Genomic DNA, 71,589 nt, shown 5'->3' on the forward strand with positions numbered 1-71,589 from the left:
GAAAAAAAATGTTTAATTACATAAACTATAAGACAATGAAGAGAGTTTACTTCGCTTTTGTTCTTTTGACTTATGCGTTCAGGATCTGAACCCATCTGCGGACGGTTGTGTTTCTTGAATCTCTTGTAATCATCAAAAGTCGTTGTTTTGTGCTTCAGTTTTTTCTCGAGTTGTACCATGGATATTTTATATGATCAATACTTTACATGCTCTTTTGCATTTTTCTTCACATACAGAAAAAGTTCAAGTTGTTCATATCACTGTGCTGCACATTTACGCTGGACCACCTGTAACAGTAGAGGACACACAGTGAGGAATTCGTGCAGCTTTCAGCTCAGTACGGAGTCCAGAGGGAGGGCTCGCTCGCTGAATGATCTCTCAGGAAATCCCGGGTGAGATTCAAAAGGTAAACCTGGCTCTCTATGAACACGAGCAAAGAGTTCTCACTCAACAGAAGATTGCGATGTGAGTACAGTAATATAAAACACCTGAAGATGCCAGGGATTGAACCCCGGACCTGTGGAGCAGTAAGTGACTTGTAACGCTGACATAAGAAATACTTACATAAAGTGCTTTTACTGACCATATTACAAATCACAGGAAGTAAGGTCTTAAAACATTGGGCAGTAGTGGGATTTAAACCCACGCCCCTGAGAGAGTGGAGCCTAAAATCCAGCATATTAGACAATTCAGCCACACTACCTCTGGCCCCTTCTCCTTTCCTCTCGTTGCTGAGTATAGGTGCCTTCATGCAATTGAGCCAGGTTTGAATCCCAGCCAATACATCTCCAAATCTTTTCAAATGAATCTGTGATCTTGTAGCACATCCTCTGAAACAAGCAATCGAAATTGGAAACGTCTTCTTCAACACTGAAAAGCTCAATTAGGACGAAGCAGTTGTACACAGGACAGCAGTACCGTATATGTTCTTGATTGATTCAGACTCGTTCTCAGTGGTTCTTGCTCACCAAATAACTTAAAAGCTGAGGAAGAACGCTACAAAAAATACTAATCAAAATACAAAATAATAATCATTATTAACCAGAAACAGCAGAAAAACTGGTCACATTTGTGATTATGTCGCTTTTCTGCTTCAGCAAGGTCAATAAAGGACTCTCTGAAAGTAGTAAAACACTAAAGAACTGCAAAACTGAATTCAAAATCATATTAGGAATTCTGAGTGATGCCTGCTGACATGCAATCCAATACGGATGTTGTCTTTAAATAAGAATTCTCGATGTTTCCCTGCCTTTTCCCTGGAGTGAAACTATTGTATTGAAGGAATTCTTATCACAGGTTTACAAGGTGCCGTTGATATTTGGATAAATCTATGAACTCGTGATTTTTATATACTTTAAATATCAGCCATATGCACAGAATAAAATGACAGTACTAATGATTTTTCCTGAGACGAAGCACAGCTTATCTTTCCAAGACAGCTGATAAAGGCAAGCCAGTGGATACTCCAGCAGAACATGGAAAAACGTTCAGCTTTGTAACCAACAAATTCCCCATTTAGATCTGACATGTGAGGTATGATTTGTGAGTGCTTGAAGTGAAACCCACAATCTCTTTGGAACGTAGACAAGCTATTTCTGATGGAGCGCTATGCAGAAAGACTTAATCAGCTCTACCCCTGAGGATGACTCGACTTGAAAATGCAGAACATTAACGTTTCACAGATAAAAGGAGCACAACCGACATTAAAATTGAGGGCGCACTGTGATTTGCACTGACTCAGAAGTGATCTTGGTACACAAACTTCCCTGCTGAAGGTGGAAACAAGAATTTGTGTTGAGAAGAAGAAACACTTTTTTCTCCCTGCTTTGATGTTAAGCTGATAAAGTAGCTTTTAACACATTGCTCCACTTGGTTATTGTAACACAAAAACTTCTAGCAGCAGTGGGATTCAAACCCACACCTCCAAGGAGACTGGAGCCTTAATCCAGCACCTTAGACCACTCAGCCACACAACCCGCTATGCCCTGTCTCTTTGTCTCATTACTTTCCCGGAGGAAGCCGGGTGGCTTTTGCTCTTGTCCGACATTGGCGCTATGACTATGGAACCGACTGCACCTGCTTTTCCTGAGATGCTTCCCCTCTCATGGTGAGATCTCGACTTCTTTAACACCTCTGGATACAGTTCTTCTGTGGATCGGTTATGTGGGAGACGGCACTTCGATACTATGATCGAAAGTGATCTGAAACTACCCAGCTTTCAATCTCTGAGGTAGTTGTCACTAAACTCGGACGTGATGTGCCGTGTGCCATTACTTTTGTTGCGTTCAAGAGTATTCGTTGCGTGAGCTCCTCACTGCATGTCCTGTAGTGTACTGTGATTTCATTTAGAGTACAGCGACTAGAATGCCTTGAATGTCTTTGTAACGAACAGTTCTTTCCGGACCCTATGCGGACGACAGTCCGACGGAGTGGGGAGACACTAGGGAAACGTCATGCATGAAAACGGGGCTGAAGACAAGGGGGCGTGTCCAAGGTGCGCTGGTGCACGGGGGAGGTGTGGCCGAGGCGAACAATCCGAGAGTAGTCCTTAGGGAAAATCCAAAACGCAAGGGTAAGTCCAAAACCAGGAGATCCATCAGAAGAAGGATTAAAAACCACGAAGGCCGGGTCGGAACCGGCGGACGGGGAACAGGAACGGGAACGGGAACAGAGGTTAAAACCTTAACAGGACCAGGCGCTTCCTGCTCCCGGACTCGCACGATATGGAAATCAGAGCAGAGCCCGGATGAGCGTCAGCGCCTGGCTTTTAAGGTGGGCTGGGGATAGGGAGCAGGTGCACAGAATAAAGACAAGTGAAAGGGCTGGAGCACCCTTAAGGAGGGGGGACTATAATCGTGACAGTCTATCAGTATGTATATATATATAAACGCTAAAGAACATGTAAAGTGATTAACATTTCCTTGATATAGATTTTCTGATTATGTCTTGGCTTCATTTAATGAATTTCCTTAGTGACAGATCATTTCTTTCCGGTATTTTTTTCTAGTGCTGTTATTGATCGCATACAAAACATTATTCTCATAAAGAACATGTCACCTACAAAGTCACTATGAAACTGGTATCAGAAAAAGTTTCTTAATATTTCTTTTGATTAGGATGCAAGTGAATTTGATCATTAACTATGGAACTTCCCACAGTTGAGAAGTGTCCAAGTGGGTGTCAAAGGACAGCACTTTGCTGGCACTGTGAATAGTTGGCTAAAGTGCCTATCTAGTAAACAAGAGATCCTGGGTCCGATTCCCAGCAGTGCCTTTCTTCCTGTCTTATTGTACAGAATTTATCCTTACGGGCAAATCCCATGCCTTTTAATTCAGGTGAATGCAAGTGTTCGTTTCCTTTCTGGAACAACTTGTTTTGAAAGAAATCTATACAGCTTGCGAAAGATGAAACACAAATCGTGCTTATCAGTGAAGAAGAGGTACTCCCAGCAGGCCAGCTAATACCAGCAAAGTTTTTTTTTCACCCTTACCCAGAGAATGGAGAAAAGCGAGGCGCCTGTGGCTCTGCAGTGTAATCAGTTCGCGAGTTCGGTGTAAGCTGAAAGATTGGTAAATGGAGCTCGCCCCAGCCCGTCCTTATTCTTTTAAAGAGGATAAAAAATTAACTTCACCGCCATTACTACCAGCTTTAAAAGACTGGCATGGGCACGGAAAAAAACACACTACAGATGACTTTTCTGGAACCGAAGCAGAGATTCCTTTACGAACCAACTGATAAAGCTCAGCCAGTGAATACTGTTAACAGAATGTGAAAGCACGATCAACTTTGTAACTGCAACCCCAGGAAAAACAGCAAGAAGCAGGCTCCATTCCCCATTTAAATCTGTCGTGCGAGGCATGCTTTTTGCACGCATGAAGTAAATCCCACGATCGCTTTTGACCTTGGACAAAGTACTTCCAAAAGAGAGCTATGCACAAAGATTTAACAAGCTCAACCCCCGCCGACGATTCGGTGTGAAGAAGCAGAACATTCAGGTTTCACAGACAGAAGCAGCACGCCAGCACAGCCAACATTAAAACGGAGGGCACACTACGATTTGCATTGACACAAAAGTGATCTGGGCAGACGTCGTTCCCTCCATAACGCAAAAAGTGGCAAAGCGCTTTTGGGTTGAGAGGACGCAAGAAGGTTTTTGTTTTGTGCCTTGATGTCAAGCTGAGAAAGTATCTTTAAACACTTTGCTTAGTTTCTCGAGAGACTGCCAAAAAGTAGTTCCCTCCCTTTCATCTGAAGCCAGCTGAAAGGAGGTCTCAACAGAAGCACCTGGCAGCGGTAGGATTCGAACCCACGCCCCCAAAGAGACTGGAGCCTTAATCCAGCACCTTAGACCACTCGGCCACGCTACCCGCTGTGTGCTGTCTCTTTGTCTCATTACTTGCCCGAAGGAAGCCGGGTGGGTTTTGCGCGTCGCCCGACTTAGTGGCGTTATGACCGTGGAACCGACTGCACCTGCATTTTCTGAGATGCTTCCGCTCTCATGGCGAGATCTCGACTTCTTTAACACCTCTGGATAAAGGTCTTCTGTGGAGCAGGTTTCAGACCTCTGCGTAAAGCAGCCTTGATGTCATTTTATTTTTACAGCAGCCGCATCCGGAAAGTTGTGTCTTTTACGTTTTATTTGAACAACAAAACTATATACAATACAAACAAGAGCACATATAACATATCAAGAAAATCGTCAGGGGCACATGCTATAATACAATTACACTTTATGAAAAACGATTACACAAGGTAAATAAAGATAAGGTCCGCACAGCTTGTTCTTACATTTCGAAAGAGTCCGTAAATACCCCTTTACGTCTATTTTGAACTGTTCAAACGTAGGACTCTTCCCAGACCATTTCACTTTATACCACATTCCTAAACGATGATGCTTCTCCTGTTTTAGAACTATTTTGGGCGGTATGGCTTATACAGCACACCCACAGTATTCTAATGGTGGACTGCAGATCTGTGCTATAGTTCAGTTGAATTCAAAGGATCCAGCAATCGTACTGGATTTGACTGGGATTCTGAAATGTCTCTTGCAAAAGTATTCGGGTTTGCTTGAACCTTTGATAAAAAGGTTCAAGCAACCCAGCTGACAATCTCTGAGGTAGTTGTCACTAAACTCGGACGTGATGTGGCACACATGTGCCGTGTGCCTTTACTTTTGTAAAAAACTGGTATCGGGAAAAGTTTCTTAATATTTCTTTTGATTAGCATGCAAGAAAATGTGATCATTACCTATGGAATTTCCCGCCAGCGTGGAGCTTGAATTCACAATCTTGAGATTCAGTGTTCAAGAGTCACAGAAGAGGTCGGCCTGGTCTTCAATTTGCCAACGATAAGCTCCTCTGTAAAGCAGATTGTTCGGATCGGATATTTGGGACAGCATTCCGATTCTAAGATTATTTGCAGCACACGCATGGTTTCCCCCCTTCACGCAAAAAACATAGATGAAGGAAGCTCTCCTGTCTTCTGGGTTCAAACCACTACAGTGCTTTTCTTCCTTTCTTGCCATGCAGAGTTGGTCGTTGTGGACAGCAACAGGTGTCTGCCTTAACTTTAATGGAAGTGTTCATTTCTGGAACAACTTTTTTAAAAACAAATTCCACACATATTGCGATAGATAAAATACTAATCTTCCCTGTCAGTGCAGAATAATTAGTGCCAGCTGGCATGAAAACGACAACAATTTTTTTTGTCTTTAGCATAAAACTTGTGAATACAGAAGAAAAGATGACGAGTGTCAATTTTTATGGCACCGTGAGCTTGTCCTTCAGTCAAACACGTAGGTAATTCAAACACACCCAGATATGCACTTCGAATTAGCTTTGACCTAAATACTATCTACTCCAGATGTGATTGGGCCTCTTTCCACATCCTGATATATGCAGAGAACACAAGCTTTTGGCACGAGTGAATATAAATGTAAACATAAATACTATTCAATATATCGGAATTTTGTTGTATTTAAAAAATATTTTAGCTGGGGATCCTCAAATCAGGAGTGTAGAAAAGAGCACCGTTAAACACCATCGGGAGTGCAGAACGTGATAAAAGTGTTCTTTAAACAAAAAGTGAAAATAGTGAATATGTCTTTCAGTTAGATGTTCATTGAAAGCTCAGTAAACGATAAAGCAGAGGCTCGTTTTGTGAATTCTCCTCGCATCAGATTGTCTTGCTTCGACCTTTAAATTGTACACTGTGTAGACCCTTCACTCTCCCTAACTCAATTAAAGAGCCGCAGGTAAAAGTGCCTGTCAGTTTAGTTCAGTGGTAGAGCACTTGCATCTCGTGTATAAGGCCTTGTTTTCTACTGCCACTCTGGATTTCTTTTTAAACGCAACATCTTATCTGTGATTGTCTTTCATGTGACATCCCCCGTGTGTGAATTTCAGCATGACACATCAAATCGTTTGAGATGCTATTTTTAAAACAGACCAAATGAAAGACCTAGTAGCTAAATACAAGTAGAAAACACGTGAATCTAATTGAGAAAATTTGGACCGGAGCGATGTATAGTATTGTAATGGTTGGGGGTTCAGGCGGGCACCCTTGCCATTGCCACTTAAGTCAGCCCCCCACCATCGGGGACTCAAACCTGCGACCGCCACCATAGCTCAACAGGGACCCAGCCGCTGGAGCTTAAGGACTGTCTCCCTTTAGTTCAACAGGCTGGGTCCCTGTTGAGTGATGCCAGAGGCCTGGGTTTGAGTCCCCGACGGTGGGGGACTGACCTGATGTGGCAGTGGCGAGGATGCCCATGTGAACCCTGGAGCGTTACATTGGTGTCAGCAGTGGGATGGGATAGCCCTTTGCTGAGGTTGGTGAGTGAAGCGGGGGAGAGTGTAACGCATACGGCCACCATTGAGTGTGTAAGAGCCGGCTTACCAGAGCGGTGATGTCACTGCCCTTCCCTGTAATAGCAGGGCCACAGCCGCAGGACTGAAGGGAGATTGCTCTTTAGCTCAACAGGCTAGGTCCCTGTTGAGTGATGCAGGAGGCCTGGGTTTGAGTTGAAGAAAGATGTGAAGACGGGGGTTTGAATTTAATCCTTTCTGTAGGGGGTTTAGACTTCTAATTCACAAGCTGGGGTTTATTGCAGGAAAGGGGGTTAACTGATAAGGATTGCAGATGCAAGCTAGGAACCCCCCTGGGTGTAATCTTAAACTGACCATTTGTCCAGAACATCGTAAACTGGCCAAATACCATGAACCCCCCTCTTTACCATCAGACCAAGTGACGTAAGAAACGGAGGAGAAAACACCATATAACCCAAAAGTTTGTACCAGTACGTTGAACAATACTTCGGTTTTGTTGTTTCTTGCGGGAAACAAGACTTCAGCTTTATTGTTCCTTGCATGCAATAAACTCATATGTTTTACTTCATCTCGGGATCAAGAACCTTATTTCTTCTGTTACAACAGAGTCTCTGGTGGTGGGGGGCTGTTGTGAACACTGGAGTGCTACAGTATTACCAATACCAGCGCGAAGCTCACAGTGGTGGCTTTAAGGTATCAATGCCAATGGATAATGCGTTTGACTTCGGATCAGAAGATTGTAGGTTTGACTCCTCCCTGGCTCCTTAAGTTTTTAAACTACACTTCTCAGCGTACACAACCCTTCTATTGACTGGATGAGTCTCCCGTTCTCTCCAATTCTTTCCGCACATTCTGCTTGTTTCACCACCGTTACTGTTGGACCACAGCCACAGAATCGAGGAGAGATACGGTTCCAATAAACTGTCTTAAATAATCATGTTGAAAAAGGTGACAAAGTTTTTTTTTCTTTAACATAACCTTACATTTGCCTGTTCAGTTCAAGTTATTTACTGTACCTGCAAATTCCCCAATTTTTCTGCTGTCTCCTGAGAAAGACATGTGTCAAATCACAATAAGTAATACAATCTATTCAGTTAACACCCACATGTAACAGAACACATTTAAGAATTACACCCCCTTTAAATATGTATTTCCTTCATTTCAGTTTTCTTACCTCCCCAGGATACCTGAAAGTTCACTATCCCATATTAAGGACTGTACATGCATTACCGGTAATACAGCTACTAATAAAGATATACATTAATCTTAATTATTAATAAATTACACTTTTATTAATAAAGACATGTATTCATCAAATTCATTGTGAATAGTTGTGGTGTCTAGAAAACAATTTTAGCTACAGTAAATATTTCAAGCGAGTGGTGCATATGTTCATTACTTTGTGACTATATTATTTCCACTACATTCAGAACAGTTCAAATGCGATAGACTGTTCCTCTTCTGAGCTACATAAACCCTGTGAAGAGGTGGTTTAAGTTAGTCTCCTACATCGGTAACATCTAATGGGCAGCATATGTTATTTTAGGTGGGTAGCTGCGTCAGCATGCGTAGGCTGCAAAGGAACAAGTAATAGGTTTATTCCATGCTGAAAAAAAGAAGAAAGAGAACACAACGTTTCGGCCATGGAGCCTTCTTCAGGTGTGAGAGAGACAGGGCAGTAGGCAAAGGTAAAGTAGCGGGAGAACAAAGGTTGGGAGGGAGGTGGAGTGAGAGGCGGGAGCAGGGGACAGAAAGAGAGGCCAATCATATGTTATTTTAGGTTTGTTGCAATTGAGAACAGGTTTAGTATGGAGCTGCTGACAAATTTCAGCAGCCACATTCGTTGCAATGGCCCGTTGTAGGGTCATTGCCAATCAGCTGCAAGAAAAAAAAACATCATTTGTGCCTTTCTTAAAAAAAAGAAAAACAGAGTAGTAGTTTATGTGGTAATTTCAGGTACAATGTAAGAACTTAAGTTAACTAGTCCCACAGTAATGCGTGGGGTCCTATCAGTAGAAAAAAAAATACTTGTAACCCGAAAACACTACAACCACAATGCGAGAAGCCTTCTGGGAACCTAGGTAAATCATTGTAGTAGTCTAACTACTACAGAAAATAAAATTTTAAAAAAATAATTAAAGGAACAACTTCAAAACAAAAAGAACATTAAAAACAAATCTGGGAAACAACATAAACACAGAATCTAATGCGAGAGCTTTTTCAAATCTTGGGTACCCCATCGTGTTCCCTTAGTCCCAGCAGACCTCTCGTCTAAGAAGATATCTCTCATCTATCAATGTACATATCAGCAGGGGGCCCACAGCTAATGGGAAATTAAGTAGTGACCTGTGTCAGCATGTGTGGGCTGCAAAGGAAAAAGTATAGGTTTATTCCATGCTGAAAGGAGAAGGAAACACAACGTGGAACCTTCTTCGGGTGTGATGTGGAATAGACCTTTACCTGTTCCTTTGATGTTAATTTAGACTGGATCTCTAGCAAATACCTAACAGGCTACAATCCTACTAGTTAAGGACAACCTATAAGTAGCAGTATCTAAAGTGGATAGTTGCTTTCACTAGCTAAGGACAGGCCACAATGCTCCAGGTGAGGCTCAAACTCACACCCTCAGCATGACTCCGCTGTGCAAGTACCGCACGCTGACCAATTGCGCCACTGAAGCTGCATAAATTACTTTCCCTTCACAGACTGACGTTGCAGGAAAACAGGATTTCGGCATGTTTTCCGTCTCTCCGTGGGGGAAAGGGACAGTAAAAGAGCAAGGAAACTACAAGGGAAGAAAATGAAAAAATAGTGCTCACTGCAGAAGAGGGAGGAGAGAGATTGTCAGACACGTAAATCAGCCTGGCGGATTTACACTACAAATTTGTCATTTGTAGTGACATTTATGAGTCTTCATGTGTCTGAAATTGTCCAGTTTGTATTTTCATTTAAAAAATCCAGTAAACTTGAATAAGACAAGAAGGCACACTGCACATCTGCGGAACATCACGTCCGAGTTTACAGTGACATCAGAGATTGAAAGCAAAGTCATTTTTTATTAAAAGTTCAAGGAAACCTGAATGTTTGCTAGAAGTATTTCAGAATCACAGTGAAATGTAGTACGATTGCTGCACAGATCTGCAGTCTGCAATTAGAATACTGTTTGTGCGTTGTATAAAATACGCCATTCAAAACTTTTCTAAAACTGCAGAGATTCATTTTGGAATGCGTCTTCCTGTAAAAATAAAATATCTATTTTATTTGACGGGCGCTATAAGCAGAGTCTGAAGCCAGCTCCACAGAAGAGGTATATTCAGAAGGCCAAAAAAGTGAATATTTCACCAAGTGGACAATTACTGTACATCATAGTCATATTTGTTTTACTCCTCCTGCCGTTGCAATTTGTGCACAAAGATTTTTTTTATTTTCAAAATGTATTAGCCTTGATGGGAAAAAAAAAAAACATGGGCACAGTGGCCAAGTGGTAAGACGTTGGTCTTGTAAATCGAAGATCATGGGTTCAAACCCCATCCGTGCCTGGTTTGCTTACCATGACTTACCTTTATCTAAATCGTCAATTGTCTTGCAATGTAGAAATCTCTGTAATAATAAGAAAAGAACTGTCAGTAGTAGTTAATAATCCTTTGACAAAGCAACAGGCATCCTCCACTGCTTGTCAGGATGGCTGAGTGGTCTTAGGTGCCAGTCTCAAGAACTCAATTATGTGAAGTGACAGTTTTATGTTATTCACAACCCGGATTTCCCTTCATGTTCATTAAGATGTGTAATTTGTATGTTGCTTATATGAGAACAGTTTCTCCAATAGTTCTGTCAATTAACAGTGGAGAGCTAGCCGATGTACGTCTTCATGAAAACTCTCTTTAAGGCGATTACAAGTATCTTGAGCAAATCTGCGTCATATTAAAAAAAAAAAGTTTAGCTCAAGATGCAACAGGAGTATAAATGAATTCTCCTGCCCTACATTCAAAGATATGGAATCTTATTTTTCTTGAAGTTTCTGATGTTGGTCGTTATTGGAAATTGCCAATGATATCGACTCAGGTAGTCAGTTGTTACGTGCTGTAATTCGATACATGCAAAGCATTTGTATTCCCTCAAAATATCAATAAGGTCAATAATGTATTAAACATTACATTCCACTTTTTCTCTAGATGATGTTCACAATGGAACAGTGAGAAAGGCGTGCCTAGATATGCTTGAACCAGCACCTTACTATCGTTTTAGTCCCGACCTGACCGCACTGACCAATGGTACCGGGGTAAAGTTAGCTTGAAATTCGAAAACACGAAAAAAATAAAGAAAGGGGCCACAGCCACAGCAAGGTTGTCTATGGTTAGGGCCTGTCTGGTGTGTAAAACACTTGGTTTCAGCAGTGTGGCTGTTGTATTTGAAATGCTATTGAGCCATGAAGACGACCCACCTATCCCAGTGTATTACCTGTAGTGTTATCTTCAGAAAATCATAACAAAATAAAGAAAGGGGCACAGCCACAGCAAGGTTGTATAAGGTTAGGGGGCCTGTTTGGTGTGTAAAACATTTGGTTTCAGCAGTGTGGCTGTTGTATTTGAAATGCTATTGAGCCGTGAAGACGACCTGTCCCAGTGTATTACCTGTAGTGTTATCTTCAAAAAAGCATAAAAAAATAAAGGTTCCACAACCCAAAACAAAGCTGGGAAAAGTCAGAGGACCTGCTTAGTGTGCAAAACACTTACTTGCAGCATTGTGGGTGATGTGGTTTAAATGCTATTGGTTTGTGAACAGAATACCCCTATCCAAGTGCATTGTGCCACATTAAATAAAAGCACGAGAAAAAGAGATTCAGAACACAAAAGCTCTGTCAGTGTTCTGTGTAAAAAGTCGGTTTGAACATCATGGGAGCTGTTTTTAATAAGCTGCTGAGTAAAGAATATTTTAATCTTCCTGCTGTCAGTAGTATTGTCAATATAGTTGACCCTTACCTGAATGAAAACAGGACGTAAAGGAAGGGTTTCAGAAATCAAACAAAGCTTTATTCCTGTGCTTACTGTCTGGGTAATTGGAGACTGCGCTGTTCTGCTTCCTATGGTCATATATGGGTTTTTCGCACAAAGCAGTAAGAGCAGTAGAGGAGCGGGTCAGGAGGGGGGTGGGCACGTCATTTCCAAGACGCAGATCGGCTTTTCCGTCGCCGCTGCCAGAGCCCCTGGCCGCCGAGCTCGCCGAGCGCCGGTTGTCAATAGATCACGGCAGGGATTTTTCGTGTTTGAACGTTGGGCTTCAAGTGTCTACACTTTTCAGAAGAGATTTTCTGCAGTGGTCAGCTCGCACCGGTGCAGGAAGATAACGCGCTAACGCGTCAACACCCTTTCATTGGCGCCCCACCTGGGAGAGCGGGGTTGAGTCGCAGACGGAGACGGTGTGGCATGTCACCATGGGGTGTTATGGCTGCCACCCGGGGGCCCCGTTTTCACTTCCCCGAGTGGTCGAGTACTGGGTGGAGATCCTTCTGTGGGGAGTCCGTAGTCGAGTCGAACCTGAAGAAGGCTCCATGGTCGAAACGTTGTGTTTTCTTTCTTCTCTTTTCAGCAGGGAATTTAAACCTGTTACGTGTTAACTGATAGATACTTTATTGATCACGTGAGGGAAATTGCACTGCGACAGCAGCACTGTCAACGCAGCGACCGTGTAACGAAATGATACAATAATACAACAATCCAATCCAATCAGTCTAGTCAGTGAGAAGTGCACAAAGAAGAGTCGCTCACAGTCCAGAATATACAAAGAACAAACCAGAACAGTACACAAAAAGTTGTATTGCACATTATAAATATATTGCACAAGTCCCTGGCATCTATTGCACAAAAAAACAGTTGTAAACGGGAAAAAAACAGATGTAAGCAGAGAGTTTACTGTTTACTGTGTCTGGAGAGAAGCCCGGGTATGGGCTTCAACCACAGGGCTGGGCAGCTTGTTCCCCACCCCCACCCCTCTCTGTGTAAGGAAGCGCCTCCTGTCCTGACTAGAGGAGCTCATCTCCAGCCAGGGTTTGGGCTTCAAACAAAGGGCTGGGTAGCTTGTTCCCCACCCCCACCCCCCACTGTGTAAAGATGTGCCTCCTGTCCTGACTGGAAGGTCCCATCCATCTGTGTCTGGAGAGAAGCCAGGGTATCTGCTTCAACCACAGGGCTGGGCAGCTTGTTCCCCACCTCCACCCCCCTTTTTGCAAAGTAGCACCGCCAGCTCTCTGTCTGAAATGCACTTCCTCTGTGCCCTCTGGTCCACGATTCAGTATTCACTCTGAAGAAGCCAGCTGGACTGACTTGGCCAGTGACCTTTAAGGATTTGGAAAATTTGTATCACATTCCCCCCATTCTCCTCTGTTTGAGAATAAAGAGATCTAGTGACTTATCCCTTCTTTTCAGCACAGAAATGTATCCAATGTGGTCCCAGAGCAGCGATGTCTTTTCAAGTAAAATCGCATGCAGCATTCTCACCAAGGTGTGAACTATGGCGGCGTGCGGGTGGAACATTGCGTGGTTTTGTGTTTTGCAGCAGGTACCCTTGTGTACGAACGCGCCTTTCTGCACTGTACTGGGGCATCTGTGAACAGGATGTTGCCGTCAAAGAAAGACCGAGGTTGCTGCAGTCTTCGCCACCTGCCGTAGAGGAATACGTGGGGGGGGGGATTAGACGAATATTAAGATCTGCTCATGTACATGAAACGGGTTTGTGCGTGTGCGTGTGTGTACATACACTCTCCCCTGGTGGAGATTCGCTAGTCGTATTCCAGAAACAGCAGTGAAACGGGAATCAGGGGGCAGGAGTGGACACTCAGATGGTGTGCGTTTTGGAAAGGTGAACGATTGGTGCTACTTTACACAAAGGGTGGCAGGGGTCGGGAACAAGCTGCCCAGCTGGGGTGTTGAAGAGGATCGCCTGGCGCCTCGCAAGACACAGCTGGATGAGATCCTCCAGTCGGGACGGGACAGGGAAGGCGCTTCTTTACACAAAGGGTGGCTGGGGTGGGGAAAGGGCAACTTTAACATCCTGTGTTGTCCAGCCCCACCTGTGTGTGTGTGTGTGTGTGTGTGTGTGTGTGTCTCCCTGACTGTGACAGAAGCTTCGTAGGGCACCGATGTCCTCTGCTGTCCCCCTGGACTACTGAGGGGCTAAGTTTGTGTGAGGCCACATGGGTCAGTTTAATCACCTCTCTCCTCCATTTCTCCTGCCTGATCTCTCTCTCTCTCTCTCTCTCTACCTTAGATTCATTAGCCGGAGGTGTTATACAGTGCCTTGCGAAAGTATTCGGCCCCCTTGAACTTTTCAACCTTTTGCCACATTTCAGGCTTCAAACATAAAGATATAATTTTTTTATTTTATGTGAAGAATCACCAACAAGTGGGACACAATTGTGAAGTGGAACGAAATCTATTGGATTTTTGAAACTTTTTTAACTAATAAAAAAATGAAAAGTGGGGCGTGCAAAATTATTCGGCCCCTTTACTTTCAGTGCAGCAAACTCACTCCAGAAGTTCAGCGAGGATCTCTGAATGATCCAATGTTGTCCTAAATGACTGATGGTGATAAATAGAATCCACCTGTGTGTAATCAAGTCTCTGTATAAATGCACCTGCTCTGTGATAGTCTCAAGGTTCTGTTGAAAGCGCAGAGAGCATCATGAAGACCAAGGAACACACCAGGCAGGTCCGTAATACTGTTGTGGAGAAGTTTAAAGCCGGATTTGGATACAAAAAGATTTCCCAAGCTTCAAACATCCCAAGGAGCACTGTGCAAGCGATCATCTTGAAATGGAAGGAGTATCAGACCACTGCAAATCTACCAAGACCTGGCCGTCCCTCTAAACTTTCAGCTCAGACAAGGAGAAGACTGATCAGAGATGCAGCCAAGAGGCCCATGATCACTCTGGATGAACTGCAGAGAACTACAGCTGAGGTGGGAGAGTCTGTCCATAGGACAACAATCAGTCTTACACTGCACAAATCTGGCCTTTATGGAAGAGTGGCAAGAAGAAAGCCATTTCTCAAAGATATCCATAAAAAGTCTCGTCTAAAGTTTGCCACAAGCCACCTGGGAGACACCCCAAACATGTGGAAGAAGGTGCTCTGGTCAGATGAAACCAAAATCGAACTTTTTGGCCACAATGCAAAACGATATGTTTGGCGTAAAAGCAACACAGCTCATCACCCTCAACACACCATCCCCACTGTCAAACATGGTGGTGGCAGCATCATGGTTTGGGCCTGCTTTTCTTCAGCAGGGACAGGGAAGATGGTTAAAATTGAGGGGAAGATGGATGCAGCCAAATACAGGACCATTCTGGATGAAAACCTGTTGGAGTCTGCAAAAGACCTGAAACTGGGACGGAGATTTATCTTCCAACAAGACAATGATCCCAAACATACAGCAAAATCTACAAAGGAATGGTTCACAAATAAACGTATCCAGGTGTTTGAATGGCCAAGTCAAAGACCAGACCTGAATCCAATCGAGAATCTGTGGAAAGAGCTGAAAACTGCTGTTCACAAACGCTCTCCATCCAACCTCACTGAGCTCGAGCTGTTTTGCAAGGAAGAATGGGCAAGAATTTCAGTCTCTCGATGTGCAAAACTGATAGAGACATACCCCAAGCGACTTGCAGCTGTAATCGCAGCAAAAGGTGGCTCTACAAAGTATTAACGCAAGGGGGCCGAATAATTTTGTACGCCCCACTTTTCTTTTTTTTATTAGTTAAAAAAGTTTCAAAAATCCAATAGATTTCGTTCCACTTCACAATTGTGTCACACTTGTTGGTGATTCTTCACATAAAATAAAAAAATTTATATCTTTATGTTTGAAGCCTGAAATGTGGCAAAAGGTTGAAAAGTTCAAGGGGGCCGAATACTTTCGCAAGGCACTGTATATATAGCGCTTTTCTGGACACTCCACTCAAAGTGCTTTACAGGTCATGGGGATCCCACTACTGCCACCAGTGTGCAGCTCTTTACAGGTCATGGGGATCCCACTACTGCCACCAGTGTGCAGCCCCACCTGGATGATGATGCTCCAGTCCACTCCCCACACACCGGCTCTCAGTGGGGAGGAGAGTAGAGTGATGAAGCCAGTTCAGAGATGGGGGTTATTAGGAGGCCATGATGGGTAAGGCAGCAGCCATATCACCCTGCAACTCACAACTGGCAACCCACTGAAGCTAAGAAGGTGTGAGCCTGGTCAGTACCTAGATGGGAGACCTCCTGGGAAAAACTAAGGTTGCTGTTGGAAGAGGTGTTAGTGGAGCCAGCAGGGGGTACTCACCCTGTGGTCCATGTGGGTCCTAATGCCCCAGTATAGTGACGGGGACACTATACTGTAAACAGGCGCCGTCCTGCGGATGAGACGTAAAACCGAGGTCCTGACTCTCTGTGGTCATTAAAAATCCCAGGGCGCTTCTCGAAAAGAGTAGGGGTGTAACCCCGGTGTCCTGGCCAAAATTTCCAATTGGCCCTTACTAATCATGGCCTCCTACTAAAACCCTTCTATGAATTGGCTACATTAATCTGTTTTCCTCCCCACTGATAGCTGATGTGTGGTGAGCGTTCCAAGTGGATGCTGCACATTGGTGGTGGTGGAGGGGAGTCCTCATTACCTGTAAAGCGCTTTGAGTGGAGTGTCCAGAAAAGTGCTATATAAGTGTAAGCAATTATTATTATTATTATTATTATTAAGGGCCAATGAGAAATTTGGCCAGGACACTGGGGTAACACCTGAAGTATTCTCTCAAGAGGCACCAGTAATGTAGGGGTTTGGGCATTTACTGGGACAATTATTAATTGTGGCAGTAAGTCACAAAATGATTCTTTTGATGGTATTAGAATCCAGCCTTGCGGGATAACTCAAACAACGCACACACACGGGTACTAATACACGAGGATACATTTATTAATACATAAAATGTGCATATAAACATAACAGATCTTATCGTGAGGATTAGCAGAATACAAAAGGTATATATTTAATCATGAAGAGTTACAGATACCAAGAGGACATACATTCAGTATATCATTCATTTAGACCGTTTCGTAAATGAACTTGGATAACAACTTCTACACTAGATACTCAAAACAAGTACATCACTCATAGGAATTAAATTGATATCAACTGGTTGGGATAACAATTGAATTCTTGAGCTGTAATGCAGAATGTTGAAAACTCATCCAATCTGTGGGAATTCAGATCTCCCGTGGACACAAAGAAGCAGTGGCAGGCTGTTCCTGTGTCCAATCGGCTCTGTGCCAGGCAGTGCTCAGTGCAGCTTGCGACATCGTGGGAGAGATTCCTGCAATGCTCTAGCAGTGGGCTCTCTGAAGACCAGCTAGTTAGTGTTGGCTGAAACTAGCAAAGTTTGTGCACAGGAGGAAAAGTGACTGCGGGTCCAAGCAGGTCAGGATGAAGACCGGTTTGTTCCTGATGAAGCGCTAGTCCTGAATTCTTATTCAGCTGTCCACAGTTCCGACCTGTGCATGAGGCTTGCTGCTGATGCTAACTTCGGGTGGATCCTTTGGTTACGTGCTGGCAACTTTCGCCCTCGACTCTTAGAACAGAGGAAAGTCCTGCCACTCGGACACAGTGGCCGTTACGTGGAGGTCCGGACCGAGTCGGAGGATGTTCAGGAGGTGCTCCAAGGCTGAAAGTCCAGCAGGCGCGCTGCGAGAATGTCCTGCTCTTGGGAACTGTGCTGGAGAGGTGTCCAGCCGGCCCAGGGGCTCTTTGTTGCCTGTTTTTACCTGGAGGAACTGCAGGTCGCTCATTGGTTGAAAGTTTTATGGGGATCAGAGACCCACATGGGGTTAACCTGCCCTACCAGTTCCTGATTGGCTGATGATGAGTAATAATGCACTCTGACCTTAGGGTCATAAACCAACTTTGAATGACATTTTCCCTTGGAATCTCAGACTTTTAGTCACTAGAAATGACATTTGTTAAGGTGGTTGATGTGTACCAGCTTTTGGGAGCTGTTCCTTAGCAGGACACTCTATCGGCTAGAAAAACACCTTAATTGTGAACCAAATTGAATGGACTCTGTATCAAGCACAACTGAGGTGAAGGAGAGAGGGACTGGCAAGGGAGCAGCAAACTTAATTCTTGTATTTTAATAAACCTTGTTGCTACAACGGTCTCTCTCCTGCGTGAGTGTGCTGGTGGGTTTTTAAGTCACTTGACTGACTAAAACTCTTCTCACACTGACTGCAGCTGAATGGTCTCTCTCCTGTGTGAATGTGCTGATGTCGTTTTAAGAGGTGCGAGTGACTAAAACTCTTTCCACACTGACTACAGCTGAAAAGTCTCTCTCCTGTGTGAATGCGCTGGTGTGAATGTAAGTGGATTTTCTGACTGAAACACTTCCCACACTGACTGCAGCTGAACGGTCTCTCTCCTGTGTGAATGCGCTGGTGGACTATTAAACTACTTGACTGACTATAACTCTTCCCACATTGACTGCAGCTGAATGGTCTCTTTCCTGTGTGAATGTGCTGATGTCGTTTTAAAAGTTGTAAATGACTAAAACTCTTCCCACACTGACTGCAGCTGAATGGTCTCTCTCCTGTGTGAATGCGCTGGTGGGCTATTAAGCTTCTTGACCGACTAAAACTCTTCCCACACTGACTGCAGCTGAATGGTCTCTCTCCTGTGTGAATGCGCTGGTGGGTTTTTAAGTTACTTGACCGACTAAAACTCTTCCCACACTGACTGCAGCTGAATGGTCTCTCTCCTGTGTGACTGCGCTGGTGGATAATTAAGCTACTTGACTGACTAAAACTCTTCCCACACTGACTGCAGCTGAACGGTCTCTCTCCTGTGTGAATGCGCTGGTGGGTTTTTAAGTTACTTGACCGACTAAAACTCTTCCCACACTGACTGCAGCTGAATGGTCTCTCTCCTGTGTGAATGCGCTGATGCCTTTTTAAGTCATGTGACTGACTAAAACTCCTCCCACACTGACTACAGCTGAAAGGTTTCTCTCCTGTGTGAAGGTGCTGATAGGGTTTTGAAATGCTAGACTGACAGAAACACTGCTCCTCCCTGTGCCATAATGGCAGTTTGTCCACTCCATCTGAGCAAGGCCTTGAGTGATTCTTCCTCATCCCCTGATCGTCCTGTGGTCTCTTATTCTGCAAATGCTCTATGGAATGGTCTTGCTCTGTGTGATGAAAGTGAGATTTGTTTTCTTCATTATGTCCCTCAGTGTTCTGCTCAGCAGTGTGAATCATCTGGGGCTCCTTCTCCAGCTCTCTGAGACTAAAACCGCCCAGTTCATTCAGTTGTTCCTCTCTTTGCCCAAGAACAGACACACTCTCCAGTTCATTAAAACTTTCAACAATTTTCTCAGTAACCAGATTATTAAACCTGTGTGTAAAGTCATCAGATGCTAAGGGATTACATGATTGTTTGAGACTGTGTAATGACAGTCTCTCCACTTGAACAGAACAAGGCCTAATTATCAAGCCCTGTAGGAGCTGCTGTTGCTCCTCCCTGTACTGACTCTCCTCTCGGTGCTGTATCTCAACAATGTTCTCTTCACCAGGTACATCAGTCTGCTGCTCTGCACAGTCAATCAACTGGGGCTCCATGTCCTGCTCTGTAAGATTAAAGACATCCAGTTCTTCACTGTGCTCTTGTACAGAGACACAGCCCAGTTCATTACAACCTTGTGTAATATTGTTTGAGTCCAGATTATTCATCTTCTTTGTAAAATCATCACATACTAAGAGCCCAGGTGTCTCACTCTCAGGCTCCATTTTCATCATGGGCACAGAGTCCAGAACCTCAACAATCTGTCTGCTCTCTGTGTGCTGCTCACTGAGAGTCTTTTTCCCTTCTGGAGCAGTGAGCTCTGTCTCCTGCATCAGACTGGAGCCCCACTCCTCCTCACTGTGCTTCTGTTCAAGAGGAGCCCTTTCCCCAGCCTCATAGAGAGCACTGGCCTCTGAACCTGTAAACAGAACAAGACAAAATCTTTGTAATAATAATAAAAAACTTTATTTTATATAGCACTTTTAAAGGTGACTTCTCAAAGCATTTTACAGAATGCCAACAACAAAAAATACACAAAATAAGCATGATGAGAACACACAGTTAGAGGAGACAGTAGATGGTGGTACTAAATACAGTAGGAGCAGAGGGGTAAAGAATAGTTCAATGAAGGGTCTTCTAAAGAAGAAGGTTTTGAGTCTGGATTTGAAGGAGTTTAGAGAAGGTGACTCTCTGATATCCTTGGGGAGAGAGTTCCAGAGCTTGGGGGCATAACAGGAGAAGGCCATATCACCCATTGATTGTAGTCGGACGTGGGGACAGATAGGAGAACACAATTAGAAGAGCGAAGGTTGTGAGGTGGGGAGTAGGGTGATAACCCAGACAGGTACTGAGGTGCCAAGCCACGGAGAGCCTTATAGGTGAGCAGGAGGATTGTTAAGTCGACATGCAACTTGACAGGAAGCCAGTGCAAGGACTCCAGGATAGGAGTAATGTGAACACTTGCACTAGACCTTGTCAGGATTCTGGCTGCCGAATTTTGGACATACTGAAGTTTGTTCAATGTGGATTTAGAGTCCCCAGAGAGTAGAGCGTTACAGTAGTCGATTCAAGATTAGACAACTCTTTTCAGCCACAGTTAGTGATAACATAGGGCGTAGTGGAGCAATATTTTTGAAGTGAATGAAAGATGTTTTGACAACATGCTGCACATATGGGTCAAACGTCAAATATCATCCCCAAGTTTTTCAATATAGACTGAAGCTCAAGTATAAGAAAATCTACAGATAGAGTTACAGCATTGGTTTTACAAAGTTGATGGGTGGTGCCAATAAGCATGACTTCAGTCTTGTCACAGTTAAGATGAAGGACATATTGAGTCATCCAAGATTCAATATGGGAGATGCAACTAAATATAATAGAGACAGACACATCAGCGTCAGGTTTGGTATGGATGTATATTTGAGTATCATCAGCATAGTAGTTGTAGCGGTGAGGCTTATTAATAAGGCAGAATTAAGTGTTTCTGAGCTTCCCAAATGAGGCCCCATTTCTCTGTTCATCTCTGTGGTGCAGCCACAGAGAAACCATTCATGCAAGATGTTTTCTTTTGATAAGGACAGCTCCCAAAGGGGGATGCACTTAGCTAAGCCTGGCTATCATGATCAATGGTCATCCATTGGCGCCTATCTGTCTAGGGAGTGCCAGTTGGACATCTGGACTGCATTACTAAGTGTCAGGACTAAGTGACTCATATCTCACCTTGATCAACCAATCAGGGACTGGTAGGGCCGAGTAACCCACGTGGGACTCTGATGCCCATGGAACTTTCAGCCAATCAATGAGCTGAAGTTCCTCCAGGTAAAAACAGGCAACACAGAGAGCCTGTAAGATTCAGATTCAGATTCAACAATATTCAGTAAGATTCTGGAGAGGATTCTGTGGACAATTCTAAAGGGAATTCAAAGAAGAATTCCTGGGCAGGACGGCCCAGGAGCAGAAGGCCCCCAAAGGGCAGGACATTCTCGTAGCACACCTTCTGACCATCCTGAGACTCAGCCCGGACAACCACGGAACGGCCAGTGTGTCCGAGTGCCAGAACTTTCCTTTGTTCTAAGAGTCTAGGGTGGAGGTTGCCAGAGAGTAACCAGCAGCAGGCCTCGTGAACAGGTCGGAACTGTGGACAGCTGAATCACTATTCAGAACTAGCTCTTCATCAGGAACGAACCGGTCCTCTTCCTGACTTGCTGGGACCCACAGTCATCTTTTCTCCTGTGCACAAACTGTGCTAGTTAAACAACACCAGTGAGCATCAGCAGCACACCGTCACAAGCCGCACAGCACAGCCTGGCACGGAGCCAGAGAGCGCGGACTGGACAGCAACAGCCTGCAACTGTTTCTTTGTGCCCGCAGGAGATCTGAATCCCCAAAAATTGGATGAGTATTCAACTTCAATGCATTACAGCTCGAGAATTCAATTGTTATCCAAACCAGTTGATATCAATTTAATTCCTAAGAGTTATGTACTTGTTTTGAGTATCTAATGTAGAAGTTGTAACCAAGTTCACTTTACGAAACGGTCTTAATGAATGATATACTGAACGTATGTCCTCTTGATATGTGTAACACTTCGTAACTGACTGAATATATATCTTTTGTATTCTGATAACCCTCTCGATAAGATCTGTTAGTTTTACATGCATATTCTATGTATTAATAAATGTATCCTCGTGTATTAGTACCTGTGTGTGCGCGTTGTTTGAGTTATGTCGCATGGTTGGATTCTAAAGCCTTCAAAAGAATCGACTTTGTGATTTACTGCTACAATTAATAATTGTCTCAGTAAATGCCCAAACCCTACAGAACTGGTGCCTTCAGAGAGCCACTATGATTACATATTTGGCGTCCCTGAACCGGTTTTCCCTACATAGTGATAGCTGAGGCCATGTGATCTAAAAAGCTTTAAACTACACACACGCGTACTAGTACACTGACGATCAATTTGGGTTGTTTAAACAGCGGAATAAGTGGGTATAAGGGGGTGTTCTGATTTAGCTTTGTCAGAAACCTAACTACCATGTAAAAAGTAAGTCTACTGTAATAATATCACAATCACATTACATTTACATTAACAGTGCACTGAGAGAGAGAGGTGGGTTAACAGACACATTGACTGGACACTACAGTACATTAACACTACACTGAGACAGTGGGGTAAATACAGACACTGATTGGACATAACAGTACATTAACACTGCACTGAGAGATAAGTGTTAATAGATACATACTGACTGGACACTGCAGCATATTAGCACTGCACTGAGAGGGGTAAATGCAGACAGACTGAGTGGACACTACAGTACATTAACATTGTACTGAGAGAGAGGTTAATACAGACACTTTCTGGACACTACAATGCATTAACACTGCACTGAGAGAGACAGGTGTTAATACAGACACACTGACTGGACACTCCAGTATATTAACACTGCACTGAGAGAGACAGGGGTTAATACAGACACACTGACTGGACACTCCAGTATATTAACACTGCACTGAGAGAGAAAGGGATTAATACAGACACACTGACTGAACACTACAGTACATTAACACTGCACTGAGAGGGGTTAACACAGACACACTGATTGGACACTACAGCACATTAACACTGCACTGAGAGAGAGGGGTGAATACAGACAGACTGACTGGACACTACAGTCTATTAACACTACACTGAGTGAGACGTTAATACAGACTCTTTCTGGACACTATAGTACATTAACACTGCATTGAGAAAGAGAGGGATTAATACATACACACTGACTGAACACTACAGTACATTAACACTGCTGAGAGAGGGGTTCATACAGACACTGACTGGACACTACAGGACATAAAAACTGCACTGAGAGAGAGGGGTGAATACAGAAACATTGACTGGACACTACAACACATGAACACTGCACTAAGAGGGAGGGGTGAACACAGACACTGACTGGACACTACCGTGCATTAACACTATACTGAAAGAGAGGGGTTAATACAGACACTGATTGTACACTATAGCCCATAAACAATGCATTGAGAGAGAGAGGTGGGTTAACAGACAAACTGCTTGCACATTACAGTACATTAACACTACACTAAGACAGAGGGGTAAATACAGACAGTGATTGGGCATAACAGTACATTAAAACTGCACTGAGAGAGAGGTGTTAATAGAGACATGCTGACTGAACACTACAGTACATTAACACAGTACTGAGAGAGGGGTTAATACAGACACACTGACTGGACACTCCGGTATATTAACACTGCACTGAGAGAGAGGGGGGTTGATTCACACACACTTACTGCACAGTACAGTACATAAACAATGCACTTAGAGAGAGAGGTTAATACAGACACACTGGATTAATATTCCAGAGGAGTTAATACAGACACAGACCGTGGAGGACGGTAATACTTAAACCAATTGAAATAATTTTTATATACACAATCATTAGTATACATATTAAATCTAGACCAATACAACGTAAATACAATATTTATAAATGTTGTTTCATAATGACGTTGGATTACAAATTGATTCAGTGGAACAATTGTTGAATGTGAACGAGGTGTTTTCAGCACCGTAACCGGACAAAACAGTTCAGTTTCCAGTAAAGAATCCCGTTGCTACATCACACAAGTCTTTCCCACTTCACTCTGCATCTCTGCACTATACTCTCACCAGTGAGGAAAGTTTTTTGATGACACTTTGATAGTTTGTTAGATAACGAGAATGTTTACTCTTACGAGATGTTTTCTTTAAAATAAAGTTTGTTATTTAAAAAATCCCACCGGTGAGGAAGTTATAGACACTGGTTTTAAACACACATACTGAGTTCATACATGTCACCACACTGACCTGAGAGCTGCAGTTCCGTATCCATTTCTTCTTTTATTTCTGCAGAGACTTCACAGGAAAGCGTGTGTCCAACACGATCTGTCTGTTCCTGATCTCCTCCTGCTCCCGACTCATTCTCCCACAGCTGCAATCTCCACTTCAGGCTCTCGTTTTCCTTCTTCAGATGCGCCATTTCACTCCCGACACTGTCCTCCACACACTGCGTGATTTTAAACACGGCACGTCTCACCAGGATCTGGGAGACGCTGCGGAGTTTGTCTTGAAACTCGTCCTCCGAATCACACATCCTGTTTCCAAAAACTTCTGACACTTCATACACGATCGATTTGAGCAAAACGTGCATGAAAGAGTCAAGCTGGGTTTGCAGATTTAACAAGCACTCCGCCATCCTTCTTCAGAGTCGGTCAGAAACAAAGGCTGACTTCCGAAGTTTAAACAGAACAACTTATGTTTTATTCTTCACAGATCCTGTTGTCAGGGCTGTGCTCTGTTCAAGCATAAACACAGTCGTCAAGACGTTACGTATTCAGAACCTGAAGTTATTTTAAAGAAAAACAACAACTTTCTTTAAAGAAAATTATTCAGTCACCCACACGTGGGTGAAATACATGCAGGGTCGCGCAGTATAATGACGTCATTCGTTAGCGTGGCCTCAACTTCAAAACAATAGAGAAGCGGAGCTGAGAAAGAGTTTCTTCAGCCGGATATAAACTTCTCTGCAACACCTAGCGCGACCTAGTCAAGAGGAGTGAATCACCTGCGACCTTCGCCGTTCGTAACGGAACAGATTTATTTTTTGCCCTTTCACAACCCTCCTCCCCAACGAAAACGTCTCAAGTGGATTTTTTCAAGTGGGTTTTGATCTCCCTATGCAGGTTTTTGGTTAAAGAAAAAAAATGCTGTCGTTTCTTGCCAACTGGCAGTATTTCTTCTGCACTGATAATAATTGTTGTTTATGTTTGATAACAGACAAAATATGACAACCCCTCTATTGAGCATATACTTTATTTTCCTGATGTACTGTAGCAGCCCCGACACCGAGAAACGAAGAGAAAATGGCTTTTATCTAGCATTTTTCATGTTCAATGCGTTTGACATATCCCAACAGCGACAGAGTTCTTCTGCGACACTGTTTCTACTTTTATCTTCTTTCTGTACGCTTTGATAAAGAAACGAGAAATCGTGCAAGGGGAAAAATGTATTTTTTCATAGAGAAAACGTGCACTAGGAACTGTGGTGTTGAGAAGAAATGATTTAACACGATACGTGACCTTATTTAACGGAGCAAATGCTCACCCAGCAAGGTCTGGAGAACTTGGAGAGTCTGGTGGATGTGATACTTTCACGGTATTGTGGAAGAAAACAGTCTTTCTTTGAATTCTCAATCAATCGGAATTTCAGTGCGAAATATAAACCCTTTGTCTGATTTAAAGAGATTATATTTTAAAACTCATAAAAATTCAGAAAACACGTTTCTCACTTTGAAATTTTAGACGGGGCGGTGTATTACTAGTAGCGGCGCTGAGCACACTATGGGGGAATTCAGGTTATGTGATGTACTAGAGTTTTAATAAATAAAGCATCTGATTTCGGATCTAAAGATTGTAGGTTCGACTTCTAGCTGGTTCGTGTAAATTTTAATCAGGCTCTTCAGTAATAGATTATGTAATGAACCGCACCAAATCATTACAAAAGGCACCAGCTAATGTCCAATAGCGTTTTTTTTTTCAAATTACATTTTCAGGTTTAAGACACTGTTTAATAAAACACAAGTGTCCTTAAAATCTTCAACTTTCAGGTTTGTTTTACTCTATAATAAAGGAGATCTGATATAGCTGATGATTCGCAGATGTGAACCGTGCCTTTTCTCTTGTATTCAAGGGTATTCGGTGCGTGAGCTACTAAATGCGTGATCTGTATTACTCTATTTTGTTCAGATTATCTATGTGGTGTACAGATAGAACTCAACTGCATGGTGTGAATTCCTTGTTCAGCACAAGCAGAACCTGAAAAACCTCGACGTGATTTGAACACGCAGCCTTTTGATGTGAAGTCAGACGCGATTCCATTGCGCCACGAGGTCATGCCAAACAGTTACTTTTAAGCCCCCATCAGCGTCGCAAATTTTTTTTTCCTCCTGTGAGGAGCGCCGCTCTTCCAAACAGAGTCTCTTCTTCCCAGACCACATTTTATTCTTGCTGCGCAGCTCTTGAGCAGGTGTTGTTCTCGACAACAGATCCAGGAACATCCAGGATTGTTTTTTTTTTTTTCAATAAGGACCCCATGGTGCAACGGTAGCACGTCTGACTCTAAATCCGGAAATGGAGTGTTTTAAGTACATGGGAGTCAACTGATGCTGAACAGGTTCTGCTGCTGAACCTGCAGCCTTCACCATAAGGTCCAGTTCCCCAGCCTTCTGACCTTATATGTCCATCCCTTCTTGTCAAAACTCGTATTTTCACAGGGTACCCTTCAGAAATCGTAGTATAGAATGAAAAAACTCCAATAAATCTCGGCCGCTGTTGGTGATTTTCCTTTAAAAACAAATGAATCTCCGAAACTTTTACGGAGTGTATCACTTTCACTGAGACCGAGACGTGTTAAGCTGTACATGAATCTTTGTGGCTCGGGTGTTAACCAAAAGGGTGGTGGTTTGAGCCCTCCAAGGGACGCTGAGCCTTTTAATGAACACACCCTCCTCACTTCATTTCTCCACGGGCGGTCTTGTACCGCAATCAAATACAGAGGCTGTAGGGGGCAGTAAGCTTGCAAATATAGCTCGCTGTGTATATAATGAAGAAGCAGAGGTTAGTTTCTCATGTGCATGTTGCAGAGCCTTATGAAACTCGTACTAACAGCTGGGGTTTGATCCCTGCACGGGCTATTAGTTAAAAGGCCATTGTAAATGATGTGTAACAGATTTTCCAGCTGGCTTTTATGTTTCACACTAAATTGCGATCTTGAAACTAAAATAATAAGAAATATGGAACACAACCGTTGTTCCCCAAGAAAAGCTGTTTTACACTGATGTCACTCCTTTTAATAAAATCCAGATTTTGAAGACAACTCCGCCCTATCAAAAGAAAATGTTACACAAAAGTTGGAAAGCACACTCTCAATCCATCTGTATATTTGATTTCCGCCATCCATTCAAGGGTGCTTGGTGCTTCGCAAACAAATCATTTCAGGGAAGAAACTTAGTTTAATGAACTACTGTTGTATTTTCACTGATTGAATTTGATCTTTGTACTCTCTTTGCATTCTCAGATATAATATTTCAGAATTACAGTTCAAATTTGTTGGAAAACTTCACAGGCATTATTAGGTTAGCACTGTACAATTGTATTTTAATATCTTGGTATATTTACCTTCATTTTAATTTAGAAGTAACCATAAATGTTGTTATTTTGTACTTTTGTCGCACTTTTTAAAACATTTTAGCTGAGGATGCATGGCGACAATTGTATGATATTATTCCTTGATATCGATGATCAGTTGAAGAATTTGAAGAAACTATCAAAGAAACAGCAGCAATAGCAGATGATTTTGGTTTTTGAACCCATCTTTACACCTCAATAATCCATTTGTCCTTGAAAAAAAGAAAAGACAGGCATGTTTTGAGTTTTGAGAGGAATGATCCTCTTCTCGATTGAAAAGAAACGTATACATTTGATTGCTTCAGTAGAATTTTGGATTTTCTTTCGAAGATCTCACAAGTATTGCCAGGATCTATATTTAGCGTTCGGTAGTGATAACACTGCTGATATTGATGGAGTAGAAATCTATGATGTATTGACAGCTTTATCTGAAGCAAAAAGTCCTAGAACGCTGCCTATGAAGTTTTGGGATTCATACCAAGAAATACTCTTTGTTTTCCACCCCAAATGCTACTATTACTGTACATTACACATTATGCAAACATTACCAGTTTTAGTAGCTTCTGGGCGTGATTTTCCAAAACTGAAACTAATTACAAATTATTTAAGATGAACCATGTCCAAAAATTGTAAATCAGGATTAATATAATATCAACTGAAATTACTACAGAAGAAAAGATTTAACTGAAATATTAATAAGACTATGCAAGCCTAAAAAGTAGAACAATTCAATTAATATAACTTTTATTTGTTATTTTTTGACAAATGGGCTCACACACTGGAAAACACTAACGTTTCTCTATTAGAGAATGTGAATAACAGTTTAACCCAAAATGTTTTAATTGTGATTTTGTTAAAATTCAATCATCTATCTATAGTAAGAAATTATTAAGAAAGTAAGAAATTGTGTTATTTCATAAACTGTAAGACAAGGAGACATTTGTCTTTTAACGCAAGCGGTCAGGATCCAAGCCCATGTTCGGACGGTTGTGTTTCTCTTGTAATCATCAAATGTCTTTGTTTTGTCCGTCAGTTCTTTCTCCAGTTGGACCATGGATATTTTATACCATCAATACTTTTCATGCTCTTTTGCATTTTCCTTCAAATACGGAAAAGAACTCAAGGCGTTCTTGTCTCTGTGCTACACAGTACAGGACACGCAGTGAGGAAATCGCACAGCTTTCAGATCAGTGCGGAATCCAGAGGGAGGACTCGCTCGGTGAATGATCTCTCAGGAAATCCCGGGTGAGATTCAACATCCCGGGTGAGGTTTTTCTGCAACAGCCATGATAAGTGTGAAGACGTTCTCTGAATTTCCTGAATGTGACATTAAATTAGTTCACATTCTTTGGTAGTTAACAGAACTAAATGCTTTGGAGGTACATTTAAAACTGCAGAGAACACTGTAGCACTTCGAGTTTAATTGTGTAAACCTGGCTCTGTATGAACACGAGCAAAGAGTTCTCACTCAACAGAAGAGTGCGATGTGAGCACAGTAACATAAAGCACTTGGAGATGCCAGGGATTGAACCTGGGACCGCATACATGCAGAGCATGCACTCTACCACTGAGCTACACCCCTGACATAAGAGGCTGTGGAAGTGACTTAGAGATGTGCAGGTGCTCACAGAACACAATCCATCTTTTGTATCTTTTAAGTGCTCTTGATTAAACTATGCAAAGAACAACAGCAGTACTGATGATTTTCATGGACTGATGCACATTTGTTCTGTACAACTCCAGTGATAAAACCTTGTCTGTAAATATTGTAGAACGTAAAAGGGTGAAACAACCTCCAACCGCAGGAATGGTAACAGAAAGGATCATTTTCTGATTTAATACGTCCTTTTGAGATGCCTTGTCAACGCACACAGACGTTAGAGCTGAACAAATATTTTGTATACAAGACGGCAGTGCGATATTAGAATTCCTGTCTTCTTGATGGATTCAGACTCCTTCTCAGAGGTCCATGCTCGCCAAATAACTTTAAAGCTGTAGCGGCAATGCTTGTTAATAAGACAGAATTAAGCGTTGCTGTGCTTTCCTAAATGAGGCCCCGTCTCACTCTCCCTCTCCATGCAGGCTGATTTAAGATGTTTTCTTTTGATAAGGGACAGCTCCCAAACGGAGATGCACTTAGCTAAGCCTGGCTATCATGATCAATGGTCATCCATTGGCGCCTATCTGTCCAGGGAGTGCCGAATGGACATCTGGACTACATTCCTAAGTATCAGGAGTAAGTGACTCATATCTCACCTTGATCAACCAATCAGGGATTGGCAGGGCGTGGTAACACCACGTGGGTCTCCAATGCCCGCCAAACTCTCAACCAATCAGCACACATCTGTGTCTTGGTCAAAAAGGGAGCGCAAGCTCAGATCGGGGCCCTCCTTGGCAATTTTCGCGCATCCTCAGAGACAATCACTTGACAACTGCTGTTGTCTGCACTGGGACTTGGACTTTGTTATAAGCGTGAGGCCGAGGATCCCGTACGTACTCAGAATTCTACCAACATGAATGCTCTGCTTGATCAACAGCAGCCTACAGTTGGACCCTCGTCGACAACCTGAATAGCTTATTCAGAAGCAGCGCTGGTCCGGGAATGAACCAGCTTCTTCCCGGGCAAAAGAGTGACTTGTGAGGACTCGGGGTCACACTCTGTGCATAGAGACTGTCTACTAGCCAGCTGGACTGCTGGTAGATCCCCTCGGAGCAACGTCTGCCCTGCGCGCCGCAGTCAGATTCCTCCGCCCGTCCTACTCCGAGCTGCACCTCCACTGGTTGGCCGGTAGCCAGAGGACGCCGGGACAACGCCCATTAGACAACCGCTGGAACAGAGGCTGCAACAGAGCCTGTCAGCTGGTTTGGTGTTCGTGCCGGGAGATTCCAAATCCATACACAGTGGATAAGTAAACCCCATGTTCTACATTGCGTCTCGAGAATTCAATTGTACCTCAACACAAATTGTTATCAATTTAATTCATGAGTAATGTATTTACTTCCGAGTATAGAAGTGGGTAATAACACTGATTAGCGATTTGGTAACCGAACGATATATATTGACATATATTCTCTGTTGTGTATCTCTTTGTGTTTGCATCTCTTCGAGATTATATACCTTGTATATTGATAACCCTCACAGTAAGGTCTGCCGCTCGTATCCAGGCAGACTAGTATGTAGGGAAAACCGGTTCAGGGACGCCAAATATGTAATCATAGTGGCTCTCTGAAGGCACCAGTTCTGTAGGGTTTGGGCATTTACTGAGACAATTATTAATTGTAGCAGTAAATCACAAAGTTGATTCTTTTGATGGCTTTAGAATCCAACCATGTGACATAACTCAAACAACGCGCACACACAGGTACTAATACACGAGGATACATTTATTAATACATAGAATATGCATATAAACCTAACAGATCTTATCGAGAGGGTTATCAGAATACAAAAGATATATATTCAATCAGTTACAAAGAGTTACACATCAAGAGGACATACGTTCAGTATATCATTCATTAAGACCGTTTCGTAAAGTGGACTTGGTTACAACTTCTACATTAGATACTCAAACAAGTACATAACTCTTAGGAATTAAATTGATATCAACTGGTTGGGATAACAATTGAATTCTCGAGCTGTAATGCATTGAAGTTGAATACTCATCCAATCTCTGGGGATTCAGATCTCCTGCGGGCACAAAGAAACAGTTGCAGGCCGTTGCTGTCCAATCCGCGCTCTCTGGCTCGGTGCCAGGCTGTGCTGTGCGGCTTGCGACGGTGCGCTGCTGATGCTCATTGTTGGCTTTAACTAGCAAAGTTTGTGCACAGAAGAAAAGATGACTGTGGGTCCCAGCAAGTCAGGAAGAGGACCGGTTCGTTCCTGATGAAGAGCTAGTTCTGAATAGTGATTCAGCTTTCCACAGTTCCGACCTGTTCATGAGGCCTGCTGCTGGTTACTCTCTGGCAACCTCCACTCTAGACTCTTAGAACAAAGGAAAGTTCTGGCACTCGGACACACTGGCCGTTCCGTGGTTGTCCGGGCTGAGTCTCAGGATGGTCAGGAGGCGCGCTGCGAGAATGTCCTGCCCTTGGGAGCCTTCTGCTCCTGGGCCGTCCTGCCCTGGAATTCTCCTTTGAATTCCCTTTAGAACAGTCCACAGAATCCTCTCCAGAATCTTGCTGAATCTCAATCTGAATCTCTCAGGCTCTCTGTGTTGCCTGTTTTTACCTGGAGGAACTTCAGCTCATTGATTGGCTGAAAGTTCCATGGGCATCAGAGTCCCACGTGGGTTACTCGGCCCTACCAGTCCCTGATTGGTTGATCAAGGTGAGATATGAGTCACTTAGTCCTGACACTTAGGAATGCAATTCAGATGTCCAACTCGCACTCCCTAGACAGATAGGCACCAATGGATGACCATTGATCATGAGAGCCAGGCTTAGCTAAGTGCATCCCCCTTTGGGAGCTGTCCTTATCAAAAGAAAACATCTTGCATGAATGGTTTCTCTGTGGCTGCACCACAGAGATGAACAGAGAAATGGGGCCTAATTTGGGAAAGCTCAGAAACACTTAATTCTGCATTATTATTAAGCCTCGCCGCTACATATCCCCCCTTTTTGAAGGCCACGAGGTCCCGAGGCATTGTTGCCTTCAAAACAAAACAGAGTTAAGTGATGTCCCTTGCCATTAGAACATTAACCTTAAATGTCCACATTACTCCTCGAGAATTCATACCGGAACCAGCATTGGGTACAAACAGGATGAATAACATCTGGAGTATGTATAAACATGGTAGGAGACATTATCTAAGTCTAGGAATTACACATCAGGAAGTTCACTGTCAATATCTGATACCTCTGTGGTAGATATTTGGGGAGAAGTCACTTCCTTTGTTTTGACATGCTACCTTTGACTCATTCGTGCTACCCAGAGTACATCTTGATGTGAGAGTACAGCATTCAGAGTACACTGTCAGTCATGATCCAGCTTCCCGGCAGTAGTGTTACAATAACAACAGTTCCTGTTCCCAGCCCCCCGATAAACCACAACACCTGTGTTGGGTATCTGCTAGGGTGATTTGGAGGTTTGTTCCATTAAAGCAAACTAACTACCTGTACCTCTTCAGGGCTTACTGTTTCTTGGATTTCTATCCAATTCCTTAGTGTGGCACCTGAAGGCATCCATGACCTCAAGTTTGGTCTTATATTGTCTGGTTCCAGACCGTACAGTGTTAAGTTACCATGCTGTACTATGGCCTACTCGGGAACTTACAGGAAAACTGTTTGATTAGGTAGCTGCATTGTGGTAGCTGTATCATACCTGTCACAAGTCATAGTGTCAGTAAAATGTGGTGTGCTTACCAGCCATTTACTTCCCACCTGCTCTTCATGGGGCTCATTAACCTCCCTCTGCCCATTAGTAGCTTTACACCCTTCATTGGTGAATCGTTTAGACACAGCCAATGGATAGCTTTGGTAGCCATACCCATCTCAAGATTTGGAACCGAATTCAATCTTGGTTTGCCTTCTGGGTGAGCTATGAGCGATGGGGTTAATGTCACGCACTCCTCTACTGAGAAGAGTGGAATCAAGTGGGTTGGGAATTGTGCCGTGGTTAGACTGGCTACAGTGGCACTAAACTCCCTTAACAGGTCTTGTGTCAACATTGTGGCCTGTTGCACACAAGCATAAACCCACTGTATAACACCAACAATCATGTCCACTGGTTGGGGAATAAGATTTAACCCTGTTGCATAGGAAATTGCCTGTAGGGTATTCCCTAAGCTTTCCAACTTTTGCTGCTGTCGATACAGTCTGTCACTACCCTCTGGCATCTCTGACCCCTGCCTTCTTGGGGCAGTCAGGGTGAGAGTGCCAGTAGCACACAAACCTACCAGAAATAGCAAATGCACAACAGTGGTGGCAGCAATCAGTCCTCCCAAAAGTCTTTTCGGGTGGCTGATCCCAGTCATCTCCTTCTGAGTGACTGTTGCCTTTCTAAGCTGGCGCAGCGTGTAGATGGTGTCTTTCTCAGTATGCTCTGTGGCATCTTGGGCACCAACATCCTGGAAATCTGGGGAGATCTGACGCAGCGGCTGATGCTGCTCCTCCGTTTCCAGGGCATCTGCTTTTTCGATTTGTTCATGCCTGTGCTCTAGGAACCCTGCAGGGGGCGGTGCAGCGGTGGAGCATGCCTGACCCTCGGCTGAGTGGTCATCTGGAGCACCTGAGTGATCTGGGATTGTTATCCCATTCTCACTGTTCAGGTCCACCCTGCACACTTCCTGATTGAGGAATCCCTCTATCGGCATGTTTACAATCGTTCGCTGGGCATGGGTGTAGGACACCTGCTCGCTCCCCCCTTTCCTCGCTAGGGGTTCAGGGAGCTGCCCCAGCAGTGAGATAGCTAGTTCACTGTCTTTGAACTCACTATCACTCACCAGGCCCATGTCAGTGCAGGCGGGGATTCTGACACCCCTCTTTGCGATGTCCTGCACTGGCAGGCGGGTGGCTTGACCATCCAGCTCCAGTCTGGCTGAACCACTGTTGGTCAGACTCAGACTGACAGACTGAGCTGATGGCTGTAAGAAAACCGGCTCGGCTTTCATTCCCTGTCCCTTCTGGGGGACTGGGTGTGTTGGCAACCCTGCCGTTGAGGCAGGAACAATCAGGTCAGTCTCACTCACTACCTGGTAGTTGTGAGAAATAATGTTACCTGACTGCAGGTTCCCTGGGTCACAGCAGAGGGAATCGGCATCTGGGATCAGGTGTGTCCACAGCGCAGTAGTCTCAGCGTCCAGCTGGACCTCCTGTCTAACCTGTGAATGTTGCACCAGGGGCACCTGGCGGTGGCCCTGTGACAGCTGCTCAAGCAGATCCTCACTAATAGAGGACCTCTCAGGGCTAAGGGTGAGGGCTACATCACCAACCTGCTCTCCTGCCATCTGGATCCCTTCCACCACTGCAGGGTGGTGGTCCTGACCCCTCTTGAGTGCCAGGGTGCACAGGGAAAGCTCCTTTTCATCGCCAGGTGGGGAGATCTGCTCCTCTTTAGGGATGTAAAAGGTGTGTGCTTTACCTGGTGGATCAGGCCGCTGCTTGGAGCACCGCTCCTGTGGCATGGAGGCTGTTGGGACCTCAGCCGGGACACGACTTCCCTGTATATCCGGGGAACAAGGAAATATTTTTATTTCTTGTCCAGAGGGAACAGAAGGAATCTCCGCATGGGCTTCTGTGTTCGGTGGGCACTGTGTGAGCACAGTCTGCCTCTTGGCCCCCCTTTCCTTCTGTACAGAAGGCTTAGGAGCCTTGACCTGTTTCCACACCTTGCCTTTCTGGTGATCCACCAAAGGTTCCTCTCTGAGTCGCATGCCCTTTTCTTTTTCTACCCGTTTGAGCTTGCCGTGTGACATCAAACACCTTTCAACCTCAGTGTCAATCAGTGTCTCACTGGGTAAGACATCTCCCATGGCAGCCTTGAGGTAAAAGCTTCTTGCTTTTCCTCTGCGTTTTACTGCCTGCTCTGTGACTTCAGGGGTGGAGTCAGCACTCACTTGGGAGTGGCTGACCTTATCCAGGCAGGAACCATTCCGCTCAATCAGATAGACTGAGGGAGGGAGAGGGGGCGGGTCTCCGCCTCCTCCAGTGGAGAGTATCAGCTCATTCACGCTTCCGGCAGCCTTGGGGAACGGTTGTCCCTGTCCTAATAAAGCTTGTTCAAGCCTGGCCAGGCGGGCGGCTACTGAATCCTTTTGTTCAGTTTTTTCTAGCCCTTTCCCTCCCCTGATGTTCTCATGGCACTTAGGACGCTGGGTGCGGTCCAGTGTGCCTGCTTTGGAACGGGGCTTAGCCAGCTCAGGAGCCTGTGCTCCTTCGAGCAGGGGGGAATTAACCCTCCTGGCTCTGACGGCGAACACAGTCGCTTTAACAGCTTTTTGCTCAGAGCGACTTTGGACATCATACTCCCAGGCTTTCTGCACGAATCTCTTGATATCAGTCATTTTCATGGTCTGTGCATCTGTATGCATTAAGATCATCTTTCTGACTGACGGGTGGAGATTCGCAATGAATAAACCCTTGAAATGTGTGTTCTCTTCGCAACCCTCATCATTTCGCCCTGCAAAATAAGTTCGTCTAAGTCTCTCGTAATATTCGCGAGGGGACTCTGCTCTCTCGTGCTTAATGTTAAGAGCGGCGGCTATCGCAGCAATCGGGTCAATAAACGCACTGTATTCTTCGATAAGTGCTTGACATAGCTGCTCAAAGTCATTACAGACTTCTTTCATCTGCCTAGCCATCCACTCATGTACAGCTCTGCTGGTAGTTTTTCTAACCAGAAACACTTTCTCCTGTTTTGTGGCGTTTGGCAGGTACTGCAGGGTATACCTGAGGTCCTGAATATAACTCTCGATATTATTCTCTGACACTGCGGGGTCAAATCTCTCTATGTCCTTCGCTAGCTCTCTCAGAGAATAGAGATTTATTCTCCTAGCTTCTCCGCTGACGGAGATGTGGAAGAGATCGTGGTCAGACCTGTCGCTGCTAGAGAGAGTGCTTAATAGCGACTCGAATTCAGACCTTTTAGCAACCATCGTTAAACTTAAAGAGTATTACTTTTAAGTACGAAATCACAGTTTTACCACAGAAAACCACAAGATCAAGTATGCAATCAACCTGGTAGATTGCAAAAGATCACAAAACAATCAAGCACTGCTTAAAGAGCAAGGGTAACTTTTTTCTTTTCGGCTTTCAGCACACTGTATTGTCGTGTATGAAACCCGCGGCATTTTATATTGAATTATTCCGCTTGGTTGACTCATTTCAGTCTTGCCACGCCCACCCAGGGACGCCAAATAATGTAGGGAAAACCGGTTCAGGGACGCCAAATATGTAATCATAGTGGCTCTCTGAAGGCACCAGTTCTGTAGGGTTTGGGCATTTACTGAGATAATTATTAATTGTAGCAGTAAATCACAAAGTTGATTCTTTTGATGGCTTTAGAATCCAACCATGTGACATAACTCAAACAACGCGCACACACAGGTACTAATACACGAGGATACATTTATTAAGTTTGTGCACAGAAGAAAAGATGACTGTGGGTCCCAGCAAGTCAGGAAGAGGACCGGTTCGTTCCTGATGAAGAGCTAGTTCTGAATAGTGATTCAGCTTTCCACAGTTCCGACCTGTTCATGAGGCCTGCTGCTGGTTACTCTCTGGCAACCTCCACTCTAGACTCTTAGAACAAAGGAAAGTTCTGGCACTCGGACACACTGGCCGTTCCGTGGTTGTCCGGGCTGAGTCTCAGGATGGTCAGGAGGCGCGCTGCGAGAATGTCCTGCCCTTGGGAGCCTTCTGCTCCTGGGCCGTCCTGCCCTGGAATTCTCCTTTGAATTCCCTTTAGAACAGTCCACAGAATCCTCTCCAGAATCTTGCTGAATCTCAATCTGAATCTCTCAGGCTCTCTGTGTTGCCTGTTTTTACCTGGAGGAACTTCAGCTCATTGATTGGCTGAAAGTTCCATGGGCATCAGAGTCCCACGTGGGTTACTCGGCCCTACCAGTCCCTGATTGGTTGATCAAGGTGAGATATGAGTCACTTAGTCCTGACACTTAGGAATGCAATTCAGATGTCCAACTCGCACTCCCTAGACAGATAGGCACCAATGGATGACCATTGATCATGAGAGCCAGGCTTAGCTAAGTGCATCCCCCTTTGGGAGCTGTCCTTATCAAAAGAAAACATCTTGCATGAATGGTTTCTCTGTGGCTGCACCACAGAGATGAACAGAGAAATGGGGCCTAATTTGGGAAAGCTCAGAAACACTTAATTCTGCATTATTATTAAGCCTCGCCGCTACAAGTATATGTTTGGTGCACAATTTATATTAATAAATTGTGTGTGCGTTGTTAGTTGTTCTGACGATTGATTTTCTAAAAGCCACAACGAACAACCTTGTGATTACTGCTACAATTAATAATTGTCTCAGTAAACCCATCAAACCTCTACACAGGTCTTATAATAACTTTAGAGCAACAGAGCACCATGAAGAATTTTGTTTTGTTAATCTCAACAGAATAGCCTCGTATGTACAGGCTATAGACGCTGTGCGTGGTGCAGTCCAGAGAATATTGGATGAACTTTCTCCAAACATCGGGTCGAATGATTTTGTACAGCTGCATTTGACTGCGGGTGGTTTTAACAAAACCCTTGTTCTCACGCAGGAGACAACCCGGAGAATTAAATGCTGCAGATTTTTTAAGCCACATCTCAGACCTCTTACAGAGCCACACAGAAGCTCTCACCGATGACAGCCTCCGATTAGTGGTGACGATAGTTAGGAATATGCAGGGGGGTGCCCGCCGAAGATTTAAATCCGTTCTGTACAGCCGGGTAATTGCTCAGAAAAAAGCGCACCTTATCGACTTACATTACACGGGCGGTAATCTGTGTTTCGCCGGGAGTGTGTACGGTTTGTTGAATGAAGGTTGTACCGATGGGGAAATGTTACAGGGCGTTAAACGAATGTACAAAGAGTTGGGTTTTCCAGAGAATCGGAAAATTAGTTTGTCAGACATTACCGCTTTTGAAAAACATTTAAAGGTGGTCATTAACATTTTGTACCACGACCAAGGTGATTGGAAATATTTTACAACAGGGCCCACACCACCATATTCTAAAATACTTTTTGTTGTACTGCATGAAGAGCATTTTTAATGGGTTTTAAATAGTGTAACGCCCTCGCCTGGTGATGAGGAGGAAGCGCCCCTAGGAGCTCGTAGTACCGCTGGGCATGCTGGGAGTGGTAGCCGGGGAGAGTCTGAGGGTCAGCACGATGACCAGCGGCTGACCCTACCTGTGTAAATAATGTCCTAGTAGTTCGAGTGCCCTGTGTAGTCTTGTAAAAGTATAGTGTGTTGTTAGGTAATTACCACCCTAACGATGTGTACGTGTTCCGTCAGTCTCCTCATGTGCATGTATATCCTGTGTTTGGTTTTGTGTGGTTGTAAACGAATGAAGCTAATGCTTGTTTGTTAATCGCGTCTCCACTCGTCCTTTGTTCTGAAAAGAACCTGTAAATGCTTCAATAATCTTTACTCAGCAGCTTATTAAAAACAGCTCCCGTGATGTTCAAACTGATTTTTTACATAGAACACTGACACAGCTTTGCGTTCTGAATCTCTTTTTCTCGTGCGTTAAATTTAATGTGGCACAATGCACTGGGATAGGGGTATTCTGTTCACAAACCAATAGCATTTAAACCACAGCACCCACAATGCTGCAAGTAAGTGTTTTGCACACTAAGCAGAGAGCGATGTCTTCCTCATTAGTATAGTGGCGAGTATCCCCACCTATCACGCGGGAGACCGGGGTACATCAGGACGGCCACAACGCAAAGTACTGACCCCTATACGATCACGGCGAGTTACTGATACACACGTGGCAGGGCGGAAAACGCTGTGCTCTCTTCGTGTGACATAATTTGGGAAAGTCCTGACGTTGCATTTCAACTGAGCCCCAGTATACATCGACCCTTCGACACTGAGTGACAACTCTCTTGCGTGTTTTCTCATATTTATGTAGTTTGCTTGCATGATGTCCAGTTGCGTGCTCCGGTATAGCGGTTAAGATTAAAGGTTTTCACCCAGGCGGCCTGGGTTCGATTCCCGGTATGGGGACGTGTCAGTTTTGCCTCCTGCTTTCCAAAAGATCACCACCGTGTACGAAGGAGCCGCATTAAAACTACTCAAACGTGCAAAACGTGCGAGAAGAGGGGGCACTTGTTTCCAACCGAATCTTCTCGCGTGTGAGACGAGCTGATCATCGCTGCAGGAGGTGGCAGGGTTACTCTGGTAGACAGGGCTGACCTTCGGCAATAGGATTTATACTCTCCAAGATGATATTTGCACTTTCTGGAGAGGCGATTTTCTCCACTTCAGTAGCCCGATTTCGTCGATTGCGTGGAGAGGGCTGTAGAATGTGGCGCCGCCTTTCCTGCTCCGTCCATGACAGGCGTGCTGGTCTCTGGAGAGAGAGCACGGTCCATCAGTGCACTCCAATAAAGGCACTGGAAGCAGCTGAATCACGCTGGGCCGATGGACACACCTTACCACCTTTCTGTAGTTTAATGGATTTCACGTTTGCCTCACATGTGAAAGGTTCCTGGTTCGAAACCGGGTGGGAACAGACCTCTTTTGTCGCTACGCACAAAAGGGGATTGGGGATTCGCCTAGCGCTTTGATCGAACAGACCCACTCACCTCTTAGTGTGGTGGGATCTGCACAGTGCATGTTGCAGCGCATCCTGCTTTCAAACGACCAGCTCAGAATGACTTGTCTTTGACGCTTATCAAAGCGTTCTTTGTGCATCGAACAGACCCACTCACCTCTTAGTGTGGCGGGATCTGCACAGTGCACTTTCACTTCAATGTGCTTCCTGATGTCGAGTTGTGTGCCGTGCGGAGGCTCTGAAAGCGAGAGCAATGAAAAGGTGCACGACGCTGTGAAAGAAGGTCTCCCGCGTGACAGGCAGGGATACTTGCCACTTTATTAACAAGGAAGACATTGCTCTTTCCGACCCCCGGCATCGTGTCCCGACCCAGCGTGCTGGAAGGCGACGCGTGCTGTGATTCCTTTACGAAGCAGAAATGACAACCGAGGAGCCGATAGATCATTTCAGCATTTCGCGTCTGAACGGAAAACACAAACGACCAACTCGGAATGACTTGCTTTTGACGCTTTTCAAAGCGTTCTTTGTGCATGACGACTGCGCCGCCTAGCAGATACAAATGGGTTGTACAACTTTTAACTAGCAAATGGAAGAGGGCTAAGCCCCCTCTCTTTTAGCCCAGGTTCGATCTGTCTCCCAGAATCACCAGGGCGCACGCACAGACACACACCCGTGCCGTTGAAGTGCTCTGCTTCATTTCTAAGGGCAACTCAACATTCACTCCTACCCCGAGAACAGAAAAGACAGCGTCCGCAGCAACAACAGCTCAGGTCTCTGCACAGGAGCTAAGCTGCCCCCATCTCCTCTGCTCTGCGGCTCCTGCGGAGCGGAGTCCTGCCTGGAGCCGTGTTTGCAGGCGGCGGCTCCCCGCGCTCTGTCTGTGCGTCGTGTCCAAGAGCTCCTTGGAGGAAGAGAGAGCTCTCCAACTTGGGGGCTTTTCCACGGTCTGTGTGAGGAGGGGCGGGTGTGTCCAGTAGCTTATCGAGCAGAAGCCTGGGGCAGCGGACAGCTGTGATCGTGCAGACCTTGAGGTGTCACCTCTTTGTCTGCTTTCCCGCCCCCCCTCCGCCCAAGCTCTGCTCGAAAGTAGCCCGGCAACCCCTCACACCTGCACCTGTCACAACCTAAGGTGCGGTCATGAGACACCCATGGGGTGTCGTTCTGTTCTTGCTAATTGTTTCCTGCCCGTCGCAGGCAGGAGTCCATGCGAGGAAGATGCGCTGGACAGAGCTCAGAGGGCGCAGCTGGGTGGCTTTCCTTCTGAGTGACGTTCCTGCAACACTCTCCCGCTCCTCTTGGTGCGGTCATGCCGCAACACAGGAAGGCTGGAGCAGGTGGCTGTGGGCTCTGTGCACCGCCGAAATAGCTCAGTTGGGAGAGCGTTAGACTGAAGATCTAAAGATCCCGGGTTTCGGCATTTTGTTTCATCGTGCCCTTTGTTCCTCTCTCCAGCGCCCCCTGCCTAAAGTGATGCTTCCCTTTCTCAGCCCGAAATGCAAGTGAGACACCAGCAGCGGTCCCTGCAGGTTTCCGTACTGTAGTGGCTATCACGTTCGCCTAACACGCGAAAGGTCCCCGGTTCGAGACCGGGTGGAAACAGCCTCGTTTTGCACGCTCCTGTACTCCACAGAGGTCTTGAGAGACCGGTCATTTGTTCCCAATGTATTTCCGGTGCCTTCGTGCACTCTTGTACCAAACGCACGTTCCTTCTGTACGCGGAGCCGATCATTTGCAATTGGGCTGTGCCGACAGACCAGGACGAGCTCTGTCGGCTCAAAAGCAGCGCAGGACCTGCAAGAACAACAGAAAGATTAGCATCCAGCGGGGGCCTCTTAGTGAGCCCAAGATCTCATCAAGAATCGGCTCCAGCAACAGGGCTTGGCGCATTGTTCCATTCTCCGACCACTCTCGGTGTAAACAAGTCCTTCCTGGTCTCTGCTTGAATTGCACTTTCCTGTGTTTGCTTTGGTGTAACTGACTTCCCCTGCATGGGCGAATGTGAAGAAGATCCTTCAAGTCATTGAAGAAAACCGAGAAGAGGTCGGAGTGGCCTCTGTCGTTCATCAACGATCCAGTCAGGCAATACTCCTCTGTAAAGCGTCGTTCGTTCACATCGATTGGCTTTTTTTTGCCTTCATTTGTGCAAGTAGTAAAAGCAGACGCCACTTTAGGGAGCCTGTCAGCTCCCGGAGTGTTCCCCTTCAGTAAGCTCTCCATAGTCTCTCATCTCTTCTACTGTCAAATCCCCCTCAAGTACTTCCCTATCTTCTTCTCTCAAAACGTTTTCTTGCTTTGATGTAAAAAAATGAATTTCTTCATCCTTTATCTCTATGGAGCTGTATAGTCTTGAGTAGAAGCGTCTCTCCCTCTTCAGCCAGATAGTGGTCCTTCATTGTCCTGTCCATAGTTTCTGGTCTTCTGTCCTTCCTGTCCCTGTCTTTCCCTTGGGCTATATATTTCCGGGTCTTGCACTCTGTCCTCGCTCAGCATTGACGTTCGGATGTCCTGAGACCCGCCTAGCACCAGGGCGCCCCACGTCCGCTCCCTGAGGGCACAGGTTTCTATACGGCATTCCTGAACTCTTTGCACTAATGAGCCAGGGCCTTTTTCCCGTCTCGCCGCTACGCATATGGGTCTTTTTCTGCTCTCCTGTTCCCCACCGTTAGTCCCTTCGGACGTCCATGACAAGAAGGCCTCGATGCAGGAGAGGATAGCACTCAGCTCTGTACTCTCTCTTCCCTCCTCATCAACTACACTTTCCATGACAGAATTGGAGCCTACCACTTTCCTGAAAAAGAAGCGAGTACACTTCTCATTTTCTTCCAAGAACTGCAATCTGCTTCTTAACAGCACTCCTCGACTACTTTCTTCAACTATGCTCCTGATGTCCTTTTTTAAAAGGGTGATATCCTCGAGCACATCGAAGCCACTGTCTCGTGTAGAGACGCTGCAGCTGCCTGTTTCCTGGCTAGCACTCCTCTCTGTCTGGCAGCTGCCTTCCTTCCCTCAGCCATGAAAAAGGCCTTTGTCCTCACTTTCACCTTCTCCCACCACTCTCCTACTGACCTGTACAGACACTACAAGGACAGCCAATGTAATAGTTTCTCCTTGTAGCGGTATACTACCCCCTAGTTCTCTAGCAGCTTTGTGTTGAATTTCCAGAGGCCTGGGCCAAAGACAGTCCCGCCCTGGAATTCCACTCTACAACCTAAAGCCTGATGATCTGAGAAGAAGACAGGCTGAAGAGTGACCCCTACAACTTTCACTCTCTCTGAGACAAAGCAATAGTCAATTCTGGAGCTGCTATTCCTCCCTGACCATGTACATCCTGCTGTTGTGGGATATATACATCTATATGTGTCTGAGAGTTTAAAGTCTTGAACTACGTTTTGCAGGGCCAGTGAGCTGGAATCCAATTTTATCGGAGAGCTAGACTGCCTGTCTGTGTACTCTAAAATACAATTAAAATCCCCTCCCACTATCACGTCTGTGCTACATAACAATAGAGGAGAGAGTGCCTTGAGTAGCTCCACCCTTCCTCCCACGTCAGTAGGACACATTGATTAGCCGCAGGTTAACAGTCCTCCATTCCACATCCACACACAGCAACCTGCCATCTAAGACCCTCTGAATACTTTTCAATTTGAAAGCCCATCCTTTGAAAAGAATGGCCACGCCAGAGGCTCTGTTGTTATTGTCCCCTGACCAATAAGAAGGCCCTTTATCCCACCTATCTTCAAAGCTTTTATACCTCTCTTGATAGGCTAAAGCACACTCCTGCAACATCAACACATCTCCCTCTCTCTGCTGGAGGTAATCAAAGACACACTGGCATTTAACTCTGTCAGTGATACCTCTGGTGTTAAGAGAAATTATGTTTAGAGCCATATTACATAAGAAAGTGGAACCAGTCTTTACAAAACACATTTCTCTTCTGTCTCACCTGTTACCTTGTTCTTTTTCTTTTTCTTCTTACCAATTTCCTGCCAGCCATCCTCTGAATGAGCCTTCATCAGGGTGGCAGCAGTAAAAGCGTTCACGGAGTCCATTTCAAGGAAGGGGGTAGAGGGAGGGGTGGAGGGGTTCCAGCTGTCCCCATCGCCATGCTCTCCTTCCTCCTCGCTCGGGGAGAAAACAGAGTCATTTTTCCTTTTCCTCAAGTCCAGCTCCTGGGAGCACTGAGGGGAAAGGGGTGCAGCCGATGCACCAGTCTCCTCTTCCCCCTCACCCACCAGCTGCTGCAGATCCTCTGTAATGGACTGGATGGAGGAGAGGAGGGCATCTGTAGCACTTGCAGAGTCTGAGAAAAGCAGCTCCGCTGAATCCTGGGTATCCTCGCTGGACCTGCTCCACCGGGGGGCCCCACACTGGCCCTCGTTCTGAGGAGCAGGAGTGGGGGAGGGGTCCTCGCTGTTCTCGGGGGTTTTCAAACCCTCGTGCTTGTCTGGTGCAGTCTGCGGTTGTGGAGGCGTAGTGGATTTCTCTTCCACCGGCCCCGGAGCCACAGCAGGACTGATCCTGGCTGGAGGCTGAGAGTCTTTGTCCAACAAGGGTTCTTTGTTTGACTTGTTGTTTGCTTTGGCTTTTCAGGCCGGTTTGGCTGAAACAAGCACTGCCTCATCCTTTCTCATTTTGAGTTTATTGGCGTAGGCGTGAGGGCAGTTTTTAAAAATGTGTCCTTCCGAGCCACATAAATTGCACTTTGGCAGCATTGAACAGTCAGAGGCTAAATGTCCCTGCTTGCCACAGGTCTTGCAGCATTTCACAGTGCAGGACGATGCCAGGTGTCCCACAGCACCACAGCGCCGTCACACCTTTGGTTGTCCCACATAAAAAACATAGCCATTGCAGGCGCCCAGCCGGATTGTAGAGGGCAGGTGCCTTAAGCCTCCATTTACATTGTCCGGTAGCAAGCGAACCTCCAATTTCCTTGCTCCTGTTTTTATACCGTCAACATCTCTAACCTCAGTTCCATGGTGGATGGTGCAGTACTGGTTAAGCCAGATGTGAATGTCCTCCGTCTTTGCCAGTTCCGAGAACATAACAACATGCACCGTTTTCCTCTCTTTCTGTGTCAGAGGCTGCAAGTTGATCTTCTCAAGGGCAGGAACTTTCCCTCTTTTTACCTCAAACACATCCACACATTGTTCAAACAGAGAATAGGTAGCAATAACAACCTCAAATGCTTTCTGACCTGGGAGAGCGAAGATGAAATCCAAGTGCCAAGGTTCAAAGCCAAGTTCCTTCTGCAACACTTTTCTGCTGAACTGCATACGATCCATGAAGAGATCATCCAAAAGCTCAAAATACACAGCATTCTTGCAGGATCCGAAAGTTGCCATTTCGTAAACTACAAATCAAACACTGCTTTCACAAAACAAGAAAACAATCCAACTACTCCACCAACAAGCTGATCAAGGTCTCTCCCTTGCAGGTAAGTATGAGCTGTACAAGCCCCTGCAAGCGGCCCGCACCCACAGCACAAAGCGCAAAAGCCTAGGCCAGCTCCTCACCCTGCACACCACCGCCTCCTGCTGGGCCCACTCTTTCGCACACTCACACGCCACACTTACACTCAAAAGGGTGGGCAAAACGAGAAAACGAGCGCGCCGTTTCCTACACATCTGCAGTCGCCAATGCGCATTCGCAGCATGTCCCGGGACGCAATTCGGCCTCATTTGCATAACACCAGACCGGCAGATCGCTACGCAAGCTCGCGTCGTGCGCCTGCCACACACCGAACAAACACCGGAGCCTTTTCAGCAATTTCCAAAAAACGGGCCTGCTCGCATGCCCAGAAGGCTCCGTCTCTTACCCGCTCTCCAGAGCCTGCTGCCTTCTGTGCTGTTCTCTCGGCACCGCTGCAGCGCACACAACTCCTGCAGCGCGGGGAGAAAGTTTCCACACTCCGCCGCAGGGAAGGCTCGCTCCGTGCGCACACGGCCTTTCAATGCCAGTTCAACAAGTGCTCCGCATTAGCAGCGTCGGAGCTCCGGCGTGTTGCACCTCACCTCACCTCGCACAGTCCCCTCCTTGAATGTCTGGCGCTGGGCATGCCCCGCTCTCCTCCACCTTATCTTATCACGTGTGACCACCGACAATGGCCACAATGCCGGGGAATGGCACCTGTAAAGTGTTAATTGGGGTACAGGAGCAGCCCGTCTCGTCTCGGGGGCCGGCTTCAAAGACAATACAGCAAACACAGAGGGGCGGGGGAAGTAGACGACACGACGCATGCAGGTACATTCAGCTCCGGCGGGAACGAGTCATTTGTCAATCTTTTCAAGTACTGGGAGCCGAGTAATCCTTCGCTTGTATCGTTTCTCCCCGGTGACTAGATCTCACCCTGCGACTCTCGACTGGGCTCACCCACGGCAGCCCAGCAGGTGTGAGCCTAGCCGGCACCCGGATGGGAGATTCCCCCCGGAAAAGCTCAGGTTGCTGCTGCTCCTGCAAGAGGTGTGACTGGCACCAGTAGGGAGTGCTCAGCCTGCGGTCTGTGTGGCTTTCTAATGCCCCAGCATCCTGATGGCGACACTCTGCTGCACAAACAGGCGCCGTCCTTCGGGGGAGGCGTAAAACCGAGGTCCCGACCCTCCTTGGCCATTGAGAAATCCCAGGGCGTCTCTCAAAAAGAGACTCCGGGGGTGTCTCTCTGGTGTTAGTGTTCCCCTTTACCAATCAGTCGGGGTCTCCTCCTAATCCCCGTCCCATATGTAACAATCAATGACGAGGCCCCCTTGTCCCGCGATATTGTACTTTTCTCATGGCCGCTGGCTGGCGCTGTGAGATTTAGTACTCGCGCAAGAGACCGGGGGCAGAGCGCGAACGTGGTGCCCCGCCCCCCACGAAGTGTGCGCTCCAGGTTCCCTCTCGGGGCCCTGCAACACAGCGGAAAGGCAGCGAGAAGGAGCCATTGCTCTGACGCCTCAAGGCCACAAGAGGGCGGAGGCGCCGCGCGCCCGGCCGACGTGTTGGACTGGTGCGCTTTATGTGCTGAAATAAACACGCGATAGCCCAGAAATGTTTTGAGTGCTGTGCACTGGAGGTTTTTGTCTTGTGAAGACTTGCCTTGTGCTCCTCCGAGCAGTTTGTTTGTTCTCCTCCAGTGCGGGACAAGCCAACACAAGGGAGCACATTCGCCAACATCCAGGTATGCAATGCGATTTCGAAAGAAGCTCCTTTCCAAAGAGTTGCACACGAACGATCCTTCAGTCCCGCTCGGGGGGCACGGAGCCCCAGCCACACACAGCTTCAAGTAGCGAGTCACGCGGCATGTCTTTCGCTTGCGGCCACACCACCCTGAATGTACCCAATCTTGTCTGATTTTGGAAGCTAAGCAGGGTTGGGCCTGGTTAGTACTTGGATGGGAGACTGCCTGGGAATACCAGGTGCTGCAAGCTTTTGCTCTCTCGGCCAGCAGGGGTCGCCATTGGTACCGTAGGCTTTGGGAGGAAAACCTGGAGGATGGAAAGGTGATCTATAGCCTCATCTCTAGAGATGTTTTGTTGCTATGGCATGTGTGTGACCCATATAAAAAAAAACCCGTTTGTAAAACGAATATCTAAGCTACCTCTAAATCTGCAAATGAAGATGAGTTGATAAACCACTTGTTTTTCGTATAACTATACATATGTAGCGGCGAGGCTTGTTAATAAGACAGAATTAAGTGTTGCGAGCTTTCCCAAATGAGGCCCCATCTCTGTTCATCTCTGTGGTGCAGCCTCAGAGAAACTATTCATGCAGGCTGATTTAAGGTTTCCTTTGATAAGGGACAGCTCCCAAAGGGGGATGCACTTAGCTAAGCCTGGCTCTCATGATCAATGGTCATCCATTGGCGCCTATCTGTCTAGGGAGTGCCAGATGGACATCTGGACTGCATTCCTAGGTGTCAGGAGTAAATGACTCATATCTCACCTTGATCAACCAATCAGGGACTGGTACGGCCGAGTAACCCACGCGGGACTCTGATGCCCATGGAACTTTCAGCCAATCAACGAGCTGAAGTTCCTCCAGGTAAAAACAGGCAACACAGAGAGCCTGAAAGATTCAGGAGAATTCTGTAGAATTCTGTGGACTTTTCTAAAGGGAATTAAAAGGAGAATTCCAGGGCAGGGCGGCCCAGGAGCAGAAGGCTCCCAAGGGCAGGACATTCTCGCAGCGCGCCTCTTGACCATCCTGAGACTCAACCCGGACAACCACTGTGTCCGAGTGCCTGAACTTTCCTTTGTTCTAAGAGTCGAGAGCGGAGGTTGCCAGAGAGTAACCAGAGGATCCACCCGAGGTTAGCACCAGCAGCAGGCCTCGTTAACACGTCAGAACTGTGGACAGCTGAATCACTATTCAGAACTAGCTCTTCATCAGGAACGAACCGGTCCTCTTCCTGACTTGCTGGGACCCACAGTCATCTTTTCTCCTGTGCGCAAACTTTGCTAGTTAAAGCCAACACTAACTAGCCGGTCAGTGAGCATCAGCAGCGCAACCAGTTGATATCAATTTAATTCCTAAGAGTTATGTACTTGTTTTGAGTATCTAATGTAGAAGTTATAACCAAGTTCATTTACGAAACGGTCTAAATGAATGATATACTGAACGTATGTCCTCTTGATATATGTAACTCTTTGTAACTGACTGAATATATACCTTTTGTATTCTGACAACCCTCTCGATAAGATCTGTTTATATGCAAATTCTATGTATTAATAAATGTATCCTCGTGAATTAGTACCTGTATGTGTGTGCGTTGTTTGAGTTATGTCGCATAGTTGGATTCTAAAGCCATCAAAAGAATCAATTTTGTGATTTACTGCTACAATTAATAATTGTCCCAGTAAATGCCCAAACCCTACAGAACTGGTGAATTCAAATCCCATGCCTTTTAATTCAGGAGAATGCAAGTTTTCATTTCCTTTCTGGAACAACTTGTTTTGAAATAAATCTATACAGCTTGCGAAAGATGAAACACAAATCTTGCTTATCAGTGAAGAAGAGGTACTCCCAGCAGGCCAGCTAATACCAGCAATTTGTTTTTCACCCTGACCCAGAGAATGGAGAAAAGCGATGCGCCTGTGGCTCTGCAGTGTAATCAGTTTGCGAGTTCGGCAGTTAGCTGAAAGAGTGGTAAATGGAGCTCCCTCCAGCCTGTCCTTATTCTTTTAAAGAGGATAAAAAATTAACTTCGCCGCCATTACTACCAGCTACTACCAGATTCTAAGATCGTTTGTCGTACACTCAAAAAACATAGATGAAGAAGGTGTCACAGTAAGGTAAACCCTATGGGCGAGGGATGTTCCTGCCTCATGTACGACTACACCACCTAGCAATACAAACGGGGTGCTAGGGCCCCTCTACATTACCACAGGTTCTGTTTGTCTCCCAGAATCACCAATGCACACACAGACCAGTGACAAGCATTTGTATTGTATAAGTGCCCTTTTTATTTTCCAACTACATTCACATTCACTGTCACCCAAAAACACAACGAAAACAGAATTCACAGCAGCAAAAGGTCCTTCCCAGGGTCATAATGAATACAGAGGGGCAGCAGTCTTTCCTGTAAAATACTAAAGAGAGGTCACTCGAATGTCTCTACTTAGTACCTGTAGTCTCTGATGGCCCACTTTGAGGAGAGGTGTATCACCCAGTCCTATTTCCCCAGTCTCTGTTCAGGTAACAATAGAAATCCTCTGCGACTGTATTACATTCCTCTCAGTTTGAATTGGCTAACTGTGCCAGTTTCCTTGTTCCTCACCTTCAGGTGTTGAAAGTCTCTGTACAGTACCTCTGTTCCAATGCCAATGTCTCTCGTTGTCGTCAGTTACTGAACCAGTAGATCCTTGCCTCCAGGTATTAGAAGTCTCTGCAGAGTTCCTCCGGGGTCTTGCACTCTGCAGCTTCCCTTGTGCTGCCTGTGTCGTCTCCAGGGTCCAGTGGGAATCGGGAGCCCCCTCTGTTTTGTCTCAGGTCTTTTTATCCCTCTCCTTAGCCAATCCCTTTCAGGGGGGTTTCCACTGTCCCTGTCAGAAACGGGTCCAGGAGGAAGCTTGTGTTGTTTGAGGGGTGTTGGAGTGCTGAGCTAGGTGTCATGGAACCTTATCAGTTCACCCCTTGGTCTGGCTAAAACTGGTTTAGCGACTCCTCACACCTCCAAGTCTCGATACCTAATTGCTCCCTGAATGACTTGGGTTTGACTGTTTTTACTGACTGTTCCTGTATTAATTGGGACAACTGCAGTCACACCCTTGAGTGAGAGGCAACATTGACACCATCCTGGAAATCAACATAACCTAATCAATCACAGCCTGTTACTGCCTCAATGACCCACACCCTGTAACACAAATCAACATAACTCAATCAACCCCAGACCGTGACTGCCTCAATGACCCACATCCTACGACACAAGCTTCACCTGGAGCACAATGGCTGTGTTTTCAGCTACGGAAACTTCCTGTTGACAAGTCGGTGTTTTTGTTGCTTTTTCTGCTCAATGGAGCTGTATTAATGCAGGCACACGTGCTTCCACGGCAAGTTATTTTATTAGTGCTCACAAACCAACACACTGCAGACACCTCTGATACTGTCACTGCTTGTGGACCCCGTGTTCCTGCCGTCAGCCTACTATACCATGTTCATGCACATCTAGAAATATTACTGCTGTAGTACAGGAGCGAAAGATGAAACGAAAGCACACCCAGTTTAAAAAGGCACATTTGTCAACTGCTGAACTTCACAAGGATGGGATTCACACCCACATGTGCAGAGCACAATGGATTAGTAGTCCATCGCCTTACCACCCCACCACCTCATCCCAGAAGTTAGCCTCCTGACATGAGTTAGTGCTCAAGATAATAATAATAATAATAATAATAAACTTTATTTTATATAGCGCCTTTAAAGGTGGCTTCTCAAAGCGCTTTACAGGATGACAATAACAATAAATAAGAAGACTACAACAATAAATACGAAAATTTCACAAGACAGGACACAATTATAATTACAACAATACAACAATAACAATAGAGGAGACCGTGGAAGATGGTATTAAGAAGAGCAGAGGGGTGAAGAATGGAACCAGTTAAGTAAAGGCTTTACTGAAGAAGAAAGTTTTGAGTCTGGATTTGAAGGAGTTTAGAGAAGGTGACTCTCTAATATCCTTGGGTAAAGAGTTCCAGAGCTTGGGGGCATAGCAGGAGAAGGCCCTGTCACCCATACAATGTAGACGGGCTTGGGGGACAGTAAGGAGGGCAGAATTTGAAGAGCGGAGGTTGCGAGGTGGGGAGTAGGGCGATAAAAGTTCAGACAGGTATTGAGGTGCCAAGCCACCAAGATGGTCGTCTCTCCTCTACTCAAGGATCATTTTCCTCTTCCACCTGCGATTTCACCATTTTCCTTGAAGATGTCAAACATAAAAAGCATATTGAGCTCCTTGGACTTGAAATTACCAGATAAAAGCCATTTCTCATCACTTGCTCAGCGAGCAGGCTCAGCGCACACAGAACGCAGGTATCTCAGAGCAGTGTGTCTAAGAGGCTGTCTTCCTCTCTTGCCATGCAGAGTTGGTCGTTGTGGACAGCAACAGGTGTCTGCCTTAACGAGTGTCAATTTTTATGGCACCGTGAGCTTGTCCTTCAGTCAAACACATAGATAATTCAAACACACCCAGAGACGCACTTTGAATTAGCTTTGACCTAAATACTATCTACTCCAGATGTGATTGGGCCTCTTTCCACATCCTGATATATGCAGAGAACACAAGCTTTTGGCACGAGTGAATATAAATGTAAACATAAATACTAATCAATATATCGGAATTTTGTTGTATTTAAAAAATATTTTAGCTGGGGATCCTCAAATCAGGAGTGTAGAAAAGAGCACCGTTAAACACCATCGGGAGTGCAGAACGTGATAAAAGTGTTCTTTAAACAAAAAGTGAAAATAGTGAATTTGTCTTTCACTTAGATGTTCATTGAAAGCTCAGTAAACGATAAAGCAGAGGCTCGTTTTGTGAATTCTCCTCGCATCAGATTGTCTTGCTTCGACCTTTAAATTGTACACTGTGTAGACGCTTCACTCTTCCTAACTCAATTAAAGAGCTGCAGGCAAAAGTGCCTGTCAGTTTAGTTCAGTGCTAGAGCACTTGCATCTCGTGTATAAGGCTTTGTTTTCTACTGCCACTCTGGATTTCTTTTTAAACGCCACATCTTATCTGTGATTGTCTTTCGTGTGACGTCCCCCGTGTGTGAATTTCAGCATGACACATAAAATCGTTTGAGATGCTATTTTTAAAAGAGACCAAATGAAAGACCTAGTAGCTAAATACAAGTAGAAAACACGTGAATCAAATTGAGAAAATTTGGACCAGAGCGATGTATAGTATTGTAATGGTTGGGGGTTCAGGCGGGCACCCTTGCCATTGCCACTTAAGTCAGCCCCCCACCGTCGGGGACTCGAACCTGCGACCGCCACCAGCTGCTTGAGCTTAAGGACGGTCTCTCTTTAGTTCAACAGGGTGGGTCCCTGTTGAGTGATGCCAGAGGCCTGGGTTTGAGTCCCTGACGGTGGGGGACTGACCTGATGTGGCAGTGGCGAGGATGCCCATGTGAACCCTGGAGCGTTACATTGGTGTCAGCAGTGGGATGGGATAGCCCTTTGCTGAGGTTGGTGAGTTAAGCGGGGGGAGTGTAACGCATACGGCCACCATTGAGTGTGTAAGAGCCGGCTTACCAGAGCGGTGATGTCACTGCCCTTCCCTGTAATAGCAGGGCCACAGCCGCAGGACTGAAGGGAGATTGCTCTTTAGCTCAACAGGCTAGGTCCCTGTTGAGTGATGCAAGAGGCCTGGGTTTGAGTCCCTGGTGGTGGGGGGCTCTTGTGAACACCAGAGTGCTACAGTATTACTAATAGCAGCACAAAGCTCACAGTGGTGTCATTAGAGTATCTGGGCCAGTGGCGCAATGGATAATGTGTTTGACTTCGGATCAGAAGATTGTAAGTTTGACTCGTCCCTGGCTCGTTAAGTTTTTAAACTACACTTCTCAGCGTACACAACCCTTCTATCGACTGGATGAGTCTCCTGTTACATCTCCAATTCTTTCCGCACATTCTGCTTATTTCACCACCGTTACTGTTGGACCATAGCCACAGAATCGAGGAGAGATACGGTTCCAATAAACTGTCTTAAATAATCATGTTGAAAAAGGTGACAAAGTTTTTTTTTCTTTAACATAACCTTACATTTACCTGTTCAGTTCAAATTATTTTCTGTACCTGCAAATTCCCCAATTTTTCTGCTGTCTCCTGATAAAGACATGTGTCAAATCACAATAAGTAATACAATCTATTCAGTTAACACCCAGATGTAACAGAACACATTTAAGACTTACACCCCCTTTAAATATGTATTTCCTTCATTTCAGTTTTCTTACCTCCCCAGGATACCTGAAAGTTCACTATCCCATATTAAGGACTGTACATGCATTACCGGTAATACAGCTACTAATAAAGATATACATTAATCTTAATTATTAATAAATTACACTTTTATTAATAAAGACATGTATTCATCAAATTCATTGTGAATAGTTGTGGTGTCTAGAAAACAATTTTAGCTACAGTAAATATTTCAAGCGAGTGGTGCATATGTTTATTACTTTGTGACTATATTATTTCCACTACATTCAGAACAGTTCAAATGCGATAGACTGTTCCTCTTCTGAGCTACATAAACCCTGTGAAGAGGTGGTTTAAGTTAGTCTCCTACATCGGTAACATCTAATGGGCAGCATATGTTATTTTAGGTGGGTTGCATGCGTAGGCTGCAAAGGAACAAGTAATAGGTTTATTCCATGCTGAAAAAAAGAAGAAAGAGAACACAACGTTTCGGCAATGGAGCCTTCTTCAGGTGTGAGAGAGACAGGGCAGTAGGCAAAGGTAAAGTAGCGGGAGAACAAAGGTTGGGAGGGAGGTGGAGTGAGAGGCGGGAGCAGGGGACAGAAAGAGAGGCCAATCATATGTTATTTTAGGTTTGTTGCAATTGAGAACAGGTTTAGTATGGAGCTGCTGACAAATTTCAGCAGCCACGTTCGTTGCAATGACCCGTTGTAGGGTCATTGCCAATCAGCTGCAAGAAAAAAAAACATAATTTGTGCCTTTATTAAAAAAAAGAAAAACAGAGTAGTAGTTTATGTGGTAATTTCAGGTACAATGTAAGAACTTAAGTTAACTAGTCCCACAGTAATGCGTGGGGTCCTATCAATAGAAAAAAAATACTTGTAACCCAAAAACACAACAACCACGATGCGAGAAGCCTTCCGGGAACCTAGGTAAATCACTGTAGTAGTGTAACAACTACAGAAAATAAAATAAAAAAAATACTTAAAGGAACAACTTCAAAACAAAAAGAACATTAAAAACAAATCTGGGAAACAACAAAACAGAATCTAATGCGAGAGCTTTTTCAAGTCTTCGGTACCCCATCGTGCTCCCTTAGTCCCAGTAGACCTCTCGTCTAAGAAGATATCTCTCATCTATCTGGGTAGAGATCAGCTGGGGGTCCACAGCTGATGGGAATTTAAGTAGTGACCTGTGTCAGCTGCAAAGGAAAAAGTATAGGTTTATTCCATGCTGAAAGGAGAAGGAAACACAACATGGAACTTTCTTCAGGTGTGATGTGGAATAAACCTTTACCTGTTCCTTTGATGTTAATTTAGACCGGATTTCCAGCAAATACCTAACAGGCTACAATCCCGTTAGATAAGGCGTTAAGGACGACACCGGGGTAAAGTTAGCTTGAAGTTCGAAAACAATTTTGGCACGCCTGTAGCGCTTTCACGAAATCTCTTAGAGTTACAAAAACACTTGCTTTGTGTATAAAATACATTGTGGATGCTTTCTCAGCCTTTACTTTTTCGTTTTTATGACATTTTTTTGACCAAGCACGAATATGCTTTTGTCCATATCTCCGCAATGGAAGCACAGAACGCCTTCAAATCAAAAGCATTTTAAAGACCACGACTTGTGGATATTTCCACAGCCTTTACATCAATCTATCGGTGAGCTAATTATCTTTTTTTAAACCTCCGGTTTTTCATCGATGCGTAATTACGCACGAACTGGAACCCGGGGGACCGCTGTGTGCACACGTTCACAAAGCGAGAAATACTGTTCAATACGGCTTCATGCGAAAAACCCGTATATGACCATAGGAAGCAGAACAGCGCGGTCTCCAATTACCCAGACTGTAAGCACGGGAATAAAGCTTTGTTTGATTTCTGAAACCCTTCCTTTACGTCCTGTTTTCATTCAGGTAAGGGTCAACTATATTCACAATACTACTGACAGCAGGAAGATTAAAATATTCTTTACTCAGCAGCTTATTAAAAACAGCTCCCATGATGTTCAAACCGATTTTTTACACAGAACACTGACACAGCTTTGTGTTCTGAATCTCTTTTTCTCTTGCTTTTATTTAATGTGGCACAATGCACTGGTTCACAAACCAATAGCATTTAAACCACAGCACCCACAATGCTGCAGGTAAGTGTTTTGCACACTAAGCAGGTCATCTGACTATTCCCAGCTTTGTTTTGGGTTATGGAACCTTTATTTTTTTATGATTTTCTGAAGATAACACTACAGGTGGGATGGGTGGGTTGTCTTCATGGCTCAATAGCATTTCAAATACAGCACCCACACTGCTGAAACCAAGTGTTTTACACACTAGACAGGCCCCCGAACCTCATACAACCTTACTGTGGCTGTGGCCCCTTTCTTTATTTTGTAATGAGTTTCTGAAGATAACACTACAGGTAATACACTGGGACGGGTGGGTCGTCTTCATGGCTCAATAGCATTTCAAATACAGCACCCACTCTGCTGAAACCAAGTGTTTTACACACCAGACAGGCCCCCGAACCTCATACAACCTTACTGTGGCTGTGGCCCCTTTCTTTAATTTTTTATGATTTTCTGAAGATAACACTACAGGTAATACACTGGGACAGGTGGGTCGTCTTCATGGCTCAATAGCATTTCAAATACAGCACCCACTCTGCTGAAACCAAGTGTTTTACACACCACACACCCCCCAAACCTCATACAACCTTACTGTGGCTGTGGCCCCTTTCTTTATTTTGTAATGATTTTCTGAAGATAACACTACAGGTAATACACTGGGACGGGTGGGTCGTCTTCATGGCTCAATAGCATTTCAAATACAGCACCCACTCTGCTGAAACCAAGTGTTTTACACACCAGACAGGCCCCCGGACCTCGTACAACCTTGCTGTGGTTGTGGCCCCTTTCTTTATTTTTTTATGAGTTTTTCAATATGGCACCATTAGACAGGCGGTACATGGGGATAGTACATCGTGCTCTTCACGAGTCAATAGCTCTTCAAGCACAACAGCCACAGTGCTGCAACCAGGTGTTTTACACACCAGACAGCTCCCCTAACCTTATACAACCTCGCTTTGAGTTGTTTAACATTTCTTTCAAATCACTTGGGTTCATCAATCATTTTATCATTTTTCAGCGTGGAATAAACCTATTACTTGTTCCTTGGAGATTACCATCTGCTGATAAGATATGATCGCTATATTGACCATATACAATTTCTTGCATAAGGAATTCATATTTTGCATACACCGATCCCCCCCGGAGTCCCAAGTGATTCTGGTTTTGGAAAGCTAAAGGACAATGAGCTTCACGATACCAGGGGGACAGTGGGTGGTCAAGTCTCCCCTAAACAATGGATCTTGTCAGATTATGATGTCAGTGCATTTAATAAATGTTGTTGAACTCTCTTTAGCCCAAATACAGAGGAGCCCAGACCCAGAATGTTACACATACTGACAGAGAGTGATCTCATTATGTGTGTTTGGATTTTAACAACTATTTTTATTGTTTGCTTGAACCAAAACAATCTATGTTAGACATTTTCATCTTCAGCCAAAAATACAAACCTGTGTACGTAGTGTGGTGCAGGTTCTTGTCCCATCCTGCTCTTGGTCCAGGTTGGAGGGTTGCACCGATTCTGAGTCTTGTTAGCTGGTATGGATGGGTTTGGGGGTGTTGATACCAGAGTGGTCCAAGAGGGGGGTGCAGGTGTCTCGGGGGCATTCTTGTTTTTCTATGAGTTCAGGTTGATTCTGTTGGTTCTGTCATGAATCTCCCTCACGCAGGCAAGCGCTCCCGCATTCCCTCGAGCTCTCCCCATACCAAACGTGCACATGTCAATCAGTCCTCTACTTAAACCTGTCCCCCGGTCATTGCTCACGATTGAGATTCTCTCCCGGAGCTTACCTACTAACTACGCTTTTGCCTTACTATGACTTCTCCCCTGGACCTCGACCCCGCTTTTCCGACAACTGCTTTAGCCACTCGATTTTGTACCTTCGCCTGTTTTACGCTTTCTCGGATCCTGACCCCAGCCTGTCTCTTCATTTACGCCTCTGCCTACCGACGCAACTTCTACGCCTTCCCGGACTCGGGCCCCTGCCTGTTTACTCCGACTACGCCTGCGTCTCGCGCCAACCCTACCAAGGGCACCGCATTGGATCCCTATCCTCAGCAGTCAGCCCCTGCGTGACAGGTTCTGAGTGTCTTGGTTACATCCGTTTGTGTGTATAGATGAAAAAGCTATTGAAGAGCACCCCCACACCCCCCACCCGTCTCGGTGGAAGTTGCCATGTTCAAAAAATCCTAAAAAGATAATTAAAGTTGCACACAACAAAGCATGACTGTGAAAGGTCAGGAGGCCTGCCTAGTGAGCACAACACTTGATTACAGTCAAAAAAAACATTAAAAAATAAAGAAATGTTCCACAACTCAAAGCGAGGTTGTATAAGGTTAGGGGAAATGTCTGGTGTAAAACACCTGGTTGCAGCACTGTGGCTGTTGTGCTTGAAGAGCTATTGACTCGTGAAGAGCACGATGTACTATCCCCATGTACCGCCTGTCTAATGGTGCCATATTGAAAAACTCATAAAAAAATAAAGAAAGGGGCCACAACCACAGCAAGGTTGTATAAGGTTCTGGGGGCTGTCTGGTGTGTAAAACACTTGGTTTCAGCAGAGTGGGTGCTGTATTTGAAATGCTATTGAGCCATGAAGACGACCCACCCGTCCCAGTGTATTACCTGTAGTGTTATCTTCAGAAAATCATAAAAAATTAAAGAAAGGGGCCACAGCCACAGCAAGGTTGTACGAGGTCCGGGGGCCTGTCTGGTGTGTAAAACACTTGGTTTCAGCAGAGTGGGTGCTGTATTTGAAATGCTATTGAGCCATGAAGATGACCCACCTGTCCCAGTGTATTACCTGTAGTGTTATCAGCAAAAAATCATAAAAAATTAAAGAAAGGGGCCACAGCCACAGCAAGGTTGTACGAGGTCCGGGGGCCTGTCTGGTGTGTAAAACACTTGGTTTCAGCAGAGTGGGTGCTGTATTTGAAATGCTATTGAGCCATGAAGATGACCCACCTGTCCCAGTGTATTACCTGTAGTGTTATCTTCAGAAACTCATTACAAAATAAAGAAAGGAGCATCAGCCACAGTAAGGTTGTACAAGGTTCTGGGGCCTGTCTGGTGTGTAAAACACTTGGTTTCAGCAGTGTGGGTGCTGTATTTGAAATGCTATTGAGCCATGAAGACGACCCACCTATCCCAGTGTATTACCTGTAGTGTTATCAGCAAAAAATCATAAAAAATTAAAGAAAGGGGCCACAGCCACAGCAAGGTTGTACGAGGTCCGGGGGCCTGTCTGGTGTGTAAAACACTTGGTTTCAGCAGAGTGGGTGCTGTATTTGAAATGCTATTGAGCCATGAAGATGACCCACCTGTCCCAGTGTATTACCTGTAGTGTTATCTTCAGAAGCTCATTACAAAATAAAGAAAGGAGCATCAGCCACAGTAAGGTTGTACAAGGTTTTGGGGCCTGTCTGGTGTGTAAAACACTTGGTTTCAGCAGTGTGGGTGCTGTATTTGAAATGCTATTGAGCCATGAAGACGACCCACCTATCCCAGTGTATTACCTGTAGTGTTATCAGCAAAAAAATCATAAAAAATTAAAGAAAGGTTCCACAACCCAAAACAAAGCTGGGAAAAGTCAGAGGACCTGCTTAGTGTGCAAAACACTTGCTGCATTGTGGGTGCTGTGGTTTAAATGCTATTGGTTTGTGAACAGAATACCCCTATCCCAGTGCATTGTGCCATATTAAATAAAAGCATGAGAAAAAGAGATTCAGAATGCAAAGCTGTGTCAGTGTTCTGTGTAAAAAATCGGTTTGAACATCATGGGAGCTGTTTTTAATAAGCTGCTGAGAAAAGAATATTTTAATCTTCCTGCTGTCAGTAGTATTGTGAATATAGTTGACCCTTACCTGAATGAAAACAGGGCGTAAAGGAAGGGTTTCAGAAATCAAACAAAGCTTTATTCCCGTGCTTATAGTCTGGGTAATGGGAGACTGCGCTGTTCTGCTTCCTATGGTCATATACGGGTTTTTTGCATGAAGCCGTATTGAACAGTATTTCTCGCGTTGTGAACGTGTGCACACAGCGGTCCCCCGGGTTCCAGTTCGTGCGTAATTACGCATCGATGAAAAACCGGAGGTTTAAAAAAAGATAATTAGCTCACTGATAGTTTGATGTAAAGGCTGTGGAAATATCCACAAGTCGTGGTCTTTAAAATGCATTTGGTTTGACGGCGTTCTGTGCTTCCATTGCGAAGATATGGACAAAAGAATATTCGTGCATGGTCAAAAAAATGTCATAAAATCGAAAAAGTAAAGGCTGAGAAAGCATCCACAATGTATTTTATACACAAAACAAGCATTCTCGCAACTCTAAGAGGTTTCGTGAAAGCGCTACAGGCGTGCCAAAATCGTTTTCGAACTTCGAGCTAACTTTACCCCGGTAAGGACGACCTATAAGTAGCAGTATCTAAAGTGGACGGTTGCTTTCGGTAGCTAAAGACAGGCCACACTGCTCCAGGTGAGGCTTGAACTCACAAGCTCGGCATGACTCTGCTGTGCACTGCTGTATAAGCACCGCGCGCTGACCGATTGCGCCACTGGAGCCGCATAGATTACTTTCCCTTCACACACTGATGTTGCACAAACACAGGGTGAAAACGATTTCGGCATGTTTTACATCTCTCCGTGGGAGAAAGGGACAGTAAAAGAGCGAGGAAACTACAAGGGAAGAAAATGAAAAAATAGTGCTCACTGCAAAAGAGGGAGGAGAGAGATGGTCAGACACGTAAATCAGCCAGGCGGATTTACACTACAAATTTGTCATTTGTAGTGACATTTATGAGTCTTCATGTGCCTGAAACTGTCCAGTTTGTATTTTCGTTTAAAAAATCCAGTAAACTTGAATAAGACAAATGTAGCACGATTGCTGCACAGATCTGCAGTCTGCAAATAGAATACGGTTTGTGCGTTGTATAAAATATGCCATTCAAAACCTTTCTAAAACTGCAGAGATACATTTCGGAATGCGTCTTCCTGTAAAAATTAAATATCTATTTTATTTGACGGGCGCTATAAGCAGAGTCTGAAGCCAGCTCCACAGAAGAACTATATTCAGTGGTCCAAAAAAGTGAGTATTTCACTAAGTGAGCAATTTCTGTACATCATAATCATATTTGTTTTACTTCTCCTGCCATTGCAATTTGTGCACAATTTTTTTTTTATTTATTTTCAAAATGTATTAGCCTTGATGGGAAAAAACTAAACCGTGGGTGCGGTGGCCAAGTGGTAAGGCATCGGTCTCGTAAACCGAAGAGCGCGGGTTCAAGCCCTGTCCGTGCCTGGTTTGCGTACCACGATATACCTTTATCTAAATCGTCAATTGTCTTGCAATGTAGAAATCTCTGTAGTAATAAGAAAAGAAAAGTAGTTAATAATCCTTTGACAAAGCAACGGGCATCCTCCACTGCTTGCCAGGATGGCTGAGTGGTCTTAGGTGCCAGCCTCAAGAACTCAATCGTGTGTAGTGACAGTTGTTATTCTCAACCCGGATTTCTATGGAAGCCCGTTTCCGCCAGTAAGTAAAAAAAACAACCCTCTATGGTATCTCAGAATTCCGACTTAGCAACTCAGAATTGCGATTTAGTCACTCAGAATTCCGAATTTATATCTCACATTTGCGACTTCGAAATAGCCCATATTTCAATGTCTGTCCTTTTGTTATTGTAACGGATTCGGGTTCTAGGGCTTATGCCCTCGCAGCTCCCACCCTAGTTCGTGCCTCACTGCATTGGCTCGAACCCAGGTCTTGCCAGCTGAGCTAAATAAGACCCTTTTTAAGTAAAAAAGGACATACAATGAGATACCATAGCGCGTTTTTTTTTTTTACTCCCTGGCGGAAACGGGCTTCCACAGATTTCCCTTCATGGTCCTTAAGATTTGTAATTTGTATGTTGCTTATATAAGAACAGTTTCTTCAAAAGTTCTGTCAATTAACAGTGGAGAGCTAGCCGATGTACGTTTTCATGAAAACTCTCTTTAAGGCGATTACAAGTATCTTGAGCAAATCTGCGTCATATTTTTTTTTATAAAAGTTTAGCTCGATGCAACAGGAGTGTAAATGAATTCTCCCGCCCTACATTCCAAGATGTGGAATCTTATTTTTCTTGAAGTGTCTGATGTTGGTCGTTATTGGAAATTGCCCGGTGATATCGACTCAGGTACTCAGTTGTTACGTGCTGTAATTCGATACATGCAAAGCATTTATATTCCCTCAAATTATTAATAAGGTCAATAATGTATTAAACATTACATGCCACTTTTTCTCTAGATGATGTTCACGATGGAACAGTGAGAAAGTCGTGCCTAGATGTGCTTGAACCAGCACCTTACTATCGTTTTAGTCCCGACCTGACCGCACTGAGCAATGGTACGACAGAGACTCCAACGGGTCGGTTTTCTCCTTTTACAGTTTTTGGGAAAAAAATAATCTGCACTTGTAAGCAAGTATTTTATTTCAAATTTTGCAAAGTGTAAGTTTTTCTTGGAAAACGTTGTTTCAGAAAGAAACTGAGTTGATGGGAATAGCCCTGTCAGTAGAATATCGACCTTTTCATCTCAGCTAGTTCTTCTGTGGAACAGGCTTCAGAACTCTACGTACAACGCCTTTGATGTCATTTTATTTCTACAGCAGACGCATCCGGAATGTTTTTTTTTACTTTTTATTTGAACAACAAAATAGATTCAATATAAACAAGAGCACTTATAACATCAGTAGAATCGTCAAGGGTACATAAAATAATACAATTATACTTTCTGAAAACGATTAAACTAGGTAAATCAAGATAAGGTCCGCACAGCTTTAATGTTCTTACATTTCAAAAGAGTCTGTAATTACCCCTTTTTCGTCTATTTTGAACTATTCAAACTTAGGACTCGTACCAGACCATTTCACTCTACGTACAGTATATCTCTTTTCGTAACGAAAATGTATTTCCTATCTTAGAAATGCTCTGGGCGGTATGTCTTGCACAACGTGGACTGCAGATCTGTGATATTGTCGAATTCGAGGGATCCAGCAATCATACTGGATTTGACTGGGATTCTGAAATGTCTCTTGCAAAGGTATTTGGGTTTGCTTGAACATTTAATAAAAAAGTGATCTGAGACTTCCTAGCTTCCAGTCTATAATCTCACTGTAACTAAACTAGGATGTGATGTGTAACTAAACTGGCATGTTCAAGACTATTCGTTGCGTGAGCTCCTCACTGCCTGTCCTGTACTGTATTGTGATTTCGTTGAGATTATCTACGAGGAGTACAACGACTAGAACGCCTTGAACTTTTTTTTCGGTATATAAAAGAAAACGCTAAAGCACATACAAAGTAACTAACATTTCCTATATGTAGGTTTTCTGATTATATCTCTACTTTACTTAAATACCTTAGTGACAGGCGATTCTTTCCGATATTTGTTCCGGCGCGGTTATTGATCCCATACTAAAGATTATTTTTATAAAGAACATATCACCTGCAAACTGGTATCGAGAAAGTTTTATAATATTACTTTTTATTTAAAAAAGTAAATTTATCATAACCTATATGATTTCTTACTAGCGTGGAGCTCGAATTCACAACCCCGAGATTAAGTGTTTGGTACTAGCTGCGCCACAGAAAAAAAATGAAATCTCTTATTTACATTAAATACTGCGGCTCCTGACCTTTTCTTCTCGTCAGAGAAGAGGTTGTTCTGGTCTCCAGATTATCAACTCTAAGATCAGACCGTGCTCCTTTGTAAAGCAGTGTTAGTTCACATTGCTTATATGGGGCAACACATCAACTCGATGATCGCTCGCTGTACACGCATGCCCCCCCTTCACTGAAATAACATAGACGAAGGAAACTCTCTTGTCTTGGGCTGCTGTCACCCGGATTCAAAGCGTGGGTATTGCGGTCACAGCACAAAGTACTGACCACTATACCATCGCGGCAAGCTGGGACAGACTATCGTTAATTTAATTCAAATGCTCACAGTGTCTTAAATCTGATGGATTCATATACCGTGCTCATGAGAAAGTCACAAACCTGTCATCTACACACTGTTCCCAGAGCTGGATAAGTTATTCCAGATTCTACAGCTCTCTAGCAATAGTGGAAATCAGGCTACATAAATGGAGAAATTCTCTTCAAAATGTGGAAATATAGTCCCGAGACGAGTCCTTTCTCAAGGTCAAGGTCAACTCTGCTTGTAAGTCACCCCTCCCCATATCGCGCGGTGTAGCGGTTATAACCGTCTATTAACACACCAAAGGGCTTCAGTGAGAAAGCGGGCAGAAACAAAGCGATCTCTTTCATTTTTACGTTTTGCACGCCTGACGGGGTTATACGGTGCTCTTTTCTACACTGAACTGATCATTTGGACATCGTAAGGCAAGAGAGACACATTTCTATGTAATCAGGAAACCAGGAATCCTAACCGTTAGCCCGTTAGTGCCACAGAGAAAAAAAACGTTTCAACGAGATAAAATTGCAGGATAAACACATTTTTTTTCTTTTTCGTAGCGTTTGTGTTTTGTTTGATTTAGCGAATTTTATACACTTTATTTCTGACACATGAGTTAAAAGGCTGGTAGAGTATATTTAATACAAGAGCGCTGAACAACAATTTTCATCTACCGTATTGTAATGTTTTTTTTAAAAAAAACAAGTTAAATGTATATATAGTAAATGTTTTTTTTCATATAATAGTGTTTATGGTCTGAAAAACATCATTCATTATTTAACAGACATTTGGTATAATTAAAAAAATACTCATTCACGAATGTTAACATTTTTTACAGTAACGTGTTCTATTGTGATATTGCGCCCCGTGCAGCAATATCACCAGACAGTTTAATGGTCTTAGTTCAGGTGGGTAGCTGCGCCAGCATGCGTAGGCTGCAAAGGAACAAGTAAAAGGTTTATTCCATGCTGAAAAAAAGAAGAAAGAGAACACAACGTTTCGGCCGTGGAGCCTTCTTCAGGTGTGAGAGAGACAGGGCAGTAGGCAAAGGTAAAGTAGCGGGAGAACAAAGGTTGGGAGGGAGGAGGAGTGAGAGGCGGGAGCAGGGGACATAAAGAGAGGCCAATCAAGAGGTGTGAAGTCAGAATGGGTGCAGAGAGGTATGAAATGAAGCTTCCAATGAATGGAGAAAATTTGAAAAGAACAGTAGTCTGTCGTTAAGGGAAGGGAAAATGTGTGATCCTAGCTGCAGAATAATTTTAGTTTCGGTGGTCTTTCTGATGTATGAGTTTGGAAAACCGTCTTTGAGAACACCGGTGCCTGGCTAGCTCAGTCAGTAGAGCATGTGATTCTTTAGGTCAGGGGTGTGGGTTTGAGCCCCATGTTGGGCGGTGTCCATCTCCTTATTAACAAAGTTTCCTGCTCATCCTCGACCCTCTTACACCTCGATGGTACTGAGCACGGTTTCCCTCTTCTGTCAATGTGCCACGTGATGAGAATTCACCAGGCTCGTTCAGTCATTAGTCACATTCCATCGTTTGCCATAAGCAGATGCTGCGAAGTGATGTGGATATCAGTTCCCAGTCTTGTGGAAGAGGAAGAAAAGAGCACACGAGGGCTCGTCCGGGAGTTGAACCCGGGACCTCTCGCACCCTAAGCGAGAATCATACCACTAGACCAACGAGCCACGACAGCACTTTCCATTTCAATCTGTCAGCGAGCTTGAGGATGGGGGAGATGCGTCATTCGCTCGTCCAGTCAGACCTTCATCAATAAGTCAAGAAAGCCGCAATTACACGACTGCCTTGCAGACGAAGGGCAGTGAACTGTGCCCGGTAAGAGGGGAACAAGCGGCACCAGGTGACACCGAGGCATAAGCCCCAGCGAGGGGGGTTGGCTTGTATGGTACAGCGCTTGCTTTGCATGTGGGAGGTAGCAGGATCAATTCCCGCATCCTCCAGGTGTGTGCTTAGAGCTTGATGTACCGAAAGGTGTCCTTCAGCCTGTGGTCACGCCTTGCATGGAGAGCATTGTGCAGCTGTCAAGCGTTTCGCACCCACGCCCCCTTTTCATCTTCTCTCTGGCTTAAGCGTCACTCCGCCACTCTCTCTTGACATTTCATGTCAGCATGTCAGAAGTCCGAGTGACATTTTTAATGGCTGAGTGAGGGCACGATGCTGAAGCAGTGAGGCCACTTCAGCCACAGAGACTTGTGCTAGGTGAGATCTGAAAGACGGACTCACAACAGAAACAGACCAAAAATGTATCGGTGAGATCAAAAGGCAAATGCAACATTCAGCAGAGGGCGTCTAAAGATTAGGGAACGGGCGACTGAAATCCATGTGAGGCAAACTTTCCGGTGTGTGTACTGCAGCTGGGCTTGTTGGTGTAATTGGTAGTGCGTCAGTCTCGTCATCTGAAGGGCCTGAGTTTGATCCTCACACGGGGCAGGGCTGCTTCCTCTCTTGCTCTTTTCAAACACTTGCGGCAACTGTTCGCTCATAACCATGTCTGGAATGCGTGACCTTTACACGGGCGAGAAGCAACGCCGCATCCCTTTTCTAAAGAACATTCACATCAGAAATAAGTCAAGAAATTTGCCATTACTTTCGCTCGCACTGCTGTCAGCCTGCCCATGTTGCCAAAGAAAGATTCACTCGGCGTCAACATGACAGAACAGCGATCACTTGAATACAATGTTCCACACTCCGTAAGCAAGAACTTCAGTGTTTGCAGTCACCCGATATGCCGATAGTCAAAGGAGCGCAAAACACGAAGCGTCAAAAGACAAGATGAGTTGATGGAAAGAGCGTTGAATTGATGAGCACAAAAGTTCAGCTCGTACAATAGGCAACGAAGGTCCCAGCGTCGTCATCGCACTTGAAAGGACTGCCTTGCAGAACAAGGGCAGTGGGAGGTTGCTGTTTTGAGACGGAGGCATTGGGATGGTGGGCCGAGATCTATTTTTATTAAGGAATTCTTCATCGTGAAAGATCTGTCCACAGGTCATCCAAAGAACTCAGGGAATCATGTGCTACTGAAGGGAGTGAAGTGCTGAAACACATGACATGCCCCCTTGATCTCACATGCACAATTCTGCTGCAACATGCACAGGTACCGTCCACACCAGGCAGTGGGGCTTCAGCAGAATTTGCTACGCCACCTGCAATTACATATCCAGCTGCACACATATACATGGCCCTTCTGTCCTTTTCAGGATCTCAAAAAAAAGCATAGCGTGGTTTTCCTGCCACCTGATTGACCTCATCTCCCTCAGAATGTGCCTCGCCACATTCATTGCTGAAGCAGGACGGAGGCTAACGGACATGTCAGAACAGTGAGGTTCAACGATCTCTCCAAAATATTGTGGTTGTAGTGGAAGAGATATGTTTTAAATTGTACCTTGGTATTTCAAACTCTTTCTAGAATGTTATCCATTTCTATTTTATTTTGACAGGAACTGTTAAAAGGCTAATGACACTAGATGAAAAGAGAAGAAAGAAAACACAACGTTTCAGCCGTGGAGCCTTCTTCAGGTGTGAGGGCTCCACGGCTGAAATGTTGTGTTTTCTTTCTTTTCTTTTAAGCATAGAATAGACCTATTACTTGTTCCTTTGCAGCCTACACATGGTGATGCAGCTCCCCACCTGAACTGCTAATGATACTAGATGCCTGGTAGTTTGTGGTACTTGGTTATTGTCTTATGTTTGCTCAAACTGCATATGGGTTGTAGCAGCGAGGCTTATTAATAAGAAAGAATTAAGTGTTCTGAGCCTTCCCAAATGAGGCCCCATCTCTGTTCATCTCTGTGGTGCAGCCACAGAGAAACTATTCATGCAGGCTGATTTAAGGTTTCCTTTAATAAGGGACAGCTCCCAAAGGGGGATGCACTTAGCTAAGCCTGGCTATCATGATCAATGGTCATCCATTGGCGCCTATCTGTCTAGGGAGTGCCAGATGGACATCTGGACTCCATTCCTAGGTGTCAGGAGTAAATGACTCATATCTCACCTTGATCAACCAATCAGGGACTGGTAGGGCCGAGTAACCCACGTGGGACTCTGATGCCCATGGAACTTTCAGCCAATCAACGAGCTGAAGTTCCTCCAGGTAAAAACAGGAAACACAGAGAGCCTGTAGTAAGATTCAAGAGAATTCTGTGGACTTTTCTAAAGGGAATTCAAAGGAGAATTCCAGGGCAGGACGGCCCAGGAGCAGAAAGCTCCCAAGGGCAGGACATTCTCGCAGAGCGCCTCCTGACCATCCTGAGACTCAGCCCGGACAACCACAGAACGGCCAGTGTGTCCAAGTGCCAGAACTTTCCTTTGTTCTAAGAGTTTAGAGCGGAGGTTGCCAGAGAGTAACCAGAGGATCCACCCGAGGTTAGCACCAGTAGCAGGCCTCGTGAACAGGTCGGAACTGTGGACAGCTGAATCACTATTCAGAACTAGCTCTTCATCAGGAACGAACCGGTCTTCTTCCTGACTTGCTGGGACCCACAGTCATCTTTTCTCCTGTGCGCAAACTTTGCTAGTTAAAGCCAACACTAACTAGCTGGTCAGTGAGCATCAGCAGCGCACCATTGCAAGCCGCACAGCATAGCCTGGCACAGAGCCAGAGAGCGTGGATTGGACAGCAACAGCCTGCAACTGTTTCTTTGAGTCTACAGGAGATCTGAATCCCCAGAGATTGGATGAGTATTCAACTTCACTGCATTACTGCTCGAGAATTCAATTGTTATCCCAACCAGTTGATATCAATTTAATTCCTAAGAGTTATGTATTTGTTTTGAGTATCTAATGTAGAAGTTATAACCAGTTCATTTACGAAACAGTCTAAATGAATGATATATTGAACGTATATCCTTTTGATATGTGTAACACTTTGTAACTGACTGAATATATACCTTTTGTATTCTGATAACCCTCTCGATAAGATCTGTTAGGTTTATATGCATATCCTATGTATTAATAAATGTATCCTCGTGTATTAGTACCTGTGTGTGTGCGTTGTTTGAGTTATGTCGCATAGTTGGATTCTAAAGCCATCAAAAGAATCAATTTTGTGATTTACTGCTACAATTAATAATTGTCCCAGTAAATGCCCAAACCCTACAGATCTGGTGCCTTCAGAGAGCACACTACAGTGTGATTGCATATTTTTGTGTATTTTCATATGTCAATATTTAATTCACTCACATTCCTGTATGCTTGGAAGGAAGGCAGATTGGATTTGGCACAGGACGCCTGCTCATATATGTTGATCTTTGTTGGGCTGGAAAAACAATGATAAAAAGTGTATGAAAAAAGCTCTCCCCAACATTTCCCTTCTCTTGGCCATGGTTACACTGCCCTTTCTTTCCGTCTTTTGTCCTTCTACAAAGATTCCAGGGCTCTTTATCCACCATAATATCAGAAGCCAAAAATAACCATCTAATGTGTAAACAGCATTTGTAATGTTGGTAGCTGGAAGAGGTTAAGTATGTTTGCAAGACCTAGTTGATTACACCACAGACTTACCTTGTTTTTTTTTTCTCTTTTAAAGGCTGTGCTGGACTGTACCACTATCATAGAAGATTTTTTTCAAGAAACATCGCAGTTCCATAGTAGAATTATCAATAGTAGAATTCCATAGGACATTATTTATCAACATCTAACATTACCCAGTGTGAGACTCTGCCAGTAAACCTCAGAGCATTGAGTTCTCCACTGGTGAAGATGGCTTTCTGAAGTCATGAAATCCACTGCTGGGATGCCTGAGAGACAGTGATTGAATCGTGGGTGGAATTAGGCTCTCTGTTAGTGTTGATCTGTGGGAATTATGTGGTAAAAAGGGAAAACTCCTTTACTTTAGTCACTTTGAAAGTTCAAATGTACAGATCTTCAGAAACCCCAGTCTGAAGGATGAAGCAGGTTCTGCTCAAGGAGTTGCCTACGTTTTGCTCCATTCAATCCAAGCAGATAGTCCAACATTTGCCTTCTCTTGGCCATGATTACACTGCCCTTTCTTTCATCTTTGTACTTCTACAAAGATTTCAGGACTCTTAATCCACCATAATATCAGAAGCCAAAATTAACCTTCTAACATGTAAATCATTTGCAATGAAAGGAGGTGGAAGGGTTTAAGAATGTTTGTGAGACCTGGTTGATTACCACACATAGACATACTTTGTTGTCAGTTTTTTTTCTCTTTGAAAGGCTATAGGAGGGGTGTGATGGACTGTACCACTATCATAGAAGATGTTTTTTCTTCTAAGGACACTTCTGTAGCGGCAAGGCGTATTTAAAATACAGGAATTAAGTTTGCTGCTCCCTTGCCAGTCCCTCTCTCCCTCATCTCAGTGCAGCTGGATACAGAGAGGCCATTCCATCTGGTTCACATTTAAGGTGTTTTTCTAGCTGATAGAGTTTCCTGATAAGGAACAGCTCCCAAGGCTGAGATTCACCAGCCACCTTAATAAGTGGTAATCTCTGGCGCCTTACTGTCTGGGAGATTCCATGGGAGAGGCTCATCCCAAGGTTTACAACCCTAAGGTCAGAGGTCACTGTTACTCATCCTCCACCTCAATCAGCCAATCAGGAACTGGTAGGGCAGGGTAACCCCACGTGGGTCTCGAATGCCCGCGGAACTTTAAGCCACTGAACTACCGTAGTTCCTACAGATACAACAGGCAGCACGATGCCCAGAAGGTGCCCCTCCAGGATGTTCCCAGACTCAGCTCGGACAATCACGTGACGGCCAGTGTGTCCGAGTGCCAGGACTTAACTTTGTTTTAAGAGTCGAGAACGGAGGTTGCCCACGCATAACTGAAGGATCCGCCCGAGGTTAGCCCAGCAGCAAGCCCCGTGAACCGCAGGTACTCCACCGTCAAAGCTCGCCTGATCAACGAGTGAACTACGGTTGGAACTGTTGACAGCTGAATCTCAGTATTCAGGACTTGCGCTACATCAGGAACGAACTAGTCTTCTTCCCATCTAAAGAGTGTGACTGGCTTGGACCCGCAGTCACTTTCCATGTGCACAAGCTCTGCTAGTTTCAGCCAACACTAACTAGCCGGTCTTCAAAAAGCATCAGCAGCGCATCACAGCAGGAATCTCTCCATCCTCTCCTTCTCGCCAGCCGCACTGGCCACTGCCTGGCACCGAGCCAGAGAGTGCCGATTGCACACAACAACAGCCTGCCACTGCTTCTTTGTGTCCGCGGGAGATCTGAATCCACACAGATCGGATGAGTATTCAACATTCTGCATTACAGCTCGAGAATTCAATTGTTACCTCAACCACAATTGATATCAATCTAATACCTATGAGTGATGTACTTGCTTTTGAGTATCTAGTGTAGAAGTTGTAATCCCAGTTCATTTACGAAACAGTCTAAATGAATGGTATACTGAATGTATGTCCCTCTTGGTTTGGAACTCTTCATGATTTAATATATACCTTTTGTATTCTGCTAACCCACACTCTTAAGATCTGTTATGTTTATATGCACATTTTATGTATTAATAAGTGTATTAGTATCTGTGTGTGTGCGTTAATGAGTTAACCCGCAAGGTCGGTTTTCTAATAGCCATCAAATAATCATTTTGTGACTTACTGCTACAATTAATAATTGTCCCAGTAAATACACAAAACCCCTACACACGCATGGAAACCAATATTTACCTGCTAATCCAGAATGCAGCAGAGAACAGTTGGACAGAAGGTTAGTATCTGTCGATACTGCATCACAGAAGTCAGTCTCTTCCCCCTCATTATGCAGGCTGACTTGTTCACGATGAACTGTCCTCCAGTGACAGTCAGCTGCAATCACTGACTCAGACGTGGTGTTGATACACTGATGGCACTTTGGCTGATTTGGTTAACATGCTTTCCTCTTAAACAGGAGATGCTGAGTTCAAATCCCAGCAGTGCTTTTCTTCCTGTCTTGTCTTACAAAATGTATCACTATGGATGATTACGTACAGCTTGATTTTGTTTAACGCAAGTTTTCATTTTCTTTCTGGAACAACTTGCTTTTCATGAAATTCATACAGCTTGTGAAAGATGAAATACAAATCTTGTCTTGTATATTGCAGGCTGGTAAGAAAAAAGCATTATTTTCTTTTTTTTAAGCTTGCAAATGGAAAAAAGGGACACATGTGAGTCTCTGTTAATTGAAAGGTTAGTGGTTTGTGCCCACCCAGAAATTCACTTCTCATTATTGCAATGTAAACCTCATCTCTACTTATTCGGATTTCTTAGCAAAACCTTAACCC

At 44.7% G+C, this 71,589-nt stretch overlaps 1 protein-coding gene and 9 non-coding genes across 10 annotated transcripts; 4 read left to right on the top strand and 6 right to left on the bottom strand.

The window, feature by feature from the left end:
- Positions 1-4,285: 4,285 nt before the first annotated feature.
- trnal-aag (transfer RNA leucine (anticodon AAG)) lies at positions 4,286-4,367 on the bottom strand. Its single transcript has one exon. It is a non-coding gene; the product is annotated as a tRNA-Leu (tRNA).
- A 5,056-nt stretch (positions 4,368-9,423) lies between these two features.
- On the bottom strand, positions 9,424-9,507 carry trnaa-ugc (transfer RNA alanine (anticodon UGC)). Its single transcript is given in 2 exon segments — positions 9,424-9,459; positions 9,470-9,507. It is a non-coding gene; the product is annotated as a tRNA-Ala (tRNA).
- Positions 9,508-10,294: 787 nt separating this feature from the next.
- trnat-ugu (transfer RNA threonine (anticodon UGU)) lies at positions 10,295-10,366 on the top strand. The gene has a single exon. It is a non-coding gene; the product is annotated as a tRNA-Thr (tRNA).
- Positions 10,367-16,745: 6,379 nt separating this feature from the next.
- LOC138242781 (zinc finger protein 436-like) lies at positions 16,746-24,849 on the bottom strand. Its single transcript, XM_069198332.1, has 2 exons — positions 24,265-24,849; positions 16,746-19,815 (listed from the first exon to the last, which is right to left on the bottom strand). Exons 1-2 carry the CDS (start codon positions 24,650-24,652, stop codon positions 17,990-17,992), a joined length of 2,214 nt encoding a protein of 737 aa, XP_069054433.1. The 5' UTR covers positions 24,653-24,849; the 3' UTR covers positions 16,746-17,989.
- Positions 24,850-29,151: 4,302 nt separating this feature from the next.
- trnaa-ugc (transfer RNA alanine (anticodon UGC)) lies at positions 29,152-29,223 on the bottom strand. The gene has a single exon. It is a non-coding gene; the product is annotated as a tRNA-Ala (tRNA).
- Positions 29,224-41,395: 12,172 nt separating this feature from the next.
- On the top strand, positions 41,396-41,468 carry trnav-aac (transfer RNA valine (anticodon AAC)). The gene has a single exon. It is a non-coding gene; the product is annotated as a tRNA-Val (tRNA).
- A 5,685-nt stretch (positions 41,469-47,153) lies between these two features.
- Positions 47,154-47,272, top strand: LOC138217978 (5S ribosomal RNA). Its single transcript, XR_011181459.1, has one exon. It is a non-coding gene; the product is annotated as a 5S ribosomal RNA (ribosomal RNA).
- Positions 47,273-59,845: 12,573 nt separating this feature from the next.
- Positions 59,846-59,939, bottom strand: trnai-uau (transfer RNA isoleucine (anticodon UAU)). The gene is made up of 2 exons: positions 59,902-59,939; positions 59,846-59,881 (listed from the first exon to the last, which is right to left on the bottom strand). It is a non-coding gene; the product is annotated as a tRNA-Ile (tRNA).
- Positions 59,940-60,603: 664 nt separating this feature from the next.
- Positions 60,604-60,675, top strand: trnat-cgu (transfer RNA threonine (anticodon CGU)). Its single transcript has one exon. It is a non-coding gene; the product is annotated as a tRNA-Thr (tRNA).
- Positions 60,676-64,947: 4,272 nt separating this feature from the next.
- On the bottom strand, positions 64,948-65,019 carry trnap-agg (transfer RNA proline (anticodon AGG)). Its single transcript has one exon. It is a non-coding gene; the product is annotated as a tRNA-Pro (tRNA).
- Positions 65,020-71,589: the final 6,570 nt, after the last annotated feature.

This window comes from Lepisosteus oculatus, chromosome 14 (assembly GCF_040954835.1).
Source record: "Lepisosteus oculatus isolate fLepOcu1 chromosome 14, fLepOcu1.hap2, whole genome shotgun sequence".
NCBI lineage: Eukaryota > Metazoa > Chordata > Actinopteri > Semionotiformes > Lepisosteidae > Lepisosteus > Lepisosteus oculatus.

Coding starts and splice junctions, on each gene's coding strand:
- LOC138242781 (XM_069198332.1), bottom strand. CDS start 24,652: ATGGCGGAGTGCTTGTTAAATCTGCAAACCCAGCTTGACTCTTTCATG. Junction 19,816..24,264: donor TACGGAACTGCAGCTCTCAG/GTCAGTGTGGTG, acceptor TTCTGTTTACAG/GTTCAGAGGCCAGTGCTCTC.